We start from the raw sequence: 70,370 nt of genomic DNA, 5'->3' as shown, positions 1-70,370 counted from the left end.
AAAAAAAAATAAATCGCGGCCCCGTGCCGATGGCAGGCGGGCAATAATTAAAACATCCATATTAATTAATAAGGGCGTAGCGAGGAGCTGGGTTTCGCCGCCGGCCGGGAGCCGGAGCCGGCGGGGCCGGGATGATCCCGGTTGGCCGCCGCCCTGCTGCAGCGGGACGGGCCCCCGGGCACGGTGCGACCCGGCTCCGGCAGCCTCCGAGCTGTGGGTAGAGCGAGGCGTGGGGGGACCTACCTGCAAACGCCCGCGTTTATTTTATACTCACCCCTCTTTAAAAAAAAAAAAAACAAAAAAAAAAAACGCGTTTTGGGGGGATATTTGGGCGGGTTTGGTGGAGGTTTTTGGTGCGTGTAGAAAGAAAATCGCTTCGGACGCGGAGGGAGAAGACGGATTTTTAGAAAGCTCGCTTGATTTTCTGCCTTTTAACTTTCCTTTTTTTTTTTTTTCGCTTTGTTTCCCTTTCCTCCCTGGCACCTCCGGCCTAAGGCGCCCGGGCACGCTCCGCCGCGGGCGGGCAGCTCCGCAGCGCGGGGGGCACTTGCCCTCTCGAGCCCCGGCCCCCTCCCACCAAGCCCGGCCCAGCGCCTGTCCCCGGCCTGCCCGGGCCAACCAGCCCATCCCGGGAGAAGCCGGCTCCACCGCCCCTTCCGCGCCCGGCAGCCGACGGAGGAGATGCCGCCCGGCCCGCCGCTTGCGGCCCCCCCAGCGGCAGGAGGGGGCGAGGGGCGCCGCGGTCCCGGCGGCGCCGCGCAGCCCCGAGGGCAGGGGGCCGGGGGGGAGCGAGGAAACCCGGGCTTTGGGTGCAGGAGGCCGGCAGAGGAGAGGATACGGGGAGATGGGGGGAGCAATGCCGGCTCCCCCTGCCCCAGCCTCCGGCGCCCCGAGCCCGGCCTCCGCTTTCCCGCCCCGTGGGGCTGCGCTGGGGGTCCCTTGGGGGGAGGTTTGGGGGGGGACAACGGGTAGTGGTGGGGGAACAGTTAGGGAGGGAACCCCGTGTCGCTCTGGCCAGACGGGCTCCGCAGCGAGGAAAGGGAGTTTTATTATTATTACCGTCATCATTATTATTATTATTGTTATTATTTAAAAAAAAAAGTTCATTTCCTGGCGAATTTGGCAGTGGCGGGTGACGTCAGAGCCCCGGCGTCGTAGTGACTGGGGCGGCCGGGCCGGGGGAGGTCGGCTCCGGCTCCCAGCCCCCCGCTCTGCCTGCCGGGGGGGCAGCCCTCCGGGCAGCAGCAGCAGCAGCAGTATCCCCAGGGCCGCCCCGCTGCCCCCGCCGGCATCCCCCTCCCCGTTGGGCCCCGGCACAGCCCGCACGGCACCGACCGGCTCCCGCGCCCCTGCCCCGGCCGCGCCGTCGGGTTGGAGCCGCTGCCCGGCGGGCGGAGGGGCAGCTCTCCGCCACCCCCTGCCCTGCTCCCCGGGCCAAGGGCAGTTTCCTCGCCCTGCGTCCAGCTCGGTGGTTTTAGGGATTGCGACGAGCGTTTCCCTTTCCCCCCGAAAACAGCGGCCGAGGAATGGGAGAGGAGCGCCTGGGAAACGGGACCTGCAGCAGCGCGCGGCCGCGCTCTGGGGGGTTAGTTGTGATGTGACTTTCCCATTATCATTATTTTCCGCCTCAAAAGCGGACGGGTTTATCTGCACCTTCGGGGGTGGCAGAGCCCGACCCGCGCCCCGGCTGCTACCGAGCTGCGCCGCAAACTCCGCAGCAAACGCCTGTTGATGCGGGCTGCGCCTCTCCTCCCCGGCCCAAAGCACACACGTAATTGCAGATTAAAACTGTGGTGTTTTGGGGGGTTTATTTATTTATTTTTTAAGGGTAGAAGGGAAAAAAACCCCAGGGTTGCAGCGCCGCAGCCCCATCGGGGAGGCTGTAGCCGGTGCCCAGGCGCCCTTCTGTCCCGGCCCGGCTCGGCCCCCCCGGGCCTGGCCGTTGGGTGCCGTAGCCGCCAGCAAACCCCAGCCCGGGCCCGGCCCGAGCGCTGCAGGCCGGGGAGCCGGGCAGGATCTGTCCCTGCCCCGCAACCCGCCCGGCGCGGTACGGAGGGCAGCGCCGGCCAGAGCTGCCCCGCTGCCCGGGCTCTCTGCGCCCTGCCGGTCCCCGGGCCGGCGCGGAGCCTCGCATTTATTTATTTTTTTTTTCCCGATTCAGACAGTTATTTCAAACTAACGTGATGGGAACGACCACGCTGGGTTTGTCCCACTCCCGGCTGCGCGCTGCTGTGCCTGATTTAGGGGATTTTAGCGTATTCATCTCCCTGGTACCGACTTCCATCCACCCCCAGCCCCGGGCATCCCGGCGGCGGCGCTGGGAGCCGCGGCTCGGCGGCCGGGCAGCACCCGACGGAGCCGGCCCCATCACTGAGCCCTTCCCGCACTCCGTCCTTGCTCGCCCGCCCCGGCACCCCCCCACCCCCCCCCCCCGCCTCGCCTCGCCTCCCCGCACACCCCGCGTCGGGACCCCCCTATTTTGCCGTCCCCGCCCCGCAGGGGCGTGCAGAATCCGGGCGGGGAAAGCCCCCACGGCGCTGCCGGGCGAGGATGCTGCGGGCGGGGGAAGGGGGGCGGAGGAGGGGGTCTGCGCCGCTTTCCCCCCACCCCCCCCGGGCCGGCTCCGTTTGGGGCCGGGGGTGCGGTTGGGGGCGGTGTGGGGCGGCGGGATTGGCTGGCCCGGCCGCCGGCCCTGCGCGCCCCGGCCCGTCTGCGGCGCCGCGGCCAGCTGGCGCCAGCGCTCATATAGGATGCGCGGGGATGGGACCGAGCCGGCCAGAGCAGCGGCTTTGCCATCTGAGTAACACCCTCCATCCAGCCTCCTCTCCACCTCCCGCGCTCGCTCTGCTTTTTTCCCCCCCTCTCCCCTCTATTTTTTTTTTCTTATTTTTTTTTCTCCCCCTCCTTTCTCCCCCTCTTTGCGGCACTCGCATCCTCCAAGCAGGCATCCATCACCACCCACCCCGCGGAGGCACCCTGCCTTCCGCGCCGGGTAAGTGTGGGGCGCGGGGGGGGCCGCCGCGCCGCTGCCAGGGCGCACTCAGCGCTTTCGCTAAACACCCTTCTCCCCCCTCTTCTCCTTCTTTTCCTCCCCCCCCCTTTCTCCCCTCCTTTTCCTTTTGTGTCAGTCTGAGTTCTTGCTAGAACTACGCTGTATTAGATCTGCCGTTCTTCCTTTTTTACCCCGCTTTTGAAGCCAGCTGGAAAAACTCCTGTTGACGTTTGTAGCGAGAGCGGGGGGAAAAAAAGGAAGCTTTTTGCCTTTTTTTTTTTTTTTTGGTAAAGAGTTTGAAATGGGATCTCTGTTTATTTTGTGGGGCAATGAGAAGGGAGGGCGCAAGGCGAGGACTTTGGGGGAGAGGATATTTTTGCAAGGGGGGAGGGGCTCCGCTTCCCCCTCCCCAGCCATTTACCGCTGGGAAAACAAGCCGGTCGGGAGCCGGCCCGGCGGGCAGCGCACCCCGGGGCTGCCGTGCCGCTAACCCGCCCGTCTCTTCCCTACAGGTGCTGCCCCGGCGCTTCCCCGGACCTGCCTCCGCCACCCGCCTGTTGACAGAGGGACACGCTGACTTCGGGGGTCCTCCCCCACCCTTCCGAGGGCGCACTCCAGTCACCCGTCGGTTTTCTTTCTAAGAAAAGCCACCCCACCTCCTAAAACCCACCAGCAACGCCAAAGCCACCCCCGAGCAGCACCGCCCCCCCACCGAGCGCCGCTCGCTCCTGGTCCGGGGGTGGGTGGGAGGGGAGGCCCGAGGCCATGGAGGTGGCCACGGACCAGCCTCGCTGGATGGCCCACCACGCCGTGCTCAACGGGCAGCACCCCGAGAGCCACCATCCCGGACTGGCTCACAACTACATGGAACCAGCGCAGCTCCTACCTCCGGACGAAGTCGACGTCTTCTTCAACCACCTGGACTCCCAGGGCAACCCCTACTACGCCAATTCTGCCCATGCCAGGGCCAGGGTCTCCTACAGTCAGGCACACGGTAAATCAGCACCCGCTGCCCTCCTTTGCACCCCCAGCCCCTTCCCCGCCCGCCTCCGCCTGCGCTCCCCGGGCCCCTCCGTGCGGGTGTCCTACGTGGAGACGAGGAGTTTCACTCGGGGGCCGCTTCGGTGTGTCGGAGGGGGAAGGAGATCTAAGAAAACAGGATAGAAAGGGAGGCACGGGTGGATTTTAACCCTAGAGATAACCAAGGACTGGCGGAGAGGAGGGAAAGAAAGGGGGGGAGGTGAGAGAGGAAGGGGAAATTGTGTGCGCACAGGCTAAAACTTCTCAGACACGGCTACTTCCCGGATGCAAAATACGAACCGATTCAAATCGGCGATGGATTTTATTTGGGGGTGTTTTTAGGAACCGAAGAGCGAGTGTTGCAGCAGCTCGGAAGACAGAGCAAAAAGGGGTTTGCTGCTTATTCTCCAGGGTGGGGTGGGAGGAAAGGGGGTGCCGCTACTCCTGCTCCGGGTGGCTGGGTCCCCCTCCTGCTGCCCATCGCTCTTTCCTGCTGGTCTGGCTGGTATCCCCCTCAGAGGGGACGGGGCGAAGGGGCTGCTGCGCCATTCTGGCTGCTCTTCTCCGGTTGTGAAACCTCTCCCCATGCCCGGCTCCCCTCCGGCTGCCCGCAGACTGGGGAGCTGCCCGGGCTGGGAGCTGAGGGACTTCCCAGAGCCGCTGCGGGCTGAGCTGCCCCACGCTGATCCCAAATGCTCTTGTGTTCCTACAGCCCGCCTGACCGGGAGTCAAATGTGCCGGCCTCATCTTATCCACAGCCCCGGGATCCCTTGGCTGGACAGCAGCAAGGCGGCACTGTCTGCCCATCACCACAACCCCTGGACCGTCAACCCCTTCACCAAGACACCCCTGCACCCCTCGGCGGCCGGAGCGCCCGGGGCCATCTCGGTGTACCCAGGCAGCAGCACGTCCAGCACCGCCTCCGTGTCTTCGCTCACCCCAGCCTCACACTCCAGCTCCCACCTCTTCGGCTTCCCCCCGACCCCTCCCAAGGAAGTGTCCCCGGACCCCAACTCTACCAGCGCTGCCTCCCCTTCATCCTCTGCCGGCGCCCGGCAGGAGGACAAAGACGGCATCAAGTACCAAGTGTCACTGTCAGAGGGGATGAAGATGGAGAGTGCCAGCCCGCTCAGAAGCAGCCTCACCAGCATGGGTGCCCAGCCCTCCACCCACCACCCCATCCCCACCTACCCCTCCTACGTGCCAGCCGCCCACGACTACAGCAGCAGCCTCTTCCACCCGGGCAGCTTCCTGGGGGGCCCCGCGTCCAGCTTCACCCCCAAGCCACGAAGCAAGGCCAGATCCTGTTCGGGTAAGTCTTGCATCCCGTGGCCTGCCCCGTCACGCAGCAGCTGCGTCCTCGGGGTGGAAGGACCGAGGCGAGGGTGCATGTCGTGGTTGGCTTTCCTGGCTGCTTGGGGGTGAGGTTGGAGGCTGCTGCGAGGCTGGGTGCTTGTGTCAGATCTCTTCGGGACAGAGGGGCAAGTGACTCCTTGGTCCCACTTTTCTGGGTTTTTAAAGTAGGAGATGGAGCTTGCTCCAGGCTTCTGTGCATGCCAACATGTCCATAGCGGCCGCTGAGCCAGTGGGCACCGGCCCCAGGGCCTTCAGATGGGGCCGAGGGACACGGGGACCCGTGCAGCATGAGCTGGCAGATCGAGTTGTATAAAGAGGGATTTATATGAGAAAAAAATGTTTCCCTCAGGGTAAAAGCTGGCCTCAGGCACCCAAAGGGCTCAGGCCCGACCCTGCTCCCCCAAGTCAGTAAAAAACCCCCATGGCTTCTAGGTGGAGACTTTCTAGCGATACGTATTTCTCCCTCAGTAATTTCTACGTCTCTTCATTAATACGAACCAAGGCCCCAGCACAGGATGAAAGCGAAACTTACCCGGCCGGTCCGCTTCAAATCGCAGAGGCCTTATTTCCTTCACATTTTACAGGAGCAAAAGTTCAAATATAGTTTACATACCACTGCAAAAGACTAAGGTGTCCAGTCATCGCTAACTTACTCCAGCCTAACTTTAACTAGGAAAAAATCCTTCCACCCCCCCCAAACCAGACATCTCTGCTTCCACTCGACTGACTGCAGACCTTTCCTGTGTTCACAACCCTTCTTTGCATTTCTTCCTAAAAGTGCAGTCCTAAATCAGCAAATTAGGTGATGGAAGAAGTTTTGATCCCACTTTGAAATCACAGTAGTTGTACAACTAGACAGACGAATTAAGACAATTTGTGTGATTCTACTAACCTTGCTGTATTAACATCCTCAGCCATGGAAGGAAATGAAATATGGTATATTGGGACTGAATTTAGATAGCCCTTTAAAAATAAATGGCTATATATGCTTTTGTGTGTGTATTCTTGTATATCTTTGAGCTTCTATGCTTATGAATACACCACATGCATTTATTTTTAAAGTAGACAATAATTTAAAAATGTGATCTCTTATTGCAACAAAAATATCAGCTATTTTACAAGCTCATCAGCTCTGTTTCAAATGGCTCCTCTGAGGGGAAAAAAACCACGCTCTCCCTCTGCCATTATTTAAATGCAGTTGCTACTGTGTATATGTATTTTTTAGTAGTGCAGAGAGTAGTACCTAAAGGCAATTGCCAGCCTGAGCCTCCCCAGTTTGGAAAGAGATTCAAGACCCAGGTCTCTGAAGATAAAGGGATCGCAAGCAGCTTTTTAATTTTTGTCCTGTAGTTGCCGATGATTTTATTAGATGGGGGAAGTAAGGAGCTTTTTTTTGTTTTGTTGTACGGGTGTGTTTTTCTGTAAGGGAGCCCCCTGTGCAAGCAACTGGGGAAAGTTCGTGACCACTCAGTGTTTTTGTAGGAAAACTAAGACTCACGACACAACGACTCCTGCAGCTTCCTGCCCTAGGAGGGACAAAAGCTACAAATGCAGTGCCGCAGAGCTCCCCTCATTTTTCACTGTAGACTGTGTTGTTTAAAAGCCACCCACTCCCAAGATTAAAGGAGACGCAAGCCCCGCTGAACTCAACATGGCCTGCTTCAGTTATTAGCAAAAAGAATTTCCTCTCCAGTTAAATACTGTAGGATTTGCATAAACTATATTAAGAGAGATTTCTATATTAAGCAGACCTGCCCTCGAACCGTCAGAGGCAAATGAACTTTCAGCAGAGAGCTTTCTGAGGCAGAAACAGATATCTAGGAGTTACATGCTGGGTTTTAATGGAGCCAATGCTGTGTTTCCCACGTTGTGCTACTAAAACTAATAATGATGCAGTAATAAGGTAAACTGCTCCCTACCAAATCCAAACTGTATTGTTGAAAAATCAGAGAAACAGAGGAGAACAGTAATTTTTAACAGTAGTTTCCAGAGTGCTTGCTGAAATTGAACTTTCTCAAAGATCAGCATTAAACGTGTGTTTTCTGCCTTTAGAACAAAAATCATAACTCAGCCTTTGGCATTCTGTATCCATTCCCAGTCTGCTTGGCTTTACTTTCTCACTCTGTAGCATTTGCAACAAAAAAGAAAGCACAGAAGGGGGAGGTCTTTTTGCTCAGATTTAATTCTAGAAAACCTCTTCCTTTGACTCTTTAACATGTTGTGTGTTTGCAGGTGTGTGTGTTTGTGTACATGTGTATTTGTGGCAGGAGAACACAGGACCTAACCATCAGAGCGCAATAGATAACGGGAGGGGAGCGGTGTCCAGCGCAGATTAAGGGAGTTCTCGTTACTGAAACGATAACTTCCATCTGACACAATAAGAGTGTCACTCTTTCTCACCTTGCAGAGAGAGCTGCCTATTTTTGATCATGACATAAAATACTCACTTGGAGTCTGGGCGTTCTCGAAACACTGAGCTCCTTGCTGCATGTGCTGTAGATGTCACTGCTGTCTGATTGTGCTTGAATTAACACACTTTTTTGACTTCTGGAAAATGCCTAAAGGACAATGCAAAAAGCTTTTGTGAATTTGTTTTTAAAGAAAGAAATCCGGTTTCTTCGTGTTTCCATTTAGAAGGCAGAGAGTGTGTGAACTGTGGAGCAACTGCTACCCCTCTCTGGAGAAGAGACGGCACCGGGCATTACCTGTGTAACGCCTGCGGGCTCTACCACAAAATGAACGGTCAAAACCGACCTCTCATTAAACCTAAACGAAGGCTGGTAGGTGTCTCTGTTTCTCCTGGGTTTGGGGATAAATTAGGCAAAGGGACCACACGCAGGCACAAGCCGAACGTGTCTCGTCTCTGCTCAGCCCCTGCGCAGAGCCGAGCTGTACTGTACGTGGGGGTCAGTCACATCGAGGTCACTGCCGTGCCTCGGGGCAGATCTCGCCACCCCCCCCACCAACACCCCCTGCCAGCCCTGGCATCCCCGGCACAGACCACCGTGCCGCTCACCGCGTCGCCGCAGCCCGCCGAGCACGCCTCTGTCCCGAGCCTCCCTGCCGCTCACAATACATCTCCCCGTTTATCCTTGGATGACAGCTTTTAATTTAATTCCTCATTTATTTGGCCTCTTGGGACGTTTTGGGCGCATACTGGGAGCGAAAGGGTTATGAGTGTGAATGTCCTCCACCGTGTACTAAAAAAAAAGTTCCAGCTCCAAAAAGCAAAACAAATCAGATGAGTCAAAGCTACTGCTCCCTACTTAATAATTATTTGTATAAAAAGCCATGAAGTAATTTTCACTCTTATATTCTCTGGCAATATTAATATTGGTTCCCTCCCCAGACAATCCCCTACTGTTTAAAAAAAAAAAATCCTATTATTTTTCCATGGAGTCACCTATACTTTGTATTTTCATTTGGGTGATTTAAAAAAAATGTCCTTTCTAAGCTCCTGGTAGTAGTTTCCTATCCGGATATCTGTACGTTAAAGATAAGGAAACTTTGTGTATCTGTTTCCTGACTCTAAAAGCTTTAGAGAGTTTCTATAGGCAAGCCTTGCCAGTCATGCTTGCTGTTTTGAAATTTCTAATACACTCTACTCCACAAATAATGCGTAAAATGCTAAGAATAATAAATATATTTTTTGGAGCTTTGTGATTTATGGTGCCTAAGTCTCTTAGCTATTCGTGGGCATGTTTCAATGAGGTTTGGAGAGCAGAAAATTGGCATTACTGCTCTAACGCTGGGATGGGATACAGAAGATTTCTGTCCTGAGTCAGAATTTCAACTATGCAAGCTTCTTAATGACTTGCCTTCTAAAGTGACTGACATATAGAAAAATGTTAAGACAACAGTGTAACATTATCGTCTCTCAGGCTCAAGTGCTTTCCAGTCTGAATGGGACAGGCCATAGAGTTAAGCAGCGTAGTTGAGTATCAGTAAGCCATCTCAAATATGCAAACACAGCTCTCCACCTTCCAGTGTGCTGGGAGACTGTTGTACTTCGCTCACTGCGAGGGGTTTGGGGGGCACTAAAGAGGTTTTCTTTTAGTTTAGTTGTTTAAATGTTTTGTTTTAATTGATTTACAGCTTTGTTTGTTTATTGCCCCTTTTTCCACTGTAGTTTGCTTGTTTACGGGGGAGAGGAGATGGCCGTCTTTGGGAATTTGTTCTCCTGACATGCAATAGCAAAGTGATCGTATTAATGTCAGTGTTTGGAGGTCTGGCATTAATTGTGTTTGGGTTGCATGAGTGTACTTGCAGTAAGGGGTATCCCCTCTTTCTGCCTTTGGCCTGTTCTCACAGGCGAGTAAGGGACTGAAATATATGAGTCTCCCAGGGCCTGATTCTTGCCTTAAGCTGCTGAGCCGTCCATCAGCTTTGGGAAAGTTAGAGGGCAGCGGCATAAATCAGGAGCAAGTGAGAACAGAACCCAGTGCTCCTCTTTTGAGAGCTGGGTCGGTCTGTGCTTCCAGCGGCAGCAGCTCCCCAGCGGAGCCGGGAGGCAGGGAAGCACCCGGAGTTCTTGTCTGGGAAACCCACCGCTCCGGGACTGTGCTCGTGGAGGTGCCCTGCACGTTAACGTGAGCTCCGCTGCTGCTTCACCCTATGGCTCTCAGCGGCTAATTGCAAAATTATCCAGGGAGCAAGCCCCCGGAGAAATTACCACGATTGATAAGCATTAGAAAGTAAACTCTGCTAATTTAAGAAAATAAAATATTGAGTCCTCAGCATTAATCCAATTGCACAAAATGGATTGTATTTTGACCACTTCCAGAGGCAGACCTGAAGCTTTCTAATACAAAATTATTTCCCAAAATATGGGGTGCGATCAGTCCGTCCATAACGCTGTATACAATAGTGTGCTTGCACAAAGAACGTATTATTGTGGGGTCTGCTAGCCAAGGGCCCATCCAGAAATTACTGCCTGCCTGCTGTTCTACTTCTCCTCTTCTTGTTTTGGGAGGTGGGGGAATGTTTGAGCATTTTCCTTTCCCCCCACCTTGGTTTCAGCAGAACAATAGTTTTAGAAAGGGTGACGGATTTTGGGTGGGTTGTTTTGGTTGTTTTTTTTTTTTTGCTTTTTGCCCCTTTTTTTTTTTTTTTTTTTTAAGACAGTTGTTTGAGGGCATGTCAGCCAAGGAACTGAGTAGGGACAGAGGCACAGAGGCGCAGACGGGTCAGCGGAATCATTGCTGCAAGGCATGAAATTTGGTTTGCTAAATATTTAAAGAAAGTTGGAGCCGGTTTTGTTTTCTCCCTTTCACTTGTAAATGGAAACTGAATTTTCAGTGATGGCTCTGATAAATACTGCACCCAGTTAAGTAATGCAGTTTGTTTTCTTTTGTGTCCATCTTTAAAGGGCCAGAGTATGGGTAAAAATCACATTCTTTAAGATCAATCCCTCTTTTCAAACCCAGTCCCAACATCGGTCATTTAAAAAAAAAAAAAAAAAAGGCAGGGGACACACACACAAATGCATTTTCATGACATTCTAGAATCCTGCAAAGGGAAAACCCAAAAAAATCAGATGTCATTTTTCCCCTCTAAAATTTTTGTTTGTGGAGTTAGAGATTCATTATTTCTTTCTACATCCCCTGCACCGTTCCCCTACACGCACGGTGCCACGGGGCTTGAAGCTGCAGTCCGCATAGGAGAATACTTGAATTTAAACAAAAACCTAACGGCCATAAAATATAAAACTGACGGGAGCTTTCCTTCAGCCCTGATGCTCTGTAAAATCTTAGTTACTAGTTGTACCCAACCTAAATATTAAATCCAACTTGACCTTTCTCGTGATCTCCCTCCTGCCGATCCATTTTTAATTTTCTTTTTCTTTTGGTTAGTCAGCGGCTAGGAGAGCAGGGACTTGTTGTGCCAACTGTCAGACAACCACCACGACCTTATGGCGACGTAATGCAAACGGGGACCCAGTTTGTAATGCCTGCGGACTCTACTATAAATTGCACAATGTGAGTATTTACTCATCTCATGTGTCGCTGCTTGCCTAGCTGGGATTGATGTCTTAACTGCATGGTGTACACTAGGCTTTTATTGGTTTCAGGGTTTTGGTTGTTGTTTTATTCCTTCCCCCGTCTCTAAGGTTCCCCTGGGAAGTGACAGCCATTCTTTGTCGGCATAGTGATGCTAACTTCAGTGACATTACAATGTATTAGCTTGGCTTCTAATGCTTGGACAAATCAGGCAAAACAGAGCTACCACACTTGGTTTTAACTAAGCGTGTTTTGTGTGCTGTTTGCCTCCAGAAACACAGAGGCCATTTGGAATGGGCTCTGTGCAAAAATTAATCCCAATGGGGCATCTTCATTTTGCTTTTTTTTTTTTCCCCAAATAATTATATCTAAGGCTTTTTAAAATTATTATTATTTTTTAAAAATAAATTAGCAGGAATCACTTGACATGTTGGAACATTATGTAAACTATAAGTAACAGAGGTTACCGGTACAAGATTGCTCATGTCTTAGGATTGAATTTGGGTCAACGTGTGCCTCCCAGTTTGATCTCTTCTATTAGGAAATGAATGAGGACTGAGGGTAAGCCTACGGGAAAGAGAGTCATCAGCTGCCAAATTCAGTTCAATTTGTTTTTCATGTCTAGGGGTTTTTTGTGTGTGTGGTTTTATTAAACAAATCAATATAAACAAGTTCTGCAGAGAGAAACACCATTTTTTTTGGCCAGAAAAAGGTCTCCATCCAGGAAAACCACATGGGGGCTGTCCAAATATTTTCATTTTTGCACAATAAGGTCATTTTGTCTGCATGAGCCTGATTTTCTCATTTCTTGCAGGTGAACAGGCCTCTGACCATGAAAAAGGAAGGAATTCAGACCAGGAATAGGAAAATGTCCAACAAATCAAAGAAAAGCAAGAAAGGCTCTGAGTGTTTTGAGGAACTGTCCAAGTGCATGCAGGAGAAATCGTCTCCCTTCAGCGCTGCTGCCCTCGCTAGTCATATGGCGCCCATGGGGCATTTGCCGCCTTTCAGCCACTCTGGACACATCCTACCGACACCTACCCCCATCCACCCATCTTCCAGCATCTCATTTGGACATCCACACCCATCCAGCATGGTTACAGCCATGGGATAAAACCCGATGACCAAGAGACCCACACAGAGATTAAGAACACGGGGCTTTGCCTAAGACGACACCAAGTAAGAAAATGTTCTGCCAAGAGGAGGACGTAGGGATGGCAAAAGGGGATCTTTGCTCCCACGTGGTTTAACTCTTAATGCTGGACTAAAACCTTGCAGATGATGGGTCTTCTGCAGAAATGTGTAGTGGTGCCTGTAATGCACTTTGCCCCCTCAGGTATAAGGAAAAAGAACTCACCTGTTCGATACTTAACGGTCCAGCAGGAAGCAAAAGGTGGCAGGAGCTGAAGGAAAAGGCTTGGAACTGGCTTTCCTTTCTCTCTTTGTTATTACTGTGAATATTGTAAAGAGATATAAGCGGCCTCCCGGGATGGAATCGGCTCACTGGAAGCCAGACATGCTGGATTTCTATCGTGGACTTTGTTTGGGATGGGGAAAAAATTAAAAAAAAAAAAAAAAAGAAAGAAAAAAGAAAAAAGGACATCTTTATAGAAACGTAATTTTTAAAATGAAATCAGACACAAAGTCATATTTATTTTGCTCTTGTTTTCCACAAAAAGCCTCAACCCTCTGACTGCACATTTTTGTGCTGTTGTTTGCAATGGCTACCCTGTAAGAAAACCTGCCTTCAAAACAAGGGAGAGAGGGGGATGCATATTCAGCAGCCCCCTTGGATTAGCTCCATCTATCTTCCATACCAAAATATTTATTAGGAAGGGGAAAAAGACTGGGGAGGGAACAAAGCAAAAATGTAACCGTAATATGGGATTTTAATGTGCCCAGGATGGAGATTATTTTGATACAATTTCTTCATTCTTCTCCCTAACATGAAAGATTTATTTAAAAAAAAAACAAAAACCAACAAACCAGCCCCCTTCCCAACTACCCTATTATTCCTCAAAACAGACAGCTGGATCAGACAAACTGTTGGGGGGGAAAAAAACTCTTGGGAAGGCAATCCTGCACTAGCGAGGGGTGAGATACAGGCATTTATCAACTGCGTCACAGCTAACTTCTAGCACAGCAAAAAAACATCGCAGGGCATAAAACCATCCAACTCCGCAGACTTTAAGAGGTTTGAAGCATTTTGTTCTGTTGTGTTGGCAGCTGTCGCTTAAAAAAAAAATGCAGATTAGCTGCTTGGGTAAACTTAGGGCAGTGTGGCCACCACCGTCCGCACGCAGCCAGCCAGCGCGTGTGCTGTCTCAGGCATCCGGGCCCCGGTGGACTTCACAGGGAGGAAGGGCAGAAATGAGGTTGAGATCACTGGAGAGAGGAAAAGAGAGAGAGACAATCAGTTTGAGCTTCACACATCTGTCAAATCCCAGACCACAGCGACAGCTGATGAGACGAGGGAAAGCATCGTTCTAAGGGGAACGGCTGTTTTCCGTAGCGTTATTTTATATGAAAAAAAGAAAAAAAAGAAAAAAATTTAAATCGCCCATTATTAAACCATATTGTACGTAAATGACCGAAAACAAAGCTATTACCAATGTGAAGTGTATTCTATTGATTGTTATGATCTGATGCCTCTCGTGAACACAAGCTCCAGTATAACATACAATGTACATATTTAGCTATACTTCTGATGAAAATGCCCCAATGAACAGAGGGGTTTGATAATGTAAACCACGTAAGCTTAACTCTGTGACAAGCTTTTTATTTTTTTTTTTTTTAATTTTTAACTTTTTTGTTGTTGGGGCTTTTTTTTTTTGGATCAAGCCAATTGTATCTTTACTGCAAAAGTCCTGCTTTAAAGAAAAAAAAACAATGAAACAAATAAAAATGGACGTACGTTAATTTTTTTTCTAAACATATAATTCAAATATTTGGTAATGAATTAAGAACAGAGCAGCCATGAAAATCCTGCTTTCCTCCTTTTTCTGGTCTGCGTAGGCATATAGGTGCACTTTGTAAAGAAGTGGAAATAAACGGGAAACTAAATTGGTCGGGAGAAATCATAAGAATTTTTAATCTACTGAGGTAAAAAATTGGGTCCTTTTTACTTTTTACCTTTTACAATGGTACAGTTGTACGTTATTTGTACCCAACTCAAATTTCTGTAGGATTTGGGAGGGGGGCGGGGAAGGGATGTGGGTGGAAGACAGGGATTACTGATACAGTTGACAAAGTGCAATATATTGTCAGTCACTGCAGCATAGACAACGGCAGTTGAGATTTAAATTATTTTGTACTTGTATCAGCATAAAAAAAAATTCTGCAGTATTTTCTGTTTTTATTTTAATTTTTTTATTTTGCTTATTTTTGGATTAGTGAACTAAGTTATTGTTAATTATGTACAACATGTTTATATATTGTCTGTAAAAAGTGTATGCTTTCCTCATATTCCTTCAAGGTGAATATTGCTAAGAATAATAAAATACCTTTTTTTGTGAAAGTACCTGTGCCCAGCTTCATGTCATAAAGGCTGCTTTTAATAGGGAGAGAGGAACAATTATCGTTGTCGTCGTTGCCAGTAGAATTATTAGCTTAAACTTTATGCAGAGCGGTCTGTTGATATTTCAAAAACCTACCAGGGGTAGGACAAAAAAAAGTAGTTGGTGAATGATTTAGTATAAAAACCACAGGTACAAAAATGCATTCTCCGGTGCTGTTTTGGGGTGACGAGGTCACGCAGTTAAGTGCGCTAAAGGTTCTAAACCAGTTTAAAATCTTAAGGCAGTAGCCACATTGCAGATGATGAACTGTGGTTTCTCGTTGGGTTTTTTCTGGGTTGCTTTTTTAAAGTGTTTGGAGAAATAATTTTCAAATAAAAACAAGTTTTCAAAACACCGTAAATGTGGAAAAGCAGCCAGCTGCTTAATGGGTTTCAAGGCAGGGCCTGTATTAGGCTGGGCAAGGTTCTCCGTAGGTTCTTGCACTGCCGTAACTGGGAACGCCGTCAACGTGGAAACCTGTTTCTTACCATTTGGCATCATCCGTGACGTGAAGGGAGCACGGGGCGATGGCCGGCCCGGAGCTGCTCGGCGCTGGCTGGGAACAAGGGGTGCAGCCGCGGGGGCAGGGGGTGCGGGAGGGCTGGCACGGGAGGATGGAGAAGAGCGAAGAGCGCTGGCCAGGCAGCTCTCCCGTGGCCAAAGCTTTGTGGCTGCTTTCATCACACGGTCGAGTCTGACCCACACAAGGAACTCCTTGGGGCCTTGCAAAGTGAAGCAAAGTCTCGCAGAGTTTCCCCGCCATGTGTAGGAGTGAGTCCTGCTGCTACTAAAACAATATTTTCAAGAAAACTGCTAATGAACTTTGGGTTTCCTCCTTTGACCCCCCGGGAGTTGCGTCTCACTTCTGTGGAAACCAACTTGGGGATAACTCCTTACTCATTAAGAAAAAAAATAACCTGAGTTCCTTTTTCAGCGCCTGTGTGCAAATTCCAGCCCTTTCTATCGCTGCTTCTCTTTAACCGTGCAGCCTCCTCCCCAGCCCTGTTTGCAAGTTCTGCTCGCGGATGACGAGGAGCCGGGAGTCGCAGCAGCTCTCGGTGTACTGCGGAAAGCACACGCAACCGGGACGAGGCCTTCCCACATCATTTCAGACAAGTTAATCATCTCTCTAACTTGTTTAGCGAGGGTTAGTGCAAACACCCATAAAAAAAAAAAAAAGCAGTTTATAGCATACCGTGCAAGCTTCATTTAAAAAGAACCATGTTCGGTTTAAGACAGGTTTAAAACAGGGTTATAAGTAAACTCAGCCACTCTTCCTCCATATTTGAATAGCTGAGACGAGGAAAGAACAGGAGAACTAACAACATAACTTTAAAATAATGTAGAATAATCAAGCTATTTGCTTTGGTTGCCCATTACAGCCCCATTGAGATTTTGATGACAGTTTACCTCGGTGTTGCCCCTCTGCAGGCATTTTGCCGAGTCAGGCTGATTCTTTCGCAGAATCGGGGCCGTAATCCATCAGGTTGTGAGGAGAGGTGCTGCAGCCCCTCAGCGCCCGGAGGAGCGTGCCTCTTCTGAGCGGGGTCTGCAGCGGTTCCTGCAACACAGATAACAAATAATCCCGTGTTTGTCAGGTGGCACTAATCTGTGAAAGATCAAACCATCTCTCTGCAACGTGTGTATCGTGTTTGTCTCCAGACATTTTACATAGCAGAAGAAAAACAAACAGCAGGGAATGGAAATGGAGCGAGCGTGCAAAGTTCAACGTAAAGTGTAAGCACAGAGCAGATATCGAGGCAACAAATTGGGATTTACAGTCCTTTCACTACCACCAGACACTGGGGGAGAGGCTTTTTGTGAGGGGGGAAGCCTGACATTACTTGCCTTTGGTTCCCGTTGTTGGGATTATTGTTTTAAGCCGTGCTTAATTGTCATGTCTCCACGGCCACATCAAAAGCCAAGAAGATTAGGTTACAGGGAGTGTTTGATGTCAAAATACAAAATAAATAAAAGGAAAGCTGAAAAGGTAGCATATTTTCCATGATGTCTACTGAGGTTTTTGCCTCAAACATTCTTTTTTTTTTTTCTTTTTAATTTTGCAAAGGTTGCACTTATAGTGACAAGATTTCATTTACTTACTTCCAAATGACTCCACTGCTTTCCTGCAATAGCTCGAAAGGGTTAATATCCCCTCTTTGATGGCAAACATGGTATAATTAACGCAAACTTCTTAAGTATCCTGGTGACCTGTAGATGGCCACATGAGAATTTTGTTATTTACTGACTTGCCAAACGTTTATTGCTTATAGCAGGACAAGTGGGAAGCAGGCATTAATTTTGATGCTGTTATCTGTGATTGTGTGTAAAGTTCATAGCAGAGAGTGCCTATATGTCAACCGCAATTAAACATTTCCCTGTTTTTTTAATGAATTTCATGTTGGTGGAGGGGGTTGGACTGGCAGCTTTGCAAACTGAAATCCTGCCCATCGGCAGAGCAGGCATGACAGAGCCAGACACAGGACAACTTCCCCTTACCTGCAGGCTGCAAAAGAAAACAGTCTGGCGCCACGGAGCATTTGATCCTTGGCTTCTCCACAGAGACAGTCAAATCAGTACCAACTGTGGCAGGGCACAGAGGGAGATTTTTGTGGTGTGACATCTCCCCTTGGAAACCAGCCTGAAAAACACCAAAAGTGAAGCCAAAAGTGGCTATCAGGTGAATATGTTCATTTATTACCAACCTGGACTGGATTAGAACGTGTGACCTAGAAGTAAAATGCTTTGTTTAGCCCAACTCCCTGGGCCATCTGGCCCTCACAAGTAAACATTTCTAAGTGAGATTAAGTGAGCGTTCTTTAAGCGCGGTGATATGAGTGCAAACCAGGCTGCTCTGGATCTAACAGATCAAACCTCAGCATCAGGGCAGCCGGCCGGTGCCGATTCAGAAACACCATTTGCTTGAACAGCTTTGGGCGCAATTCTCCGTGGTGTCGGCTTTGCAGTCAATCCCGATTCAGTCTCGTGTCCTCGTCAGATCCAGAGCTCATCCTAAATCCCGGGCTCAGATTGCACCAAGGTGCTGCTGGGAGGTCGAGGGCCCCATCAGAGGAAACTTATGCGAGAGACTGCAGTAAGAACTACGCTGCATTTGCGATAAGAACTCAGTTGCGTTTCTCAGCGCCAAAAGCTGAGCAAAATGCAATCGCAGGGTAGGAGATGCTGCAGACAAAACATCCAGCAGGTATTAACACAATAGAGAACTAACCCCTCCTTCAGGGAAAGGCTTCGACATACTGCTGAGGGAGGGAACTGCTACTGTTTGGACTATAAAAACTGAATCGGGGAAGTATAATGTTAACCCAGCCAGGCAGCAATGCCAGGGAGAAAACAGCTACCTGCCTGTATCCTGCTCCCGCGCCTCTCCCTGCGGTTCTGCACTTGGGGCTGCAGGGAGTGATTTGGAGGAAAGTTGGCTCTGGCTTTGGAGGGTCGAGAGCATGTGTAAATCATCTAGAGTTGGGCCTATCAATGCCAGAGTGTGGACACAGACCCTCGTTTCTCCTAAGCACTTCAGAGCTTCACCAAAGTCTTCCCAGTGCTTTTATTTTCCTCTGGACCTTGATTCAGCTCCTGCCTGCTCTCCGTCAGGCAGAGAGGATGTAGCAGATTTCTTTACCTGGGACACAAGAGCATTATATTGGCTGTTTTGGTTGCGATTTTTTTTTATCTCTGGTTCTTTTATTCCCTCCCACCTGCCCATATTGGCATTCTGGTAGCAGGTTATACTGCTAGAGTGATTTAAGGGCATCCCTGTAAATCCCTACTGCATTTTGCTATAAAATTCAGATTAATTTACCATGTCCTGCTGCATTTCAGCCATCTGCTAGTTTGTTTTTTTTTCTTTTCTTTTTTGTAGACCGTTGTAAAATTTTGAGGTAAAAGCACCCCATTTTGAGAGGTAATCTGTTAGAAGAGAACTAGATAAACAAAAAGAACAGACCAAAACCATTCACGTAACCTTTGTGCCCACAGGCACTCTGGGCCGCGCACTGTTTTTCTCTATCCAAGCAGAACTCCCACCAACACAGGGAAGATGTTCTTCATGACGAAGCACATCTCAGGAGACAGACCACTGCCTGACTGGTGCCAGGACTCACCCCAATCCCTCACGCACTCACTTTCTGATAACAAAGCTACGGCGCTCCGTGCCTCAGTTTCCCCTTGCAAAACAGGCACAAAAAAAGACGTGACCTGCCCTATCAGCTACGCACAAGCGTTGACTCGCTCCAGTCTAGCAGACTTCTGGGCAAGTTTGAACAAATGTCAGCGTGTGGTGCGTACTGATAGGCACCGGGGAAGGGCACAGCACTCTCCTCTCCAGGTTAGAGGCTCCTCCCTGCCGCCGCTGCAGAGCTCTTGCGCTGCCATTAGCCTCTCCGTACAGCTGTCCGTGGCAAAAATGACACATTGGAGAGATTAGTCATTGGAGTGTATCACCCGGCTGCTCCCAACTGCTGTACACGCACACACACACGGAGCCACACGCACGCACTGCCTCCAGCTCCATCTCCCATGCTGTCAGCCCCTGACCTTCCTTTCACATGCTCTGATGGTCACTAGAAAACTGCAAGAGAACACAGTTGCGGTATTAAATAGCCCTAATTTGTCTCCAAGCCTTTCCCCTCCTCCCCCCACCTCGGTCTCCCGCGACTTAACGTTTAAACCAGCTGAAGTTTACAACAAATCAAAGCCTCCCTATAGGCCCAGATTGTCTAAATACGGAAAACAGGAAGTGAGTAACCTTCAACGGGAAATTGTTCATCCGATGGAGGCCAAGACCCAAGGCCCGGCGCTCCACAGTCCTGCCCCAGCACAGGCAGACACAGCCTGTACCGAACGGACACTCGGCGTTTCGCAGGAGGGAGGGGTTTTGGGAAACTTTTGCTTCTCTTGCCGTCACGTTGTTGCTGCTCCAAGAACGGAGATGGTGCTTGTGCCCGTGCAGAGCAGTGGATGGGCAGTTTGGGAGGGTTGTTTTTAAGAAGATTGGGGATGGGATGGAGAAGCAGACCAGGGTCAGAGGAGAAAACGGAGAAGATGCGTGAATCCAAACTAAAACCGCCTCTTGCTTCCTATGAAGGTGAAGATGGCAAGAGTACCACGAACAGCATTGGGCTGCTTCCAGCACGCAAGGGCGGGAAGCGATTTTGTGTGACAGCCCACTTGGTGATGAAAAGGAGAACACTTCATTTCCTAGGCAGAGAGAATAATAATTTATTTTTGTAGAGTAACTTGCCTGCTTCCCCCCGCCAGGAAAGATCCCAAATTATTTTACCGGCTGTTTATCTAAGGCTTATATTATTCACTACTGAATTGCAACCATTATTCGGGTGGAACACAGCAGCTGTTTAACAACTCAAAACAATGCCCCTTTTTTACGGAAGGTCATATTAAGATCCTCTCTAACTGAAGGTGAACTTCTTGTTACGTGCCTCGTCCACTGCAATAAAGCTTTGCTCACAGTTATACTTCTGCCAGAATCACAAAACTGCCAAAGAAACTAGGATGCACAAACACATCCAAGCATGCCTGAGTCCTTCCACTCCAACTCTGGACAGGACTAAAGAACCACGTACCACAAAGTGGCCCCGGGGTTGTAGATAACTTTCTTCCGACCCCCTTGGAGCCTGCACCTATGCTCATATGCCAGTTTTGCTCTGGGCAGCTCATGGGATAAACACCAACCACCGAGCCTAGCGTCTCTGATTTGAGAAATGGACGGAGGAAAAGGTGACACAGCCTGATCTGTAGTTTGGCACCACTGTCAAGGAGATGCGGGTTGGTTGGTTCCTTGCCCCAGGGCTGGGAGCAATACAGATGAAGGGCACTCCTGGGGCAGATGTGCACACATGGGACAGTCAGTCTCCAGAGGACATTCATGCAGAAGGCACAGCTGGAATTAGACCTACCTGATTGGGATGCTGCACCTCTACAAAGACTGGGGCTTCAGAGAAATGTACAGCAACAGGTAACCGTTGGGTCTTTTGAGGAGGACAAGTTAGAGCTGAAGCTTCGAGTTAGATGTCTTTGCTGCAGCATTTAAAATATTGCTCTGAATTTACCTTTTAAAAATATATTTTAAATACTGTTTATAGGCAGAAATATTTTCCCTCTTGCTCCTACAGTCTTTTTTTGTAATGATTTCCCCAGATTTCTCATGGTTTATATAGGTGGCGTTTAACTAGACTTGTGGCATTTGCTTCACAGAGATTGTCTCTCTTGCATAAAGATGAAGTTTAGTTGGTTGTTTGGCTAGCAAACCAGCTGGCTGGGAGAAAGATGCTCTTAATCAAACAGCCTTGCTGCCTCTCTGGGGAGAACTCTGTCTTTTTTCCCATCACAACAGGTTTCCTCTTTGTTCTCTGGTGGGCAGGTGTTGTCCCACTGGGATGTGGAAAAGGGCAGGCTCTGATCCCATCGAAGATAGCCCTATTGGTAACAGATCAGAGGGGCATCCCTAGGTTGTGGGAGAGTATGCCTGTCTTGCTTCACTGGCTGGTGAATAATAGAGCTGGCTCTCAGTGATACTTGCAGGGTTTTTAACAGGAGTCCTGTTCTCCAGAGGGACAATGAAAGGGAAAGGAACCCAGAGGGTGATGGCTGTGTGTGGCATTGCCAGAAACCACAGCTGGTCCTGCAAGCGATGGGAACGGAGATGATGCTTCTATCCAGGAAAGATGCAAAGAAATGCTCCCCCACTGCATTACCTGCTTTTCTTCTCTTTCTCCATCGCTTCCACAGCAGGCTGACTTTGAGGGATGTGGAAGTGAATTTTGCTCCAGTGGAAGGTGAGACACAGGTAATCCCAGAGATGGAAACGCTATTGTAACCCCTCATCTCAGCCAGCCCTTGGTCCTTCCATCTTGAGGGTTACAGCAGCTCTGTTCTGACTTCCTGGGAAGAAAGCACTGGGTGTGTAGGCTAAAGGAGGTCAGGGAGCTCCAACATCATCCCTGGCCTTGATGAGGTGACCGGGGAACAACGCTTGTGGCTTGCTCAGTGGAGCCTGTCTGCCTGCAGTCCAGACATAGCATGGAGTAGCTTTTCTTCTGCTGACCTTGTGCTCACAGGAGCTGAGATAGCAGCAGGGATCTTCAGTGCATTTCCTTCTTCTGTAGTTTCTAAAGTGATCCAGGAGGCAAATCCACTGTGCCCAGGAGCTACAGACTCCTGAGATCTAGAATAGGCTCTACACCTGCTCAACTCAGAAGTTTAGTGTCTCTGCCCGCTCAGTTAAGGCAGGATTTATCCACCTCGCATAGGGTTGGGGTGATCCATTCGTCTGTGTTAGTGCAGGCCTTGGACACGGTCACGTCCCGAGAATGGAAACTTGAAGCTGGATACATGCAGCAGCCAAAATATGCAGCTCTGCCTGCAAACCATACCATAGGCACGTTCACAAAGTATGCACCAGCACCATGGGCCAGAGGCTTGTCCAAATGAAGCAACAGCTCTTACAGACACTGTGTCCAGGCACAGGCTCCTTGAATTTCCTTTCTTTGGTGAGATCTCTTTGGCCAGTGTCATTCCAGCTCCAGCAAAGCCATCCATGAGGGACCCACACCTGCTCAGCAATGGCCCTGCATCCTCGAAAGAGTTAACCCTGAGCTCCTGACTCAATGCACAGGAATGCAGCCACCTCAGGTAGAGTCTCACTGGGGCCAGCCTTGAACACCGCCTTCACCGCACAACTCCAAACTGAACAGCGGCTGCACTTGGTTGTGTGAGGACTGACAAGAACAGAGATGGTACCAGCATGTTAGACAGCTGGCTATATTTTAACATGCTCTTTTTGCTTTCTTTTCCTACATTCTTCCTTAGTGCCACGTGGAAATTACGCTCCTTTTGGCCTACGCCCCCTGCGCCAGTTGGACATCTTTTCACCTGCACCCTCTTTCTTGATGTTCTCTTTCCCACGTTTCACTCTCCCATTTACATCCTTGCTGAATTTACCTCTGTGGCTCACAAACCAGCCAGAGTCCTTTACTTCTGCTGCACTAGGGCCTGGGAAGAGCGGTCATTCTCCTTGCAAAGCCACCACTGCGGGACGCTCCTCCACGCGATCCAGCCCTGCCACTGCTAGCCCTGCCTGCAATCACCGCCCCTGCTCAGCATTCCTGCAGGCTGCTTTCACTTTTAGCCCTGATACAGAACAAACCCAGCTCTCTTTCCATGTACACATACGTATGTATTTATACACATACCCCCCACCACAGAAAGAGACCTATTTTGCAAGGTTTAATATGCTCCGAGTTCTGCTGCGGACTCTTCCTCTTTTGTTGCAGCTGCGGTTTTAGGGCAGGCTTTGTGGGTTTGAGAGAGTCCTTGGATGCCTTGGGAAACGTTCTGCAAAAGCAGACTTTCTCTCCATGCATTCTGCACTCCAGCCACCAGGTCCTGAAATCTCCACGCACAGGATTTCCCCTATTTAGACGAACACAAAATCTCCTTGCCTCTCAGGCATAGTTTCTGATTGATACTACTGGTTTATGCCTGCAGTGTCAGGCAAAGAAACAGGAGACCTGGCTGCGCTCCCTCCTCCATCAGCAGCAGCTCTAACCGAGCTGCAACACAGCATCAGAATGCTCCTAACGGGCTGAGGAACACCACCTCACAGCCACAGCAGCCCTGGTGTAAGCTGCTTTGCCACAGCTTGGGAGAGAATAAGATCTTACTCGCTATCCTTAATGTCTCTGTCCATGACACAGGAAAAGCAATACTACCTACCTTGTAAAAAATAAGGGAGAGCCTGCGAGCACCAAATAACTGTGAAACAAAACCACTCTCTGCCTCTCCTGTGCTTGTCCTAGTTACTCATGAGGGAAAGTAACTCTGGTTTAGGAGAGCTGAGGATTAGCCTAACACACCTGGGTACCACCTGCTGCTTTAGTGGCTCCAGCTCACAGTTTTGTGACAAGCTGGGTGCTTGACAGCAATATCCCTTTGAAATGCCATGTATACTGCTCGGAGTTTGGAAAAGCCTTGCTCCGGCACAGGATAATTGTCAATATGCATGAAGACAAGCTTCCTGGGGTTGGCTGGGGGCAAGAAGGGGACAGCTCGGGTGGAAAAAATGCTTCAACCACTGCACAAGGCATGCGGTGCTCGTAACCAGCTAACCAGCAACTTGGCTCTATAGAGTTAGAGCAGCCTTGAGGTGGCTCTGACAGGCAAAGCACACAAATGCTGTGGGGAAAAAAAAAACACAACCCACAAAGCAACAGAAATGCCTCACAAGGTTTAAAAGCACAGTTGTTCAGCCTTGCCTATTTGTATGGGAAGCGGGAGCCACAGCTCCTGAACGTGGAGCTGGCAGGCGGCATAGGAGAGGAGAGGGAGGCGAGATATGTGGCTGAGGAATTTGCAGCCTTCAAGTTCCCTCTCTCCCACCTCCTCCTCTCACAGGAAATGAAAGAAACCTCTTTTGTGGAAGGAAGATGGTAGGTGTGCATGCGTGAGTGTGTGCTGGGGAGCAGCCTGGCCTCGTGGTCTCCTTCCCGGTGTGCAAGCCTGCACGCAGGGCCATGTGTTTGCACGCACGCGTGTGCACTGTTACGCTGAAGTGCTCAGGGCTGGCCCAGGGCCGTTTCTCAGAAGTCTCCTCATGCGTGTCTGAAAAGGTGGATGAGGCAACGGAAGCGGCAAAACCACCAGCATGCCCAGGCCCCAAATGACTGCCTTTTCACTTTTTTTTTTTTTCTTTATTCTGTAAAGCAGCCCCCTCCACTTCTTCCTCCTTCCCTCCCCCCCTCTCTGCCCTGCTGAACCGCAGTGCCGGAGCGGCAGAACCTGAAACTGGAGGAGAGCAAAGGGTGCAAAAAAAGTCCGTGGCCGCTGCAAAGAGCGATGCTGGGGGCCAAGGCCAGCAAAAGTGGCCGTGGGCACGGCCGTCTGCAGCCACTGCTGCCCTCACTCAGACCTGAGCACAAACCAGAGCAGGTGATTCCTACTTTCCTGAATAGAGCAGAGCCTACGTTCAGCCCTTGTAGTTTTCTGGGTCAAAACAAAACCCTACACAAATAATAATTTTTTTTTAAAAAAAGGTATATTTTTTACATGTTTTCTGTAGAACAAAAGGTATTGGGTGAAAGAAAGGAACTGAGAAGGTGGGAATCTCCCAAGTGGGAAGGACAAATTCAGCATTGCCAAAAAAATTGCATAGTGCCAAAGAAAAAAGGCAAATGCATTGAAGACAATTAAGAAATTGAGCAAGTAAGGTGCCGTGTGAGGTGGTCCAGAAATCCACCCATGTGTAAGGCAGACGGGGTCCTTACACGCACAATAAGTAAGGTGGGAGAGAAAAAGAAGAGTAAATAAAGAAGAAGAATGCAAGAAATAAGAGTGTGCAAAGCCTGCTCAGAGATCTAAGGATTAAAAAGAAAACCTTTAGTAGAAATGGAAAACAGGGAGGCAACCAAACAAGAATATTCAGTCAGTTAAGGCTTGCAGGGAAAAGATAAGGGCAGCAAAAATGCAGAATGAGTTAATTATAGCCAAAGGGATTAAGGAGAATAAGAGGCCTTTTACAAATATATCAGGGGAAACAGAAGCACTAGGTAGAAGGTGGGTCTGTTAATAATAGGTCAGAGTAGGGAAGGAAAATAATGAAACAAGGGGACAAATCATGCCAGCAGCAGTGTGGGCATCTTCCTGTTAACAGCCAGTCTGAGACCTCCACGCCAGCGTGACAGGTCCATTGACCGAGACTGGTTTCAACCCAGAGACTTCAACCCAGATCTGAGCTGCCATCACAGTACAGCTGAGTATGGAAATGTGCCACGAGTCTCCCCTTGCACTGCCTGACACCTTCCCTGAAGAAATCAATACATTTTCAGTGATTTAATTGCCTCGGCCTGGCTTTTTGTGGTGTAGGAGGCTGGAGAAAGCACATACACCAACATTAGGCCACATAGGCAGTGCAATGGCCTTGGAAGAAGACCTGGTTAAAACACACCAGCGGGTGATAGACTAACGGACCAATTAACTATGGGCTTCTCATCAGCTCTTATGCCTTGGCTTGGCTATTTCCTGTCATTTCCCCCCCCCCCCCCCAAAGAACAAGAATAAACCCCAGGAAATCCCTTGAGGCTGGAAGCAGGGATTAACAAGTTTTAGGACTGCAAAACTTGCATCTCACTGATTTGCGATCCAAATTCTCACCTCCTAAGAAATTTTGTGCAAGGATTTTAAATATTTGAGATATGCACACATTCCTGCCGTCAGGATTTTGGCTTTCTCCCTCTCCAGAAATAAAGTTTGGCTCCAAATCCCAGATTTCCCTCTCAGTTCCTATAAAAACAAGAGGCTCAGTCAGGAAAATTACAGACTATTTATGTTTTCTCAAAGTAAAAAAAAAAAAAACCCCAAAAAAACAAACCCCCAACAAAACTGTCAGGAGATAGAAACTGTTTCACCCAGCTCTTTCACAGGAGGAAACCCATCGCTCTCCTGCCTGCCTGTGGGCGCCTTTTTGCATACTGGAGGCTTTCCTTGAACAAGACCCCTCAGGCACCCTCCAGCCCCCATCTGCCAGGGAGTCACACAGTGAAACAAAGGGCCAGCTCCTTTGTCCGAGGAGACAAGGTGCCAACCTGCCTGTCTCTGTTTACCAAAGGGAGGGATGTTAGCAGGGTGAGAATGGGGGGCTGGGACCATTGCTGGGGTGGGGGCCATTTGTCCTCTATTCCCGGCTCTCAGGCGCTTTCCCCTCCCTGCTGTCTCCCTCTGATTTTCATGTCTTGCCAGCCTGGCTTTTTGAAATGCCTTAGATAGTTTAGGAGGCTGCTGATTAAAAATAGATAGATAGATAGATAGATAGATAGATAGATAGATAGATAGATAGATAGATAGGCAGGCTCTATTTCTGTAAGGAAAACCAGGGAATGGCCTCATAGCCCAAACTCCTGTGAGCTAATTCGCTACAGCTCCATCCACCAAAGATACAGGGTGCTCGTGTAACCCCATGGTAAGGTGGATGCACACACACAACCCGTACCTTGTCCTTTACTCAGTGCTCACCTTTTCCTGCACCCCTACCTGGTCTCCTACAGAGAGCAGACAGCGAGGTGATGCTTGGGCTGAGTTCTAGGACAGACCTGGCAGTTATGTCAGTAACAGCCCTGCCGATAGACGCTGGTTTGGGGATGGCAACTGTTGATTTTCTACCAAGATGTATCCCCACACAGGGTTGATCCAGAGTAGTTTGGATCAAACAGGGAGGTAGATGAAAGCCCTGCACTCACAGAGGCTTTCACCTAGCATACCTGTTGCACATCCATGACAGCACCATGTCCTCCCCCCCCGCCCCCCGTTTGCACACTTAACTGCATCAGAAATGGACAAACCCAGCCAGCAAAATGCATTGGACACCAACATTGGAGATTTTCATTCCATGCTCATCCTACTTATCTTGGAGACCACACAAATGACAAAACCCAGTGTTGACCTCCCCTTTTACCTACGTTGCACGTTACAAGGTGAACCCTGCTACCTCTTGGCACTTTCAACCCAAGTATGTAAAACTACACAAGGAGGGAGGGAATAACAGCAGTCCATCATAAAAGAAAAGGAATATACTGTGTTTTATAGGTTTTTTCCCCTTATACCATCGGTTCTTTTACCAGTACGATCTCTGTTGGGTGTTATGTTAGAGGGAATCTGCAGGGAGGTGCTGAGCAGGAGATTAAAGGAGCTATAATAAATAGATGCCATTGTTTTCTGTTGCACCCTCAAACTGAGGCATGACACACAGGTGATGCTTCTATAGGCAAGTATACATATGTTCCCCCCCTCTCTTGCTATATCTGCCCCGCAGTATCACCACAGGAGCCCTCACGCTTCCTCCGTGCACTCTGGCACTCAGGGATCCAAACAGGAGCAGCAGGGTTCCAGGAACATTGCTGCTTCCCTGGCTCAGCCCCTCCTGGAGCAGGGACAGAGTTTGCTGGCTCTCCCAACTCACCCGGCCTGTTCCTCCCCTGCGCAGAGGCTTGCTACAGTAGACCTAACCTGCCCTTTATTTTTCTTCTCCTTCTGAGCACCCATCCTGCATCTCCCAGCTGCCCACAAGATGGTTTGTAAAATCCAGCCAGAAGCAGAGGTAGTGTTGCGGGGAGGGAAAAGGAGGTAGAGCCCAAGCCAAGAAGCTTCAGCACCGAAAGCGGCAGCCACAGCGGAAGGCAGCGCTTTGAATGATCTCATGAATCAGCCACGACATTATCTACAGTGAAATGCCTGGGAAGGGGTTTCCCATGTCCTACCCTGACCTGGAAGGTTGAATCCACAGGGGCCTGAAGGGCATTTTCATTGCCAAAGACAAAGGCTAAATCAGAAGGAAATGATATTTTATTTAACCTCTGCAGTGGGATAGGGGCCTGAGGGGAGGGTAGAGGCAGGGGGGTGGTGACAGAGGGATAACACGGGGGATTCAGGACAGATAACTCAGTAACATATGGGCTTTCACTGAAGCAGCGTGTCCCACCGAAAAGCCAATTTCCCTTGACGTGCTGTCAGTCGCTGCCTCCCTCAGGGCTGTGCTCTGCCATACCAACGTGCTGTTCGGTGCCAATATGGAATTTCCTTTTGGGAAAGCGCCGCAATAATTGTCTCTCCTATTTACACAGCGCTTTCCAGACAATGTGCCAGAGGCTGGAGCCCTTATACAGGCAAAGCTCTCAGGGACACCCTGACTTGGCTTGAAAGTCAGCTAGGGCTCTGAGTACTCAGTGATGTAAGACCAGGCTGCAGGACTGCAAACCTGTTGGTGCAAGGACCAGCTCTCCTCTAGGTGCCCCATTCCCAAAGTGTGGCTGGTGGCCATAAAAGAAATCAACATCAAAAGGGCTTTGGAGTGGTGGGGTGGGGTGGGCTTACCTCCTTGTTTACACGGCATTAGAGCTACAAAGGCTTTAAATGCCTTCTTGACATGGCATTCCTATAGGAAGTTGCTGTAGATGTCCTCAGGACCTAGGTGATCTGGCAGGCGGGTGGGGAAGGGCTATCTAGCAGGGAGGGACTGGGAGGGAAGGCAGGGGAATGCAGCAGTGCCTCTAGGGGAAGGTGGGGCCCATACCACCCTGGATGGTGGGCTTTATGCAATAAGGCCCCAGAGGAGGGGTGGGGGCCATAGCTGTGGCAGGCAGTACAGCCTGTGGTGCCAGCAAGGTGAGGCCTGGGTGGTGGAGTCCACTCTGGTCTTCCTCTGATGAGCCTGAGAGCCCTGCTCTCAAGGCAGGGAAGATAACGTGCATATCTGAACATCTCCGATTCTTCTGTGAAGCTCAGTCTTTCCACGACTGTTCTCTCTCAGTTCTTAGCCAACCCAGAGAGACAAATAGGGTGGATCAGAGAACCAGAGGTGTGAGAAATGGCAAAGACCTTCATTCCAGATAATTTCCTCTAGTATTTCATCAGACCAAGTAGGCATACAATAGCACTTCACCACTTCCTTTGGGAGGTAGTTTCCATACCTCTTATGCACCCAGGAACAGGTTGTATTTTGCCAAATTTCTGTTTCGCTGTAAGCAGAAAATAGTCATGGATGTCAATGTGAATTTTTACAAGTGCAAAGGACATAAAAGTCACACCCCCTCCAGTCCCGTCTTCCAAAGTACCAAAATATCACACGTCGAAGATCCTCCTGCTGAGAGCTGAATTCCCCCTTCACGCAAAGTGCAAGAACTGAGGCTTGTTCCAAGCGTTTCTATTTCAGACTCTTGGTCTTTCAGGCTTGTGCTGAAGACCTGAGGACCATATTTGTTTGTGCTCCCTCTGCATTTAGGGGCCCAGCCACAGCCCCCTGTGCCAGGAGATGTACAAAGGCAACATAGAACCTCAGCCTGTCCTAAGCACGTTCCCCCAGATACGTGTTTCCTTAGAGGTCCTGGGTACTTTGGGGCAGGTCAGGCACACACCAGTTCTCCAGCTCTGCTGTGTGGGGAACCTACAGCACAAATTGATCTGTGGGGAGCGTGACCCAAAATGTCAAAACAGGGCCTTTAACATTTTCCACTGCCACCAAACCTGTTTGACTGAATTGCAGGTTAAAAAGGCATTGTGTCTATAATTGTTGGGCTTTAGAGAGCATGTCTTTTCCTTTAATGAAATACCTTGCTCATTCCATTCGAAAAGGAACCAAAGACTTCTCAGGTTTATGATAAAGTTGTAAAAATTTTATTTACCCCATATTTCCTGCTGGGTTATTTATGAGGCATTTTGTCAGCTCTCATAAAACTGCCTAGTAAAATATATTTTCTTACAAAAAAAATAAAATCATTTGTGCGGAACATCTTGAGAGCAGCGAGGACAGAGTTAATGGGATACACACGTTCCGACCCTGGGAGAAAACAAAACAGAACGAAAGCCAGGCATTGTTGTGCTGCATTAGTTAATAATAGCTTTAGAGCTAAAATCCTGCTCCCACTGATGTTACTGGAAGTTGGTCCTTAATATAAAATAATCAGAGAACCAGCTGCCATGAGTTGCAGAGCCCCAAAATGAACCGGAAATGCATCAAAGCACCCAGAAAACACACTTCTCCCATTGGGATTTCACAAGAAACACCAGCTCAATAACTTTTTCTTTAAAATATAGTGGCTTAGACTTATGTAACTCAGGGATGGATGCAAATCGTCACTCGGAGCTCGAACCCAAGGTTGGTTGATTGTTAATACAATATAACTTTTACCTAGTTAAGGTTCAAGACGCAAGAAATGAAGCTCCTTGACGTAAACCTGGAGGAAATCCCATCTCAGTAGTTGCTGTCGAACAAACAGCCTGGGCACAGGAAAAGCACGACCCACCCACTCCAGGCGAGCCACAGATTTTCAGTTCTGTGTCACATGTTTAAATGCATTTGCTCAGTTCTCCGTGGTCTAAACTTTTGCCTTTTTTTTTTTTTTCCCCCAGCAATGCTTATGTTCCCTAATCCCAGCAGGAACCTTGAAGCACTAAGCTTCTTGTGCAGCATTACCCCTAACGCCCTTCATTTCAACCCTTGCAGCTTTGCTCCAGCCACACTTACCACTTGCAGGTAAACGTGACACAAGTAAAAAGTCCTTTCCATGCGGCTGCTCAGCCTGGCTTGCTCAGGAGCTCAGCAAAGGTATTGTAGCTTGGAGCCACCACGAATATAAAGGAAGCAAGAGAACAATGAATGAAAGACAAAATAAATAAATAAATAAATAAATAAAAGACAACCAGGGAGGGTTGTTTTTAAAACAGCAGCTAGATGCTGGGAAGTGGTCAGAGATCTTTTGTTCTGTGCCTGTACAGCACTTAGGACAACACAGCCCCAAATTACAGCTGAGCTCCTTGCTCCTGCTGCTGTGCACAAGTAAAGAAGCAGCAGCCCAGTACGGGAAACAGGCAAGGAGCCAGGTTTGCAAAGGTATTTAAGTGTGTAAAGACACAGGGGGATATTTATTTACGGATGCTGTAGAGGTCCTATTTCCTATGGGAGCCAAGGGGCAGCAGGCTCACAGCTCCAGCGCTTTATCAGTGCCACCAGGTGCTATCTGTGTCTTTAGGTGCAGGTATAGCTGGGTTTACCACTCCTCTCAATAAGACTTGTTTTTTAAAAGCTAGTCTTACTGTGGGGTTCTTTCCTATGTGTCTGCAAAATGCCTTTTGCGTTGCAAGGTCATGCCTCAGTCACACAACACATGACGGCATTTGGCAATATGACAGGTCCGTGCTGCTTTGGGCATACACAGATAGATCTTGGGGTGTGCTTTCCTTTTGCACAACTGTGTTTCTCAAGGGAGGCAAGGAGGTCAGGAGGTGTCTGGGTGACCCTGGGGCATGGAGCTGACCATAAAGCCCCTCTCAGCTTGCTGTTGGGGAGGGAATGCGGGGGGACTGCCTGCTAAACTGAGCAGGGGTGGCTCCCAGGAAAAGAGAGCACTTACGTAAAGTGGGATGTACTAGACCTGAGCTTTAACAGGCAGTTCAGGAACTGATTGTGATTTTAACAGAGAGTTTAACCAAACTGGACCAAACTTCCTCCACCTCAGCCCTGCCAGAAATGTTTGATACAACCGAAAATGTGCTCTACAACTGCTGTATTCTCCCCAGGCTGGACTAAGTCCATTACGCTAACCCAGCAAGCAAATTGAAGTTGGACTCACCTGCAACATTCATCAGCTGCATAGAAATAAATGCTGAGGAACTCCAGTGTGGGGAGTCTGGAGAGGAGAAATGTGTCTAAAGGCTCTCTGGATGCAACTCCAGTGTTGAGTAGGTGGAGATGGAGAAGGAAAGCCATTTCTACTCCAGATATCAAACAAGCTCTCAGGGAAATTCCTTCTACAGCTTAATTCATTTAAAAAGAAAACACCTTTGCCTCCCAGCTTTCAAGAGGTTTTGGCATCCTTTACAACCAGCACAGTCAGTTGTTCCAGAATCAACAGTTTTGGTCAATGACTGACAAGGAAGGGCTGCTTTGCGTCAGTGCACCAGGGAGAAACCAGCAGACATGTGGCAGACACCTTATTTGCACTGGTGGGACTAATGCTTTCGACTCAGCTTGCGAAAGGTGAGCTGGCAGGATGTTAGCATACTGCACGCTTTGACAAACCCCTGGTGATGAGAGAGCTGCTGGCATCCAGAGCAATCTGGCCCAGGGGGAAAGTTTCTCCCTGTTCCACCAGACCGTTGCTATTAATGGGGCAAATTCCAAAATTAAAGCTATGAAAAGTGTCTCCCTGTGCTCCAGGCAGGCGTCAGAACATATGGTGCTTAAGCTCGAAAGCTGGCATGGGTGTTGTCTTTAGGAGGGGAAACAAAAGGAGGCAGATAGCGGAGATGTGCAATAGCCCTTGCTGAGGTCCCTGAAAAGCGGCCATTGATGGGAGTCCTTGTCAAATGACCCAAATCATACGAGCAGACATGAGGCTCATAGCTGCCCTTTTTTTTCCCCCCCTTCTTTGCAACAGGCTGTGCTATTTATCTTCCCCACTGCCAACTGGCATCAGTGACCAATTTATTCACATCAAACACAAAGATATGAAGCCAAGCAGGACCCTCATCTAGGGAACACTCTGGAGCTATTTAATAAAGTTTAGAGACCAGAGAAGCATCCAGGCTTTCCCACCATAGTAGGAGAAGATGAAATTCTTTAATTGTTTGTGTTTGAGTGAAACTCATATAAAAAGAGGATTTGGGATTCTAAGGAAGCTTTAGAGCTGAGTCTGACCTTAAGCTGTGTTCCTGCACAGCATCGCACGCTCTCACACTGTGCTCCCAGCACCCACTCTGGGAACTCAGCCCTCGCTCACATCCCTCTTACTTAGGCGCATGGAAGAGATTCAGGGAAGCAACAGTTATTTTGTCCTGTAGTTAGTGCAGGATCTTCTGGGGCCTGTGGTCCAGGCAGCTTTAAAGAAGCTGTGCCTCTCACGGGCAGACAAATATGCAGACGCTCTGCATCCCATTACGGCTCAGTTCTCCAGTTATGCAGAAGTCACAAAGTGGTTTGGATCCCAGACTACTCCTCCCACTGGGTTCTGTCCCTAACCCCAATTTGAGCACTCCTGCAAGGTTTAGCCTATCCTTCTCTCATTGTACTCTACACGGTCCTTATCACAGTGCTCAGACTTTTCCAAAGAGCGGTAAAAGGAACAGACAAATCAAGTTTAGCATGTGGATTTGGCTTTGAATGACAAATCTCATAGGACAAGCAATTTTTGTAATTTTGTCCTCATTCAGGACTGAAGTTCTGTGAGCCGGATAAGTTGGCTGCTATTTGGACCTGAACAATGTCCTACCTGCTTAAGATTCAACCCAAATTTGGCACTAACAGTGACAACATGAGATCTAGGAATACAAGCAGAGCAGCCAACAGCCCAGATGCATGCTGGAAATTACAGGTGAAGGATCAGAATCTGAATTTCCTAAACCACAGACAAGCTCATTAATGCTGTAGTCAGCCTGTGTGGCATCTCTCAATCTTGATAAAAACAAGCTAGTTTTGGGTGTTGTTGGTTTTGTTAGTTTGTTTGTTTTAAATTGATAGATAAGGGGACCGCTGGGGGCTGTTTTAACTTTCTAAATCTTGAAAATCCTTGCAGGGTGGAAACTCTGCCTTCCACCCTTCTTCACGTCACATTCACAAGTCACTTGTTGAGATGATGAGTTGCCTTTCCCTTACAGGCTCCATGAATTTTGGTGTCGTTCTAGATATTGTAGCTTTGGGTAGAGAATATCATCAAAGCTGTGGCACAAGCACAGGCTTGAAGGCGAAACACAAAACGATTCCTTTGGCTCAGAAGATGCTAAGATGCTTGGCCTCAAATGCCATCTGGCATAGAGTACAGCTCACTGACAAGGAGACCACGTAACCAAACAGACAATAGGAGGAAAAAAAGTCATGACAGGAGTGACTGGTTACCTCTTTTCCCAAAATTTTCCTATTCTTACCTACTATATCTCTATGAGGAATAACTAAAGAGACCGAGGCGTTTCAGTCTGGGAAGTAAACAAGTGAGAGAATATAATGGAGGCCTATAAACTGCTGAGCAGCACTGGCAAAGTTGAATCAGGAACCACCATTTACCAGCTTTTCCGGCAGAGGTAGGGAGCAGCTGGGGAAACGAGGAGGAGGCAGAGTCAGAACAAGCAGAAGGCAGCGTCTGGGCAGTGTACGCTGCAGCCTGGCCCCACTGAGTCTCTGTTTTGAAAAATGATCCTGACGAGGGCTACCAGCCCTGACGAGGCCCGGTTGAACAAGCACCAAGTCTCTGCATGCTTAACTGAAGTGCAGGTCTGGTTGATGACAGGGGGCCTTTGTAAGACGTTGCCTCAACTATAGGGAAGGCAGATGCTTTCGGTCAACCCTAAAAAATTAATTTTAGCCTTTTTGTTTCCTGGAAGTGACATATGAGCGGGTTATGAACCAATCCTGGATGACAGCAATATTTAGCAGCCAGAGCATGGCATAGGCTGGTTCAAATTCTCATCCTGTAATCCTGGTTTTGCCACTAGTTTATCATATGGCATTACAAAAAACATCTAAGGTCTGAGTGTAGGAAGGGCATCAAACCAGCAACAGCCCGGGGCCTGTAGTCTAAAGTTTGGCTCAACTTGTCAACTTCTAGCTGAGGGTGACAGCCTTTGCCTGCTGATATTGCAGGAGGATGGGACTTCACCTAACACTGCGGAGGTTTAGGGGTGCCCAAGAATTAATTGTGCATATTTGAGTCAGACTTAGTAGATTAACCCCCAGCTTTTCAGGGTAAGTTAGCAGAAGGCAGAACCATCTGCAAACTGAGAAATGCAAACAAGGAGGGGAAAAGTTCAGTTTTGCATTCTGAAAGAAAATGCAAATTTTTTAATTTTTTTTTTTTTTTTTACTTGAGCCTTGGTGCCAGTCTTCTCTGATTCTACACCTTCTGGCACAGGAATGAAACAGTCTAATCTCAGTAACTGGCTAAGGAATGCTCAGGCTTTCTGAAGTCCCAGCCTACTTGGTTAGCTGTATTTCTGAGACAGAGAAACAGCAATCTTTCTACTTTTAACATCAATAACACCAGTTATTCTCCCAAAGAATTATTATCAACAATTCCTTTGCTATATTTACAAAGAAGCAGGGCTATTCTTAGAGAAAAAACTAAAAAAGCCATTTTATTTAGCTTTCTTGGCAGTTATACAAAAATGTAAGGAATGTAGTCAGTTCAAAACATCAAATCCCCAGCACGAGCCTATAAGAGCTTTCTAATGCATATTTACAGTATAGAAAGCAACCGCTTTCCTGTTTTGTAGAACAAACAGGCAACCTTCTCTTTTCCTCCTAGCTGTTCCTGAAGACCAAACATTGTTTGACACAGAATGCTGCTTTTAATGGTGCGGGTTGTAAACTTTTAATGCCTAGAAAATGGGACTTTATACTACAGCCTTCTTTTCCTAAAAAGGAATCGGAGGCAAATTTTACTGCTGGTTTTAGGAAAGCTCTGAATTGGCAGCCCAGGGTATCTAAATACTCCTTTAGCCACAGCTTGGTTTGCCATAGGGAACAGCAGCGCTAACTTCTTCCATGCTGCTCCTCGCCGAGGCAAGGACACGCGCCCCGGAGAGTGGGGTGTACAGCGAGTGGGACTGGACTGGGCACAACCACTGTATTCCCATAGGGACCCAGCTCAGTGTGGGGAGACTGGGATTTGGGAACAGAAGAAGGGGACCACACCACCGTTCCCCATATGTGCAACAGCATCTCAGTACTTTGGCCATCAGGAAAAATCTCTGTCTTAGGGGTGTTACTTACTGCTTAGGAAGGAGACTGCGCGGTGCATCCAGGTCACAGCTCTCCTGATGATGCTGAAAACAAACAAACAAAGACATGGGTTATTGCTCCATGTTTAGGGGAGGGTTAATGGGTTTGGCTCTTACCTGGTGAAAATGGACAATGCTACCAATGTTACTTGTATTGCACAAAGCCCAAAGATTTCCAAATGGACACGACAATATGTCCTTTAAAGAACAGTCTATTCCATGGGGAAATGAAGAAACTCAGTCTTTTGGGATTTTGTAAATTAACCACTATAGACACATACTGCAAGGAACAATCCTCCACGGGTAGGGATGCAGGTATTCAACTTCTCCCTCTCTTTCAGCTATAACTCAAACCCCCTTCTATTTCTCTCTCACGTTTGCCTGTGTTGAGGTTTCCTGGTCTCCTGAGCCAGCTTGAAATTAAAGATCTAGAAAGGCTCCAGATCCTATTCCCCATACTTCAAATTATCTCAGGTCTCCCAGGTTAGAGGGAGGCTGGAGTCCTACTCCTCTGTCCCCTGGCCTCTGAACTGTATCACCATTTGTTGTGATTCTGTTGCTAGGGAGCTCGTTGTTTAAGATATGTTTTCAGTTTTCCCCTTCCTCAGGGAGGTGATAAAACTGCCTTTGAAGCACTCTGCAAGTTTTTGTTTTCCTAACCAATATTCATTGCATTCATTGAATTTCTCCAGATTACCCAATAAAAAAAAATATTTCCCAATATTTTTTTTTCTTATCCTTATACAAGATAATGACTGAAAAGGACAAAATTTGTCCTTGTCCTACACTGAATCAGTGCTCCAGAACTGGAAATTAGTTTGGCTTCCTTTGCCCAAATAGTGTTGGCCTCAGCCCTGAGAGTTTCATCCTCCTCCCAACCGAGAGGGCAGCCTCCCTCGCATCAGGCTGTTCAAATGTGCCACAGCCCTGATGCTGCGGCGGGAAACAAATATCTCGTGCAACCATTTTGCAGCGCAACGTGCCAGGGTCTGACATATTAGCCCATCGTGATGCCCTGCCGCTCTGTTGGCACGTGCCACAAAGCACCGGGAACACCGCTTGGCTCCCGCTCCCTGCCACGGCGCAAGGCAATGCCAGGTCGGAACAAATCCTAAAATGGTCCATAATCCCACTGCAGTGAAGGGACAAGGCCATGGGGAGTAATCGCTCCTTGTGGCAAATGATGCAACCCCGACCAGGATTTCTTTGGGCTTTTGTGATTTGTACCATACCCATATGCTTCTCTTTCTATTTCAGAGAGGTCAGAACCGAGCAAACCCTCACCCGGAGAAAACCAGGCAAGACAACAACCACATTTGAAGGGAGCGAGAGGAAACGAGAGACTCGTTCAAGCCTTTGGCTCCCATTCGCTGTCCGCGGAACAGTTTCATCATTGTAGGAAGTGTCAGTAAGATACCAACAGGGTAAACAATTGTCAGACAGGTTTTCACAGAGCCAGTTGACTGGACCACGGCTGCTTTGTACACAACGCCAATGCAGTGTCATTTCTAATGGGGGAATTTACGCAGTGTAACTATGCCAGAATTTGCTCCAGGCTACACACTGTTGCATTATAAACCTGGCCATTGCCATGCGATTAGTCAGAGCTTTAAATAACACTGAAAGTAATTCTATCAAGCATGATGAAGAAAAGTGGTGCATTCCAGTGCTTGCCACATACCAGCCCCTGAAGGGGGTTAGCTAAGGATGATGTCCCCTTTACTGCTGGAAGTTTTGATACCTTCAGCCACATCCTGATCACCTGACTCACAAACAGTTTAAGGACCCTCTTTGTTTGGCCTCTGTAATTACGGAGCAGAGGGGACTATGTGAGTTACGATAAGATTCCCAGATGATTGGATGTAGATGCATGCGATTGAAATGCAAAGAGCATGGAGGATGCCCCACATAGCAGCACATGGCCAAAGGGGCTTTGCATCAGAGAAATCTTGCTGCATGCTTGTAGGCATGGGTGGATGTCAGGCGGTCTGTCACCAGTGGCCTGAGGGTTAAGGGCTCCTCTGGGGCTGGTCTGGCTGCAGAGAAAAGGCACGTTTTCCTCCTGATGGTGGCACTGGAATGAGCAAAGCTCCTCCCGGCCTGCATGAGCATGATGTCACATTGTCCCTCTGCAAAAGTGAGGGCTCTGTCCAGGAGGGACAGAAGAAGGATCTGAAAGTGAAAGCAGTCACTGGATTAAAGGTGAGCAGATCACAGGGTTATGTGATGCTCCGGTTTTGCACTTTTCATCAGAAGACTCCTAATCAGTTGACATCCTTTCCCAGAGCGAAAAACCAGATCCTTTGCTTTCCAAGTCATGCTGAGCTTCAGTCCTGTGAGGGGGACAAAGCTGGCTGATAGCTCCCTTGCTCTGGCCCTGGTCCCTCAGGGCTGTTACAAACTGTTCCAGTTCATAGCAGCTCTCCTGAGGGCTGTTACAATGGTTGGGAATTGCCGTCACGCAGCATCTTTTAACCTCGCTCAGTCCTGCCTGCATTCCTCATTCTGTGTCACACAGGGTGTTTCCCCTTCACTTTACCTTCTCTTTCCAACAAATGCTCAGTCAGACCTGAAGCAATGCACGGAGGTTATACCTCTCAAGAGCTCATGGGGTCTGAGGTATCTGATATGCTGCAGCCAAATCAGAGTCAGAAAGGCTGCTAACGCTGGTGCCTCACAGTATCTGCTCTAAAAGAGGCTGAGACACTCAAAACTGTACAGACACACTTTTAGAAACCGGGTGGATAATTCGTGAGAAATCCCCACTACTTCTGCTTCTACCTGGCCTGAAGAACTACAGACACCAACAACTACTTGTGGTATCCTGGCATTTCTGCTTTTGTCTCGGACGGGAATTAAACCAGGCACTAGATTGACAATAGAAATAACAGAATGGCAGAGGATTAGCCAAATCTTTTCAAATCTCAGCAAAAAAGTTCCCTTTGGTTTTATGAGCAGACGTTCAGAATAGTTTTCATTTGCTCTGGACTGATTCACCCTGCCCCTTCCTTTGACCTGATGAAATGGTGACTGAAGCCCTCAGTTGTGCATCCTGTTTCAGCTGCAGCTGAGCTCCGTGCAGAGGTGTCTGTCCACAGCTGCTTTTCATGGCTCCCATCCAGAGGTTGCCACCTCTTGTGATCTGCCAGCATAACTATTTGTGTCGTCAACTATTTGTGTCATCACCTCCCCAGCTCTATCAAAATAGTCCTGCTTACAGAAGACCTTAAATTAAACGGACTTTAAAATACAGAAGCCACATAGGTCTTCTCTGGGATGGGACTAAGCGCAGGACTGCTGTTAAACAGCATGTTCAGGTCGATGCCTTGAGCAAGAATCAGGACAAACATGCATACAAGGTATATATGTACCATCCTTAAAAAAATGGGGCTGGGGGCAGCAGCTCTGCAGCATCCCTAGCCAACCTCTCTGCTGAGCACTGCTGTCCCTACATGGGCTTCCTCTTTTCCACTCCCTTTCTCACATGACCCTGTAAAGAATTGCCCCAACATGATGAGGTGGCATAAAACTAACCCAACCAAAAATGACTTTTTTTTTGCTGCTAAGCACCCTGAGCAGGATCCAGTGAGCCCCAGAGCCAGCGTGAGGGTGGAGACTGCTGTGCAACCACAGCCCAGATACGTTACTAGAACAAGGTGTGTCTTTCTAGGTCTTAGTCGCAAAATCTACGTTGCCAAGCTGCTGGGAAAATAAAAGATGCTGTGGGTAACAGAGCAGGAATTGAACAGAGGTAAATTTGAGTTTCAAATGAGAGAAAAAAAGGGGTGGGGTGAAGAATGAAGGACAGTGAGAAGAGAGATGTGTTTTTTTGAACAAAGCACTAGTGTTTTATAGGACAGGATTTCTCCTGAGTTTCTTGAGGTCTGATAATTTTACATCCACTTCTAGATGGTAATTCCTAGTCATTTTAGTTCATGTCATCAACTGTTCTAATGGAGCCAACCTTGTAAAACTGCTGCTGTATTTATCAAACGTGCAGTCACGTATGTGCACACATTGTGCATATCAACTGTGAAAAAGGAAGTAAAACCCAATACCCCGATCAAATTTTCCATCTGAGGTACTTTGCCTCAGTGTAAGTAGTTCAAAAGTATAAAACCCCAAATCTTAGGTGATAAGTAAACCGATATGTGGTTGCTTGGCTTGCTGTGATTTATCTTCAGCGCCACATTGGTCTGGAATACCTGGATGTTCGCTTGGACTTGGTTTTCATTTTGAACTGGAGGGAGGGTTTGACAGCAGAGGTGCCTTTTGCTAAGGGCTCCCTGTTGTTTGTTCACAAGTTTGTCGTACAAGTGGAAATCTCACTCAGCGCTGCGCTAGCGAGCACATGAGAGCCGGTTCTGACTAGAGCCAGCTGTGGCTGTACTGCTCTTGCTCTCTGACCACTGGAGAGGTGAACTAGCAGACCTGGTCCATAGTGGCCGTGCATTTGGCTGGCTCTTTACCAAAGCAGAGCATTGAGAGCTGGCGTTGGCTTAATATTGCCAGTGGCCCAGGGTATCCAGCCCGTCTCACCTAACGAACACGGTAAACCAAGCAAGGCTTCACTCTGAGCTGCTTACCTGCTCCACCCCACAGCACTGCTGGCCATGGCAGGTGGGGATGCTCCAGTCCCAAACTGTGCTGGTGAGCTGGGGCTCTGAGGGCCTCTGGGCTGGTCCAGTCCCTGTTCTGAGGCAGCTCAGGGAAGATTTCAGGGATTTTCCCATTTCTTCCAGCTCCCCTGCTTGAAGGAGAAAGAGAAGTAACTTTACTTACATCTTGAAGCTTCTATTAATAGTTGCAGAATTCGCTGTGCTATGGCAGCCTGGGGCAAGGCAAAACCCCACTGCACAGGACTTTGTACTTGCAAGAGCAAGTAGAAAGAAAGACAAGCTGAAAATGTGTGTGGGCACAGATGCCCCATGTTACAGCCCTGTATTCCTCTTCAAAGCACCTCAGCGAGATGTTGGTGGGAAGTTTTGCTCTAGGGAGTGACACAAAAGCCTGAGCAGACTGTGCCCAACCCCAGAGGGCTGCTGGGCTCTCACCGAACCCCTGAGTCCTTCTGGTTCCTCCAGCAGTGCATGACCCTGGCACAGCTTTCCAGGGGACTGAGGAAGGCCAATCAGCCTCTGGCTCTGCGATGTGCCAAATGATGTTGGTCCCTTTGACGTGAACCTGGAATTAACAGATCCCAGCAAAGCTGAGGAATGCATAGGCTGTCAGAAGCATCAGTCGGTGCCAGGTGGGGACTTAGGGACTTAAAGCCTCAGAGGTAATAAGACCCCCCCCATCACGGACTGCACCAGAGCTGTGAAACCCCAGAGAAGATGGATTCAGCCGAATATGGAAATGACACAGCTTCCCTTTTGCTTGCCCTTCTTTATCCATCTCTGCCACCTCTCCAACACCAAATTTCTTGTGTTAACAGAGACGCCAGTGATTTTTGGGAGTAGCAAGAGCGGGGGCAGCATTTTTGGGGTGGGGATCTCACGTCTGCCCAGCTGCAGCCCCCCAGGCATGTGCACTGCAGTCACTAAACTCAGGGCTGCAGGAACTGGGAGGTGGCATTAAGCATCCTCGTGGAGACTGCGTGCTGGTAAGGCGACAGAGCTGGACCCTGCAGCGGATCCAAGCAAGAAAAAAAGAAATGGAGAAAAATTGTTATAGTCTTCTATAGTAAAATGGTCTGAAAGGTACATTGAAGTGATTTTGCACCTTCTCTTGGGCTTTTCTGAAATAAAATCTGTGGCTTTGAGTGTTAAAAAATGAAAATCACCATCTGTGATGAACAAGATGTCGGGATGAAGTGGGGCAGCCAGGTGGGACAAGCGGAAGGGATGCGCCGAGAGGAGGATGAGAGCAAGGAAGAGGCACACCAGAGAAAAATGAAGATTGGTGGAGGGAGGAGAAGGTCATGGTGTGGCAAAGAAACCCTCGCAGTGACAGCATCCTGGGAGCTGCAGCCAGCCAGCGCAGCTCGCTCCCGGCCCCCAGCCTGGTCCAACTGCAACAACATCTGTTACACTTGAGCTCTGCTCGGTTAGTGGTGTGTTTGTTTAATTGTGGGCCTGGTTTGTTATTTTGCTTCCCATTAGGAAGCTGAAGAAAGGAGGAGGAGGGTGTTTTCATTCTGGGGAGCATTGCGCCAGGACAATGAGGTTTTTTTCCATGGCACTGGGTAGTCAGAACTAGCTGTACTGCTCCTCGCGACAAGGCAGACGCCTCCGAAGCCCATTGTTCAACCTGATGCATTAAGGGCTCACACTTGTAATTTTGGCGCTGATCCCCCTCTCCCATTGTGTGAGCAGAATGGGTTGAAAAAGGAGAGTCTGTCCTCTTTATCTAGCAGCAAGAAAAGGAGGCAGCGGTGGTGGCAGCGGCTCCTCTGCACGCCAAGGTTTTTGCTCTCCTGTGGCGGTGGTGGGGAAGGCGGGGGGTTGGCTTTGAAAGCTTCCCTGGTCACTCCCGGGAAAGTCACCCAACTTTCACTCTCTGCTGTAGTTCCTTGGCCTCCCTCCAATTTTCCCAAATTCATCACTGAGTATTTTGGAAAAATACAATTTCTTCCTGCCTGACTGCTCAGGCTTTTTTTTGTTTTAATAAAAACCAGAATTGTCAAAAGGGGAATTTTCTAGTGCTGGACTGACAGCCCTGAAGGCCAGTATCCTCTGCTTCTCCATGCGCTGCAATCAGAGCATGGCAGGAGCAAACTCCATTGCCACCATCCCCTACCAGCGAGGCATTTTGTCTCTAACCCAGATCAGACCAAAGCAGTACTGTCAGAGGGCTTCCATGACGTGGACATCTCCTTCCTGTGCCAGGGTGATGCTTTGGCTTTGTCAAGCCCCCAGAAAGTCTTTGGGCTCGTAAGAGGAGCTGGCATATGCAGGCATGCCCTGCTGTGCTTGTCTTGCTCAAAGGCAGGACAGATGACCAGCTTTCTGACTCAGCATCAAGCACAGACCTATATAATGGTCTGACATGAGAAAACATGTCCTAGCAGCAACCGAGACAAAAGAGCGCCAGGAATGGCGATGGGGCGATAAGGCTTTGTACAGAACAGTTCTCATGGTCCTTCATCCTTGCCCAAAACCAGAGACCCCAACTCAAACCACCGGACCCAGATTTTGTATCTACTGCAGCAACATGCTGAACTCAGAAAGAACATTTCAGACATCTGCTTAAAAAGCAAAACAAAACCCCCTTTCCTTAAAATTATGGGTGGATTAAAACATTGAACTGAACATCAGAAGCTTAAATATAAACTTAAATTAGTAAAAAGGCAATAGAAACAGAGTTCTGACTTTGCAAACATTTACATATGCAAGAATCCTGGGCACTCTGAGCTTGAGGAGAAGGATCATGTGTCTAAAAATACTTACGCGGACCAGCGTCTGCCAGGACTGGGCCTGACACTGTAAACACTTTGGGGTGCGCGCTGTCCTCTCTTACAGCAGGGATCCACTGCTGAACTCCAGTAAGAGCCCGCATCTCACCAGAACCTCATTAGCAGAAATAAAATGCATTGGATCCCGAGTAAGCTGGACAGAAACATCAGAAAAAGCTGGGAAAAATGTACAGTTAAATCAGAAGAGAGATGCAGATGCTGAAGATGACCACAAAAATGCTTCCCACTTTCAGTTTTGCAGACTCCAAAGTGTCCAGCCCTGCCTTGGCAGAGCTGTGCTCCTTGTACCCAGTCCCTCCTCCAAGGAGGGCCCAGCCATGCCTGGGTGCAGCATGTGGACCCCAAACCTCACTCCCAAGCCTGTTGGCTCCGTGTTACCTTTAGAAAAGGACTTTCCTTGGCCTTGGTTGCAGTTGCAGACTACAGGTGATCCTCTGGATGAAACCTGCACTCCGGTCGCACCCAGGAGCCTCTCCGTGCCAGCAGCGTTCAGAGCTTGGTGTTTCAGGTGAGTTGCTCCGGCCAGCGGAGGTTTGGGCAGAGGAGCGCTGCCCCTTTCGCATGGCTCTGGGAAACCAGGGTCTGATCTGGGGAGAGAAGGGAGAACACTTCGATGGACGACTTCCCCCAGCACCTCAAAGCCAGTTACGTGTTGCCAAATTATGGTAGGAGCTTTATACAACTAGGAGTCTTGCTGCCAACTATTAAGAGGCACTTTACTGAGCTAATTTCACTTACCTTCAACTCTAATTAGATGCCTTGACCATTAGAAATTACAGCTTCCGGCCCCTCAGAATGAGAAATACCCATGGGCAATGTAGGACTTGTGAGGTTTGCCTGTTTGTAAGGGCCCATCTCTGCTGGCTTCAGCTAAGATTTAACAGCCATGCTGGTAGGGCAGGACTGTGTCTTTCTTCCAAACATATGCCTTTTACATTGCAATCACCATCTTGCCATGCCTGTATCAGCGCGCAACCTCAGGGGAGAGGAGGCATCATCATACCCGCTACCTTTGCAGAGCAGCAAGTCCTCCTCGATTGCTGTTGACCACTAGCGTCAGCCAGGTGAAAACAGCAGTGTCTTTTCCTTGGAGAGCCACACACGGACAGAGTGACCTGATACAAAACTCCCCTCTGCAGGGCAGAAATCCAGCCCTAGCTTTTGCCAGCCATGGCTCACTTGATTTTCAGTACAATGTGAGATGTATTGTGCTAACCAAGGCGGCAGAAGCCTGCGGTGCTGCCTGCATGGATGCTTGAAGTCACAGAAGGTAAACCAGATTTGAGATCTGGTACTAAAATAACTTTATGGATATCCTGCAGCTCCCAGCTGCTTGGGCACCAGCTTCAGTCTCAGCTGGTGACAAGAGGACCATCGGCACAACCACCCGTGGTCAGAAGCTTGACAGCACTGTAACTTAACTTGATTTTAAGGTCTGCACGGAGCTAATATTAAAGCGAGGTCTCCATGCTGCAGGGCTAACTGAACCGGGAGACTCAGTTACAGAACAACTGTCCATTAGCGCAAGAGGCAGTGCAGATGCTATCTAGCTGCGGTATTATCCCTTGCTGTTCTAACTTCGCTTTGGACAGTTAAGATCTTGATGACATTATGAGCGGGGCTAGGGGCAAACTGTGGCCACAGCCAGATTAATAGCGCACACAGGGCCTTACTCGGGAAGCGCCGTCTGCTAATACAGTCGCTCACTGCTATTGCTGCTCCTCTCCTGGACTTTCCTATGGCTGCTCTGCGGCGCAGTGCCCCGTAGCTGTACCAGAGCAATCGCTCGCTGAAATAAGGTGGATTTAAATAAAACCACCGAGGAAAACGCATCGCCAAGTTACGTCCCCAGCTGTAGCGAGCGAGAGGCAAAGAGACGCTCGCCACTTTGCCGGCTGAAACGTGGGATGGCAGGATAACCTCTTCCGTGGCGTTCAACCCCGTGCCTCCCAGCAAAGTATTTACCACCCTCCAGCCGAGGGGCGTGTGATGTTTGCTTAAGCTCGGGCTGGTTTCACGTTTTCTCAGTGATATGATAATTGCGTTTAGATAGCTCTGTCTCTCTCTGCTGGGCTTTTCACAGGGCTCTCCTGGCCCCCAGCAGGGCTAATTTAAAAGCGGCTCCGCTCTCAATGACACGCCGCAATGTTTTCAAAAAGAAACAACCAGCGGTGGCTCTCTGGAAAAATAACAAAGGGACCCAATTACAAGCAAATGTGTTGAAGGGTCCCAGGGCCGTCTGTGGGCAAATTAGGGCCAATTAAAGGTCAAAATGATTTAAGGTATAAGGACAAGAGAGGGAAGGGAAACAATTGGTCAGATTCCTGCACAGAATAAGTGTCTGCTGCTCAGTTTGAATATGTTTTAGCACCTAAACGGTGGATAAACTTCAGAGTTGGGGGTTACGTCTGATTTTTAAAGCGGGTAATTCATATTCTCTGTTCCATGCATGCTTGGGAAAGTGCTCGGTGTGCTCACAGCAAGCAGTCCACCTCCAACAAGCTCTGCTGGGACCTGGCACACACGCGGCAGCCTGCACAGCCCTGGTGCAAATTTGAGCCCTTGGGCAGTGGCAAGCGGACAAGTTTCATTGTCCCCCACAAGCTGTGCAGAGGTGTACTCTGGTTATCGCTGCTGAGGGGTCTCAACGTAACGCTCCAGGTCCCCACTGGCCAAGTCATGGCTGGGGCTTGGATGAGCACTTCTATCAAGTTCACTTAACTCAGCCCAAAGTTGAGCATTTTCTTTGGAGAGTCGGATGGCTCCCCAGGGGAAACGGTGGCCTGCCGTGCTGTCCAACAGCCCTGTCCTGTCCCACAGTCTCCCCTCCTGCCGCACCTCTGCGGCTGTGACCTCTGCCTGGGCTTCCGTCGGCTCCACAACCTGCCGGCACGTCCGTAGGCAAGCTGGCCATGGTTGCTTTGGGCAGATGCACCGCCAAGCCTTTACACGCACCTTCCTGCAAAGGTAGCTTGAAACGCAGGAACAGGCATAACCCTGAGGTTCAGAGGCTGGTGGGTGATGCTCGACCACATCATTTTTTTGTTTTTTCAGTGTTAGTAGAGAAGATGCTTTGGGCTGATGGCTTGGAAACATTTTAACAGTCATACTAAACTGAGGCTCACAACCCTCCCGTGTGAAACCATCTTCCCTCTTGCTACCCAGGCGTGAAAGCAAAGGGAAAAGCAACTTTCTCCTGGCCCAGTGGCAGAAGGGGGACTACAGCCTCCTTCACTAGGATCTCGGTTCCCGTTCCCTCATAGATGAGATCACCTTCGCTCACCTGAGAAAGCTGAAATCTCATCCAGAAATGGTCCAGCATGTGAATCTGTAAATGGGCTGGGGACTTCACACCAAGTTTCCTTCCAGGATCAGCCCTTCTGCCTGCAGCCAGTACAAATACCCCATCAATGCTGCAACAAAGACGACATGATAAATACTTTCACCAGATCTATTTAAAACCAGAGAACATGTTCAGCCTGCTGTTTTCTGTTGAATTTCAAATGAACATTATAGAGGAGATGGCTTTCTCATTGTCATTTTTATCCAGAAACAAAGAAGCCTGGAGAAGGTTTGAACTTCTCATTGCTCCGCTGCATCTCCCCTGGTTCACCGTGGAGATCCACACTGACATTCACGAGAGCTAAACGGCAAAGCGAGGAGCGCTCTGCCTGCTGCGGGAGGGAGGGATGGCAGGGGTGGCTGGACTCTGGTACAGTGAAGTGGGTGAATGAACCCTCACAGGGGGATCCAGGTCTCATTTCAGATTCATCCGCCCATCATTGTCACATTTTAGTAATGGACAGAAATGTAAAGACATAAAGCTTTTCTTAAAAATTTTTGTATTTTATTTTTTCCCCCACAAAGAACAGAGGGACCATTTGAAAAAAGTAACCTCAAGTTAGATTTCACACATCCCTTGGTGAAGAAGTGCTGAAATTCAGGGAAAGGCTCAGGGCAAAGAAGTCCTGACATAACATTTTGAATAACCCACGCTGCCTTCTGGCTTTTTATAAGAAAGCAAATAAAACTATTTAGTGAGAAATGGCACCACCAATGCTTTTACCCAATTATTCATCATCCCGTGACATCTTCATCATCCCCTACCTGAACTGTTTGGAAACAGCTGATTATTGGTGACACATTTCCATGCAGTCTTGCTTAAAAAACTCACAAACAAACCTTAAAAAAAAAAAAAAAGGGAAAAAAAAAGAGCACCGTTTAAACCCATCTTACAAATAGTTCTAAAACATCCAGCCCTGTCCCATGTCATCCTGCCCCCTTCCTACCATCTCCAGCTGGAAAAAAAGAGACCATAAAGCAGTTTTGTGCAGTCAGATGTAAATCCCCTGTCTCTGTTAAGGCGAGAGATTAGCCTGTTAACAAAGTTACCTTGTCACCTACCCTGCTTAATCCTTGCATTTCAAAGTGTAATTTTATTGAGCGCCTTGGAGCTGAATCTGGTGTGTGTTATTTATTTATTTATGTAGTTTAATCGTTCCCTACTTTTTTTTTTTTTTAATTCACCTGGAGCTCAGAAGGTTTGGGTTTTTTTTTTTTCCCTTGCTGAAACCAGTGACTTTTGGAAAGGCGGCGCCTCTGCTGTTTTTATTAATTTTAATGTATTTATTTAACCCTTCAGGGGCTGCAAAGACACCCCCCCCCTTCTCCCCCTCTCCCCACACCTTTCCGAGACGACAGTCAGACAGTCTCCACACAGTGCCGTACGGCTGGTGGTGCAGCGGAGTATCCTGGCCATAAATCTGTCAATACAAAGAGAACAACACACACACAAAAAATGTGGCTAAAACCAAGAAATGTAGCATAATTACAGGTTCATTATTGCAAACAAAAGCATCCCCTGATCCCACCCCTTTGGCAGGGACGGGAGCAATTCAAACAGGCTCATTATGTAGTTACCTAGCCAGGGTCAGAGCCTCCTGAATAGCTGCTGCGGCTCTGCTTATTATCCGGCCCCGGACGCTGGGAATGCGCCTGTTCGGCTGCGGAGGTACAACAGTGCTGGGAGCAGCGAGGCTCCAGGTCTGCTCTCTGCTCCCTTCCTACCTATTGTTATCTCCGTCCTCAGAAGAAGATCTGCCTTTGTACTCTCTGTAAAGCACGTTTAGCCACGGTGAAAAGCGTCAGGTTGACAGTCTCGGAGACTGAAGTCTTGTGCTTATCTGCCCAGCGGGTACAGAATGAAAAAGGGCGATTGGGTGCAGCAGCTGGGCAAGGGAAGGGGGACAACAGTCCCATCTCCATTGCCTGCTCCATTCCCCCTCCAAAACCGCCTGCCGCAAGGCTGGATGCCGGCTGGCCGAGGCACGTGGCTCCCGCAGCCCATCCAGCAAACGCCTGCCTCTCTGCTTGGAAACAGCTGGCACCTATCCTGGGCTGGAAAAATCACAACTCAAACTCATCCTGAATTTCCCAGAAGTTTGAGGGAATTCGCAGCATACCAAACTGGCATGCTGCCTTGGGCCAGCGGCCAAAACTTTTGCCCAAGACATCTCCTCTAGCCCTGCGCAAGCCCGTGCTCCATCCCATCCCTCCTTCCCAGCCACAAGCAGCCCAGGGATGCAGACGGTGCTTTTTGGATGTTTCCAGCCTGGGCTCCCTTTCTCACCGGGCTGGGAAGTGGCGTGAAGTCCCCTTCGACACCACGTGCCCCTTCCAGAGCCACAGCTTCCCTCTCCGGTGGCCGAAGAATTGAGGAACTCCAAACGGCACCGCTGAATATTCAGGGAACCTGACAGCCTCCTTCCCCTCCGCCTGCAGCGGCGGTGAGCGCTGCTAGCGCGCCCACACTGAGCCTGCCTCCATCTATAACCCAAATGTCAAAACATTTCCTCTTGCAGCCCCGTTCAGCTCGTGGTAGCCCCGATCCCGGGTCCTAGTCACGCTGCTTTCGGGGTCTGCCTTGCCGAGCCATTACTGTCACCGCCCCACTGTGCGCAGATAAGAATAGGCTGCTTCTTCTGGCTCATTTAGCTAAAACAATGGAGCCACCAGAGGCCAAATTAATCCCTGGTGACTTCAGCGGAGTTACACCAGGCTAAATTTGGTCCCAAGCGTACAATTAGCACAGAGGAGAGCACAGTGTCATGACAGTCTCTTGGCTCTTCCTCCAGACTCCTTTCCCCAGGCTCTCCCTCTCTGCCGAGCGGCTGGGTGCTCCCTCTCAGCCACCTCACCGCTCACGTCTTGCCATTTCTGGGCACCGGGGAGGGCACCCTGCAAGGGGAAATGGCAACTCATCACCAGCAGTTTTTGCCTGGAGAAGGGCAGATCCTGTTTCCCTCGGTGGGTAGGAAGAAAGAGCTGAACCTCCCCGCCTTGGGCTTGCAAGGAAATGAAACCCATTCCCTGCAGAGACGCGCCTAAAGGCATCCCTCCACACTGGGCATCCTCCCGATGCCTGCAACAGGCTGAAAGCTTCTCTCAGGGCTAGTATCCAGTTCTCTTTACGGACATGCAACAGACCTTTAAACTCAGCCCTGAACAGCCTTTCATCATCATCATGACGTTTTGTGGCAATCAGATTCCCTCTAGTAACAGCTAAGCCCCTGAACCACACTTTTTCAGGATATTTGTATTTCAAACTCTGAGAAAATGGGTCAGAAATTGTACAGGCATTTTTCTTTGGTGACTCTCAGCTGACCCAGGCAGCCTGGGAAGGGGAGGCATCATCCATCTACTCCTGCAACCACGCAGAAGTGTTGTGTCCAAAAAATAGAAGGGGCAGAAATAAATTTAAAAAAAAAAGCAAAAAAAAAAAAAAGCAGCTTACCAGACCTTTTCAAACTCCAGAAACACTTCCTCAAAAAAATGGGTTTGTGCATCAGGCGTGAGCAGAGCCTGGATCACAGTTCTACTTCCACTCGCTGTTCTGCAGCAAGGTGTGGGCAAAGCCACACCGGCAACGGCCTGATGTAGGATTGGGGCTTTGCTCTGAGAAAACTCCTGCTAACCTCAGAGAGCACATGTGTGCGTGAGAGAAAAAAATTAAGCAATGAAAAAGCATCAAATAATTAAAAAAAAAAAAAAAGGAACAAAGAGTGGAGTGTGGGACTGGAGAAGGTCTGCACCGGTGCCTCCCTCCCCGTGTCCCCCTGCCTCCTCTGGCTCCACAACCCAGAGCCTTTTCAAACATACAGACTTCTCATTCCTTTGACAATTCTTCAAAGGCTCCAGGATTCGAGGGAGCTTCCTGTTTCATCGCAAAACCTTGCTTTCTTTTCCTTTTCCAGACTATTAAACCCTGTGCTAACGAAGCGATGTTTGCCGCGTGTCCGACGACCCTGCCTGCTGCGTGACATTAAAGTTACACTGCTCAAGGTGTTTTGGTCCTTACATGCCCCTTCTGACCCCTGAGTTTACTGCAGAACAAAGTCTTGTTAAGCTCGATGTTGTAAAATATATTTCCTCCCTTGCATGCCCACAGCAGTTGTTTCAGCATTGCATGGGGTTGCGTGTATTATTTTGTTTTTGTAGGGTTGCTGGTGACAACGGATCTGCACGCACTGCTTTGTTATTGTAGGGTTGCTTTAAAATCCTAGCTCCTCGTCTCAGTTTCATTTATTTATTTTAGAAAAAGGTAGTTTTTAAGGGTTTTAAAATAAACATGTTTAAAGACATACCAAGACACATCGAAGAGATGGCGCGGAGAGGAAATCCTGTCAAATCCAGGGCCTCACCTGCCCGAGCTGCGCCCCTGGAGCACGGTCGCGTCCTTGCCTCCTGCTCTCCCGTGGCCACCACGACCCGCAGCCTCCCGGCAGCAGTGACCGACTTTTGATACTCGGCATTTTTTGCAGTGCATATTAATGTCGCTGTGAAAACAGCACGGCATTAACAATTCTCAAAGGCTTGAGTTACTGTAAAAATCTGCACCAGACGTGGGGTTTAAAAGTTCAGATAAAGGAAGAGATGGAAGGAGAAGAAAAGAGAGGGGGAGGAGAGGAGCAAAGTGCTGACTTGAATGATGGCGTGCGGTGATGGCTTTCGGTGTGACGGGCAGGCATTGTCCCCAGGCAGCATCCCCAGCGCTGCCAGCAAGCACCTGGAAGGGCTGCAGGAACCCTCTTCTCTGGCTGCTGGTGGGTGACCAGGTGGCAGAAAGGACTTGGGAAATCACAAAATTCATCCCAGCACCCAGCTCACCTACAGCATCCCCAGCACCTCCTGAATTTGCACAGTGTAGAACTGGTGGAAGAGTCCGGTCCCCAACACACCTGAAGGGCAGAGCACAGCAGCCATGGTGCACAGGCCCAGACCCTCGCCTTGCCCTGGAGTCATGTCTGGAGCTTGTTTTCCTCATCTGCTAAGGGAAAGGGAAAAACAGATGAGTTTGGACAATACTGGGAAGGAGCAGAAACACAGGACAATGCACCCTTCCCAGCAGAGCATCCATGGCTCTGTTGTGAAAGGGGAGTCTGAGAAGACAAAGAAATTAAGGGGAGGGACTCCTGTCAAGCTAAATAATTAAGTCCAAGGGTACATAATTGATGTGCTCTTGATGTGGACCCTAAATCATTTTCAAGGCTGGTGTGTAACCCGACTTGTGCAGCTCTGGCATTACGACAGCGAGGGATGAGCGTTCCCAGCAGCACGGCAAATCGAGCAGGGCACCTCTGGCATGGGTCTCACCAACGGGGACACCCCACAGAGGCTCGGCTGAGTTGGGGACCTCTTCCTGCCTGCCCCTTCCCCAAGCCATCCCACTTGCCTAGCATTTTGCTTTGGTAGACAAGAGTAGCTCCACCAGCCCATGAAAGAGGTTCACGTGGCAGGACAGGGTTGTACGAGAAGGAGCCGCTGCTGTTTGTCTGCTGAGATTTCCCAGCCAACTTCAGTTGAGCCCAACCTCAGCTGAATCCTAAACATCAGCACGAGCTACACAGCACCATCTGTAACACACCCATAGTTTTTTCCCCCGCTGTCAGGCAGTCAAACCAGGGCTCGCCTGCAGCGCAGGCACGTGCTCCACCGAATACAGGTGTCCCTGGGCAGCGCTGCTTGGGAACAGCTCTTTCAAACTGCTCCTCTCCACGCAGCTACGCTGATCCGTGCCCCTAACCCAGAGAAATGCAGCAATCAATGCACAAATGAACCGCTGGACAAAACAAGGCCACTGGGGACGGGGCTGAGCCACGGAGATGGTCACTGGGGGTTCGCTGCCTGGTCCGAGGCAGAGGATGCCAACCCCGGAGCTGACTGCAGTATCCCATAAGACAGACATCAATCTGGAGGGTTTTTTCCACTGTCAGTCATCCACAATGGTCTTTTCTGCCCCATCAGTTGCAGAAGTCAAATGGCACCGTGCATCCCTATTCTGACCTTTTTTTTTTTTTTCTTCCCTTGCTCTTTTTACACTCCATCATCAAGAAAAGCACGTTCTACCCTTCTTATGCCTTCTTACCACCATGGCACCTGCCTTTCAGGAGCACCAAACACACCACAAATCTCCTGGGTACCACCAGCCACCTGGCTGGGTGACAAGGCACCCCAAACCGAGCAGGAACACAACTGGGGGCTGTCTGCTGTCGCACAGACTGGCCCGGAGACCGGCGTGCTGGCTGCACACTGAAAAATATCACCGTACCTCCTAGCTGCCCCCTGGTCCCAGTGTTTTGACAGTCGGCTCGATGGGCTGAGTGTGTTAACAGAGTCACCCAGAGCCCCCACCGGCTCCCCTCCACCCCGTGCCCACCCCAGGCATGCGCTGTCTGCCTGACACTGCCTACAAACTCTATTAGCTTTGTAATTAAAAACAGCTGTAATCTGATCAGGTGGAGATCACGGTTACAAAATGAAGGAAGCCATTAGCAGGAAATGTTGTGGTTCAGGCAGACATCAAATCAGTTTAAAGAGATTGGATTTCATTGTTTTTATACAGTTACTCCATTACTATAATGCACTAGGTCCATTTAACCGGCTGGCTCGGAGGAGTGCTCATAAGGCAGTAGTGACATCTATGTGAAATGAACAGCATAAACAGCAAACTCTGAGGAGATAGCAGTGAATTTACACCCCTGGCTCTGCAGTGAATATTAATGCACCGTGAGCTGCCAGAGCAGCGTTTGTTGGGGGGCTGGTTTTCTCTTCTCTTTCCCAAGCCCCCACCAGTGTTGCCGGTGTCTTTGCGGGGCTGGGAGAGCCTCCCCGGCAGGGATCGGATCCAAGGACCTTTGCTCTTCCCCCCAGCCACAAACCAAACCACGGGTCCAGTTTCTCAGTAGCGAGGTGGAGTGAGAACCGAAACCACAGCAGCCACATCGCTTTGCTTCCTCCTGGCCTCTTCGCCCCTGTGTAAACACCAGCCAGTCAAGACAAAAGCTGGAGAGTAAAATATTTAGGTTCTCACAAGGGATGTTGCCTCTATTTCTGCACCACCCCCCCCCCCCCCCAAAAAAAAAAAAAAAAAAAAGGAGGAAGCAACCTGTGTTTGAAAGCATCAGACTCTGGCCCAAGCACTGACAGCCCGGCAAGGTGCGGGATGTGACCGCTGCTGGCTCCGACTTTTAATTCAGTCCTGCTCTGAAGCCTATAGCAAAGATACAGCTTAGGTACCTATAGGAAAACCTACATCAAGAGGCACAGGATGGCCTCTGATTTCTCCAAGGTTGACGGTGGTGACTAGCAGAGTGAAAAGAGTAGGGGATGGGGGTTTTACAGTATTTTGGGATTTGCACAACACCAGCGGGGCTGGGGAGATGATCTGGACCAGCTTGCTGTGAAAAAGCACAGCCAGCAGCAATGTGAGGTAAGGGCTGTGCTCCCCTGATTTCAGCCCATCCTCGACGTTCGTGAGCTCCCGATGCTGTGAGCATAGGCTGGGCAATCCGTACCTCTGGTTTCTCGCTCTGAAAAAGCCACCTGTGGTACCACGTGGGTTCATTTACCTGCTCTGTGCCTTGCAGCCTCCTTCCTGCAGGAAAATGAGCAGGGTGGCTTCATGAAGCAGCTGGTAAAGAGCTCTAAGACAGGGAAGGTGCTAAGGAAATACAAACATGATGAGAGCTGGCTGCCGGTAAGGGAACCGTGACCCTCCCGTGGTCCTGCCTGAGCAGTAACAGGACTCTCCAGGCAATACGGAATACGAACCCGCCCTGCCCTTCCCCTTGCCAATCTCCTAATCAGAGAAAGAGATAAAAAGGGGCATGCAGACAAATGCTCAGGCTGCCTCTTACCCACCACGCCACTCTGAGCAAGTGGAGACCCCTCTCCAGTCGAAACGTCCCTACGTCCCTCTTGGCTAGAAAATGGCTCTGCCACCTTCACAGCGATCCAGTTCCCATACAAACAGGCAGCCTCCTTCCTTCCTTGCCACTGCTTATCCCCTCCGTCTCCTGTCCTTCCCCTCTCCCTTTTCACCCCAAACTGTATCAAATGCATCAAAGCCCGAGTAAATTATGGTCCCTTTGACCTGCTGGCAGCAAGTTCAGCCACAGTACATTAAAAGAGCAGAGGCTGAGGTTTCATGGTCAGCAAAGGCAAAGGCGGAGGAGGAACTGCAGGCCTCGTCACTGCGTTGCTTTTGCCTTTAGAAGCCATGTTTTCAGCCAAGTTCAGTGGCACTCAAGGCTGAGGTTTGGGGCTCAGCCTGTATGGGAAGGGCGAGGGGGGGGCAATTGCGAAGCTGGGAGGTGATTTCTGAGCAGCCCCTGCAGCTGCCCGCCTGCCCTGGCCGGGTGGTCTGATCCAGCACTGCGGTTGCCATTGCCTCCCACTAACCATCTCTGGAGATAACGGGCTGGACAGAGGTCGTGGTGGCCCGTGGGAGGCGGCAAGGGCAGGAGGAGTGAAACAGCCGGGCTGGCTGAATCTCTGCAAACCCCTGCATGGGTACGTGCTCACCCACTGGGGCCTGCAGCCTGCGCCGGGCTGATCACGACCTCCTGAAACACTCCCCACCCCGACTGGTTTCCCCAGGCACGGTCTGCGCTTTGAGTTCATTACGCTGCATGTGCAACCTGGGCAACTTCATGTGGTTTTGGGTTTGGTTGCAAGAGATGCCCATATGTTTGCTGATGATGGCTGCGTAGGCTGCGGCTTGCTGCGAGGAGGGGACGTGGAACTGGCAAGGCCCAGTGGGTGATGGAGATGTTTTGGGGGAATATTGTGGCCTTAAGCTGGGTAAGACCACCAGTGTTCCCAGTTTTCTGCCAGCTGTCCCTGATGTTGTGATGCAGAGGGTGCACAGCATCAGTGCAAGCCTTAGCAGCCGCAACCTTGGCACCCTGTGTGCACAGGGACCCATGTCCGGAAAGGGAATGAAACTGGAGAAGAGTGCCTGCAGCATCTCTGGCTCTTACACACCTGCTCCAAACAGGACGATGGACCTAAACTGATGGTAAAATACCCTGTTGTCCTTAGAGAAACAGAGGTGTACAGGGACTGGCTGTCATCTCACAGCGCTGAGACAGTTCGTGCTTTCGCATCTTGGCTGCGGGGCTGTTTCTGCTGTGGCTCTGGGCGTCGTGCAGAGTTTGGAGCACCCCCCTGTGAAATCACTGCGACGGCCATGCCAATCCCCAAAGAGGCGGCATCAAATCTGGAGCCTGTGAAGACATTGCCAGCAAAATAAATATTCGGGAATATTTTTAGCCTCCTCTTGTTCAGAGAGAATTTCTTTGTGTCCTTCTGAGGAGCTCGCCGGATCTTTCATCGGTTTGTTTTTCTCATTAGCCGGCATAAGCTTTGTTCTTATTTAATAAAGATTAGGATCTGCTGCCTCCAGCCCTCTCTTTTTGCTCCTCCATCAGGCCCGTGGGGGCTCAGGCTGCAGTGACATGTTTGATGTCAGGCCACTGAAGTCAAAATGTGGGACAGAAGCCGGCTGGGGTCTTGCACTCGCTTCCCCAAAAATCCCTGTCCCGCATCGCTTCGCCCCAGTGCTGCCACCCTCCGCAGAGAGCTGCCCCCGGCCAGAGAGGGGAAGGGGATGGGACAGAGCGATTGGAAACTGCTGCCTGGATTGTCCAGAGGTTTCCAGGCTCAGCTGGTTTGAAGCTTTGCAAAGGTCTTGGTCTGAGCCGTCAGCAGACAGCATGCAGGAAAACCAGGGGATGGCTGATACAGGCAAGTGTAGCCATGCATGAGCCTAATAAAATAGGAGACATGCCATAAATGCGGGAATGGCTTCTTCCAGCTTTGGAGGTCAGAGAGATGTAACACATCTTCCATCCCTTTATATATCATCAAATTCTCCTCGTTAGCCAAAAAATAACTGCTTTTCTTTCTTGAGCTGAGTCATTCCGCAAAAAGGAATGGGTTTAAAACAACAACAGGTATGAACCAGGACGGATTTTATAAACTCCTAGAAGGCGGCAGTGGGGTCTTCTGAGCTTTTAAAGTCTGATCTCTGCTGACAGGCCTCACTGCTGCATGCTGCTCTGGTAGGAGCATCACCGCATCCAGCTGGGACGGAGGCTGCTGCGTGCCAGTGCGGCCGGCTGCAGGGCGCCGCGGGGGCAGGACCTGGTGCCACATCCCTGGGACAGGGACGGTGAGGGGCCAAGGGGGGCTGAGTTGTACCTGTGATGAAGGCAGAACCTGTGTCCCAACTCAAGTTCTTGTATGTCACTTCTCACTCATTCTGTCCACTGCCAACTGCTTGCACCAGCTGGGCCGTTGCTCTGCACCTCAAGTTAGCCATCCCTGGAGCAAGAGTATATTTACCTTGTAAGAAATGCTGTGGTTATTTACTTGTGGTAACATATATAATTAGGTTTATACATATCCAGTGCTATTAACATCACTATGTATTAATGCACTTCTTAGAAATTTTTATTAAAAAAAAAATCTTTAAACAATCACACTTGGTAAGAAGCCTCCCATTTCTAGCAGGAGAGCCTATTTTGCATATGCGTAACTTTGAAGGGGATGAATAACTTCATGGCCAATAACATTTATAGCTTTGCCTTGCGCAGGGAGATAAGGGCAGAGGAACGCAGGGCTCCGGGGCAGGAGCTGTTTGCGAGGGGGGCCGGGAAGGAATCCAGTCCCCACCCTGCCGGAGCCTTACCTACGCCCAGGTGCACGCCGTCCGCGGCGCCTATCCCCGCCGGCCGAGCACCAGCCGCTGCGTAAGGCTGGATACCAAACCTCCTAGCTCACTCCGGCATAGCTGGAAGGGGAGGAGGAAGGGGGGACACGGGAGGAACAGCAGGGAAGGCAAATTTCAGAAATACTTTTTGAACAGTCACAGTTGTAAAGGAACTCACCCTCACCATGTTTGTGTCACTTGTGTTTGCTGCCTGGGGCTAAGTGAGAGCACAAGTTTTCCTGGCACAGATGCTCTTGGAAAATCAGCTTCCAATCCATATATGATAGTATTCATGGAAACCACAATTCTAATTTACATGCACTGATTTCCCTGCCAGAAACTGTGCTGCCGTCCAACCCGGGGATAAAAATGCCGCCCTGTGACTTCCCTGCCCAATTAGGACCAACTGATGCACTTCAAAACTCAAATATTTTCCAGGGAATGCTTGCAACCCACAGTTTTTAAAAAATAAAATCTTCCCCAAATTCATGCAGTGGCTCAGCATCATGATTGCATTCAAGGAGGTTTCCTTATAGGTATTTCCCAAGCCAGACATCTACCCCCACAAAGAAGAAAAAAACAAAAAAACCCCCTTGAGACTAGCTATATAATTTCTTGAATATTCTTCATTCAAAATTTCTCCCTTGTTTTCTCAAGTCTTTACACCATGCTATGGAGATGTACTCACAGGTCACCAATGCACAGGGAGGAACCTGGCCCTTTTCAACCCCTTCTGCCCTGGCCAAAATGAGGGAGAGGTTTTCCTTCCTCTCCCCACGCTGAGCTCAGCCCAGGGACCTGCTTCCTCCGCTCCAGCCGCTGCCATGCTCAGTGCAATGGAGCAAAGGTTGGGGAGGTGGAGAGAGAGCCTTTAATAAAGATAAAATCTATTTCTAATGTCTATAAAAACCAAACCCAAATTCCCAGTTACTTCAATGTGAGCTGTGGACATGGGGTAATGGAGAATGGAGTTATTTATTAATAGAAGGGCATTTCAGTAGAGATCGGAGGAGGTGATATGGACCAAATGGAGGCATTTACAGAAATAATGCTCAGGAGGCTTTACCCAGCTTGGCCAGGTGTCTCAACACCGTGTCCTGTCCTGGGGACTACTGTCTCTTGTTCCCCAAAAAGGGTATTTTTGGGGACCTGCATGCTCATAGAGCTCTGCCATCATTCAACTCCTTTCCCCCAGACCCGGCTCTCATTTCCATCTGGAAGTGGAGCCAGAAGAACAAGCACAGAGGGGGGATATTTGTCCGGGAGTCCTGTTCTTGCTGGATTTTTTGGGAAGCGGTGTGATGCTGATACACCCCCCAGCCCCACACCCAGCCCAGGGCAGAGGGGAGCCGCAGCCCCCTCCAATGCGCTCCCCGCCTGCACTCCCTGGCTGTGCTTTTAAACCTCCGAGGCCAGGAGACTCAAAAATTGCACGAGACCCCACTCCGATTCCTACCGCCGCCTCCCGCAAAATGCAAAATTCGCCTCCCTAAATTCCTCGCCAACTCCTTTTTAACACACACCTCTGCCCTCGCTTGGCAAGCAAACAGTGCCGAAATTCCCACCTGCCTCTCCCTTGCAACCCCTTCTGGAGGGACTCATTAACCATGCAAATAAAAAATGCTCCAAGAGCCCGATGGCCGATTCTCCCCCTGTAGCGGCAAGGAATGACAATTCACGGGGGTCTTCAGGGAGCCGGGACGGAGGGAGGGAGGAGCGCGGCGCGGCGTGGCTGCGTGTGGCAATCAAGCTTTCCCACCGCCACCCGTCCCCAGGGAAGCATCCCCGCTCCTGTTGTGGAGAAGCAGCGCGTCTCTCCCTCCACCTGGTTAATCCCCTTTCGCTGTGCTCCCGCTCAGCTCCCCACCCCGACCCCCCGGGAGCCCTGGGAAAGCAGTGCCCGGTTCTCGTTGCCCCTTCTCCCCTCTGCCTTGCTGCAAAGCGGCGCGGGGAGGGGAGGGAGGAGAAGGGGAAATGTGCCTTTCCTTAATTGATTTTGGTGAAAAAGGCAGGCAGCCACGGCACTGTCAAATTAATTAGTTCCAGAGCTATTTGCAGTTATGAGCCACGTAAGATTAGTGGTCATTGCATTTTGGTGCTAGGGAGCAGGGGGGAAAGAAGGTTTTATAAGCTTTTTTTTGCTTTTGAAGCCTTCCTTAAAACCGCAGAAGAAAATAAAGGAGGAAAGGGCCCTGTCTGCCAGTGCTGCCCCCAGGGCCGGCTCCTGTGCCTGCTGCAGCACAGGGGATGGGGTAAAATGGCCGGTTTGGCCCATCTGGCATTACCTGCCCCACACTGAGCAAAGCGGGTGCTTTGCTACAGCTCTGGCCAGGCTCTCTCCTCCCGGCAGGGGCTGGCTGGGTCCTCAGCATCACCCCGCTGCCGTCCCCGCCAGAGTGCGATGGCAACACCAGCCCCTGCATCCCCGCCGAGCTGTGAAGCCGGGCGGCCAGACAGGCTGGGTATCACCTCTGGAGACGCTTGGCCCCTTTTGTCCCCTTGTGCCCTCCCTCCTCGGAGAGGCAAAGCGGGCTGAAGGCTGGAGGAGAGGCTTTGAAAGCCCCGGGTGCGGCTCACGGGGGCTCAGATCCCCGATTAGATGGGAACGCCTGCTGCAACCTGATAACACAGCAGCATCTGACGGGGAGGCTCCAGCAGCACTCCCCGAGTCAAGTAGCGCCTATTGTTTCAGGAGATATTACCCCGCACACATGCTTACATCTGGATATCGATAAGCGTGCCTGTTTGTGCATAAACACAGTACAACATGCAGCCACATACCTCTGCATTCCTCCTCCCCTCCCTCTTCCCCCCCCCCCCCCCCCTTATTGCTTTATCTCCTTTTCATCTGCTCTTGCCTGTTAAACGTTATCTCTGCTCCTCGTTCAGAACAGAGTCCCGGGAAAGGGCAGTTATGGTGGGTCACACAAACGAGGTGCTGAGGAACGGCAAACATTTTGGGTGAATTTTTGCAAAGTTTTTGAGGGTCTGGGTGGAGGGAAGCAAGGGGATACAGTCTTGTCAGACCAAAACACTGCCAAATAGACTTCAGCCAGGATAGGAAAACGCAGTATGGTTTAGCCAGTATATACAGTGTGCTCCTGACTCTGCTCAGGCAGGATGACCACCTCCGGACACACACCCTGAGCCTTGTCTGCCCAGCCATGCACACAGGCAGACTGCCGCAACGCCACACGCCCAGCCCTACAGTTGCACACACCCTCATGGCATCGCTGCCACATTTACTGCAAGTCAGATTGAAAAGAAAACCAGCAGGAGCTCAGTTTTTACAGTGATTAAAAATGATTTAAAAAATATAACCTCCTCCTTCCCTGCTCTTCGTTCGGTAAAAGAGAGTCTGCAAAACGAGCAAATGCCAGCTGTACCCAACGCAACCCTCAGCACCTATGCTGTCCCAAGGGACTGGTGCCGTGCAGCCATCTCCGAGCCAAAACGCTGCTAAAACTGCCTTCCCCAGGCTTACACCCCAGGAGAGGGGAAACCTCGAGCAATGCCACCTGGGAGGCCTGACCCACTTTCTCCAGAGAAGCGTGGCAGGAGCTCGAGGACTTGGCTTTGCTGAGAGAGGCTGGCATGCATTTTTGCAAGCGCTGCTGTCAGCCCCCATGCTGGATCCTGAAAGTGAGCCCTGGCACCCAAAGGAGCACTCGGCGCTGACTCACACATGCCATCACAGCTGGGGCCTGCGCACAGGGGGCTGCAGGGCTCTGTTTTCTGAAAAGCTGGCTGGGGCTTACCCCGAGCCAGCCCCAAAGCACAGCCAGCCCCAAGCGCTGACCCCTGGGCACTTGCAAGGACGGGCAGCCACGAGGTCTGTGGCAAACACCCACCAAGCCCAGTCCCTCCACACTTACTGCATGCTGGGTGCTTGGTCCGCTTAACTGGGGGGAAGGGCATCCCACGGCATCTTCTGGTGGCCCCCCAGGATTTGTCCCCAGCTCTCCTTGCTCAGACAATGGTGATAAGCTCTGCTCCTGGCAGGACAGCAGGTTGGCACTGGATGCTGCATCCCCGTCTTGGCTTCAGTTAGGGCTCCCAGACCAAAAGCTATCTCCTTGGCATGTGCTGGACCCAGTCCTTGAAGCAGGCTGGTTACCAGCTCTCTGTCTTTCTAGGGAAAGGGGAAAAAAACACATCATGCCAAAGATGCCTACACCTAAGCAAATTATTTAAGGAACTTTGTCCTGCACAAACTCAGTGACAGTCATGACCCAGCTATAGAAACCTTATTGCAACTCACCCCAGAAACAGTCCAGCACATTAACCACTCCTGTGAAAAGCTCTCCTCAGCCCTCTGCTCACAGGGGTCACCCAGCTCCAGGGTGGGTGACACAAGTTGAATAAATGGAAAACTGGGAGAGGGACCTGTGCATTGGTTGAAATCTTCATTGTTCCCACTCCAGCGGTCTCCACCACGGCTCAGAGGCAATGCTGCTTCGAGTGACTCGCTGTGTGTGACCAGTTCACCCAGGCAGTTCATGCTGCCCACGCACAAGAACACAGGCAAAACCATAGAGCTCCTTTGCAAGCACCAAAGACACTTGGACCTCAGGTAAATGCAAATGACTCTCCAGCTGGGGGGGTGGAGGGGTGGCCCCTTCTCCCGGGGAGAGCAAAACCACAGAAAGGATGGCATCCCTGGTCAGCATGTACGCGTGTTTCCAAGCACGTGTACACACACACACACACACGCACGCACCGTCTCAGGAGCCAGAGCAGGGCAGAAAGGCTCTTTGCAGAGCGTGGGTTTCAGCAATGGGAGCAACGGCAACTCGTGAGCCCAAGGCAGCGTGACCACACTGCTCACTAGCTCTCTGGAATGGGGCTGTATACTGAATTTACGAGCTCTTAAGTCATCACATTTACAATTTATATTCTCCAGTCTTTTAATCTCAGCAATAAACTTGGATTAAACCTTTGTTGAGGCAGTGTGGAAATTTCACTGTTCCTGGTAGTCCCACGTATGAGGTGCCCATAGGCAGGACCAGAGCATGCTTCCTGATGGCTTCAGTGGGGGGTCTCTTCTCCAATTTCCTGCTCCCCATAAAGTCATCAGTAACCAATCCATCCCCCACCTGCTACCTTGATTGTCCAGAGCCCCTTCTTTGACATAGGTATGACACACTGGCAAATACTGGGGGACAAACACAGAGGTCCCCTACAATCCCTCCTACCTTCTAGAGAAAGGGCCTGCTTCTTTTAATTGGGGGGCTTCAGGTCTATGTGCACATCAGCAGGACCCTCACCTAAGTTTTGTACCACTTGGGACTCCCCATCCCCTGCAAACCAGCCCCACTGGTGTGTTTTTACCCACCTAAAGTTGCTTTATTTCAGAGGTCCACATCGGAAGAACCGTCTCCAGAAGTTTTCCTGCTGGAGCGGTGGCTCTCAACAGGAACCGGTCTCCAAAGTGGGCACCTCCTTTGCAAACTGAGACCTAAAATTGAGATAGAATTGGCACTGATAAACCTACTAACAGAGACAGGCCCTCCCCACTTGGACGAACCCCACGCTTTCAGCAGAGGGTGGCATCATTTCTGCAGAATGCTTGAGTGGCCTCAAATAACACACTGAACTGTCAGGCACAAACCCAAGCGATGGCGTGAGCCAGCACTGAAATAATGAGAAGCTGATCTACAGCTTTTCCCCTCTGGTTTATTAAATGAATGCTCCACATACCACTTCCCACTGACTGGAGACAGAGAGAAAATCCCAGGACAGTAACTCATCATCCTTTCTTCCCCTGAGAAGATTCAAGGTTGTGGCTATGTATGGATGTTGTGAAGTGATAAAGTTGCTGTGGCTTCGCGAGTTACCACGCATCAGCTGAGCCGTGCTGTCTGACCGCGCGCGCGCTCCCGGCTCCCTGCAACTGGGTGGTAAAACATGTTCGCTCACGATGGGGCTGGAGCAGGTACACTGTCGGCGGGCTCCAGATAAGCACACTCTGCTGATAAGCAGTGCCTCATTAAGCCCCAGGACTCAACGGCTTGCAACGCAATCCTTGGCCCAGAAGTCCCTCCTCTTTTCAAGTTGTAGCCCTCAGTCATGGAACTGGCAACGGGAAACCGCTCTGGGAAAGCGGTCAATATTGAATTAATTTCTGCACATACCACAGAGAGGAAGGATGGTCAGGGACCATGCCAAAGAGGAGAAATAGTAGGACCGGCCAGCTGTGTTGCTGAGTACAACCTCAACGTAGCCATGCCTGGATGAGGATAGTGCAGATGACACGTGGAGATGACCCAGACAATGAAACTTAAGTTCTCTGAATTCTACTGGGGCCAGAGTCCATGAACACAAGTTACAGCACCATTTGGGCTTTCCAAGACAGTAGCAAGGCCTTGCCCTATGCATGGGGCATGCTCTAACATAAAAAAAAACATGTCAGGACCTCTCTTGATTCCACTAAGCAGGACCAGGCCACCTCTTTGGCTTCATACCTTAAAAAAGGGTTGTTTTGTGAGGTTCCTGCCTCTTGCTGCCACCCAGAAGCTGGGTGTCTTTTTGCCTGAACCTTGGTTTAGTCTCAAGCCCCAACCTGAGGCTCAGAAAAGCCATATACAGACCCAGCTCTCTGGATCGGATCCTCCTTCAGCTCCTGTCTCCAGCCTCTGGGGGTGCCTCCCAGCCAGCACTCCCCAGAGCCACGCCATCTCCCATCCCACAGCCAGCCTCTGTGCTGAGCCCGACACGCGAGATCAATACACAGGACACACCAACACTGTCTTCTGCCCATGGAGGTGGGAATCCATGTCATTTAAGTCTTTTCCACTCAACATTCACAGCTGCAAAAACAGCAGGCAAACTCCTGACCTCCCAAAATTAAATACCAGGCACCTACCCCCTCTCTCCTCTGGTCCACCCAGAGGGTCTCAGGGTGGCAGTTACACCCGTTTAGGACAGGTTCTTCTTATCAAGACGTGGCCCTTATATTTTGAGAAGCAAGGAGATATTCTTCGGGGAAAATTTTCTATTTATTTTTCAGTCCTCTTCTGAAGTCAGGCAGGTCCCTCTGGTCCCCCCCCAGCAGGAGGTCAGCCTAATGCACCCATCCCCAGCCATGCTCCCCGGGAACACCTCGAGCAGCGAGCGCAGCCTCCCCTCCAATGGGGCCGCCCCGGGGGGAGGCATCCGATGACAGTTTGACTGGCGGAGCGAAGCGCAACTTGTGTTTGTTTGGATAGTCAAAGGACTTGGAACAAATGTCTCCGACTCATGTTGGTTTAGATAAAAGGACCCTGGCCTTGTCACAGGATCAGTGGGGCTGGTGAGAAACCACTCGTGTAGACCCTCTCTACCCTCAGACCCATTTAAAACAGAAAATATAACAACAACAATAATAATTAAAGTTGGAAAAGGCCTTCAAGATCATTGAGTCCAACCATAAACCTAACACTGCCAAGTCCACCACTAAACCATGTCCTTAGGTGCCACATCTACACATCTTTTAAATACCTCCAGGGGTGGTAACTCAACCACTTTCCTGGGCAGCCTGTTCCAATGCTTGACAACCCTTTCAATGAAAATTTTTTTCTTAATATCCAATCTAATAATAGTAATAGAAGAAAGTTTTCACAACTCAGAGATGCTCACTCCTTTCTGGACGAGGGCGCATTTGGGTGCCAAGAGCAAGGTCAGAGATTGGGGCTGCAAATTTGGGGTCACTTGCGGTCTGGGTGACCAAAAGCTTGCGGCATTTTGCTGCTTGGTGCCTTGTGTTTTGCTTCCCATTCTGACCTGGCTGACAACCCCTGCCCTTGCAGACCCAATGCCTGGCTGGGAGGGAAGAGCAGGCTGGACGTGGCGGTGCCTGGGGTGGGGGACCGGCGCGGGGGACAGGGACGGCCACATCCGCATCCATCTGGCATACTGAAGCAGGGAATGAAGAAAAAGGAAGGAGGGGGTGGGTAGAAGAGAAAATCCCAAAGATCCTCGGATAATAAGCACCATTAAGGTTAGTCTGTCTCATGATTGTTTCTTATTAAAAAGAGACTGTACTTTATCTGTGCAGGATATGCTGTTTGGATGAGGGAATTAGCAGAGTGACTGCCTCCATATCATCTAATTAGCAAAAATGTTGATAAGCAGATACAATCACATGTGATTAGGATCCTTTTAAAAAGCCACTCCATTAATTAAATAGACAGAAAGGCCGCCTCCAGCCCTCGCGTGCCACTGATTAGAATACAAATATTTACACTAATCTCACCTCCATCAGCCATGGGACACTTTTGAGTATTTTTAGTGACATCAGATTACTATTGATTTTCATCCCCAATGTCAGACCATTTTGTTAGTATCTGAAAGTGCTGCCTTCAGTTTCGGATGCTTTAAATCATGTTAAGGGTTTATCTTAATGACGCTGCTGATAACCACTGTTCAGGTCACTCGTACTTTCTCTTCAAAGAACACAGTCTGGGCTGGTTTTTATTGTTTGTACTTGAGATTTAAGATACGAAAAACATTTCTCATTTCAAAGCCTTGGTTTCTAGGGATGGGGCTGCCAGGCTAGTTTGGGTCTAGTTACTTGATGTGTGCATGTCTCTCTCATTTCCCTTTCTCCCTGCCTCTCCTCGACCCTTTCTTTTTTCCTTGCAAACCCTTTTGGCTCACAGCAGTGGCCTCTCTTGAATGGCTGCTAATCTCTGACGCCTGCTGCAGGCAGCAGACAGACAGGCAGTGAGCGTCCTCCGTTCGGGGATGACAGGAGAAAAACACTCCCTACTTTTCAGATGGGTAGGACGCACTAAATCTGAGACAGATAACCCAGTGCGCCAGCCAGTCTGAGATGGGCGCTCATCATCAAAAGCAAGTGTGGGAGGAGACGCTTTGCAAAGAGACAGCACAAGGCAGAGTCACCTCCTTCCTTCCGTGCACAACCCCACTCCCCGCAGTAGATAACTGGCCCGGGACCCTCCGATAGGCTTTTCTGATGCCCCATTTTCCCTTGATAAGGAGAACCTCTCCCAACAGGGACAGGTAACAGAGAGTAGGAACAGCAACTGCTCTTGCCAAGCATCTGCAAATGGACCACACTGGCAGTGGCTAGGAGCTGTTGGCACCTTTCAGTGGCCTGTCGGCAGTAAGCTTGGATCACCCTCAAGTCCAATGGACAATCCTAAAAAACCACTAGCCCAAATAAACAAGTCTCCTTGGTAAAGATTTCAAGCAAAGCACTACAGTTTGAGTGAGCTATGAAGCCTTAACTGTCCCCTCAGTGTAGAAGAGCACTTTGGGATGCTTTGGGAGTGCAAAGAGCCCTCTGAGTTCAAATGGGCAGCAGCAGCTTGCTGCTGGGCCCAGATTGACTTTTGCCATAGCTACAGTACAAACAACACCCAGCAGAAAAATAATTCACATGGCACAACCACCCTGTATTAAGAATACCTCCTCTGTGCAAAAGGAGATAAAAGCCAAGATCTCCCCAACGAGGTGAGCCCATGGGACCACGAGCTCCTTCGTTGCTTTGCATTTCCTTCAGCTCCAGCCCCCAGACAAGCACTGCACTGTGTTACAGCAACTTTTACCACCAGAATATGACAAGTACCTCCGTACTAATGACCCATCATTGACCAGTGAGAAAAACAGCAAAACAAAACCCTTCCCCAACACACGTCAGCTCAACTGCCTTTCTTCCTTCCTCTGTCACATTGCTTTCTACAGGCTGACATGGCTGCCCCTTGGCTTCACGGCCCCACACGTACGATGTACGGTAGGACGGCAGCCAGCTCATACACTGTGCATATGCTCTTTGGTCTGGCTGGCTCTTGACTCCTTCCCAAAGTGTGGGATAATGGAAAGGAGGGCAGTGATCTGCAACACATGCTGCCATCAGTTGGTGTTTATGACACTGAGTTACAGACAGATGAGTTCTTGTTACTGGCACTTCCTTGGAGACCTCCTTCATGCAACAGTTCCCTGTGAGGATATTGTATTTCCCACAGGAACTGAAAATCCAGGGAACAGAAACAGATGCAGGACAACCCCAGACTGGATCATCAAAGTTCAGCTCCTCAGGCTGAATTTGTCTGTGTCGAGTTCATGGGGCATCCCTGTTGTAGATGCGTACACCTTGGGACAGATATCCAAAAAAGCATATAGAAAAGAGGCTAAGGTTGTTAATGAGCTTCATTCTGGGCATTTATTTTGGTACCAACATGAGAGCTAAGCTCTTCTGGAAGCATCAAGTTTGTCTATAAATTCAGAAGAGATCACGACGGTCATCTAATGAATTTAGGAAAAGGGCACACTCTTGGGTTTAAAAATGGCCACATGAGGAGGTTCCAATGATTCATTACCTTCATAATTAAGGATGTGCAACATATTTTGAGTTTAAATTTAGCTAATACCACCTTCCAACTGCTTTGTCTGAAAGCCTGAAGATCCCTGCGCCACTGAATTTCTGTTCCTATGCACGTTCTTACAGACTATGGTAAAGCTGGCATTGAACTTCCTCTTAATACCAAGACACTTTCCCTGAGTATCTCACTCCAGAGCATATTTTCCAAACCCTTAATCACATTTTATGGCTCTACCCTGAACGTTCTCCAATTTTTCAACACTCTTCCAAAACTGTGGGTAGCCAAATGGCAAACAGCATTCCTACAGCTGCTGCTATAGGGTAATATGCCCAATAGTACTATGGCCTCAGGGTACTATGACCTCACTACACCACACTTCCCTGGACCTCACACAAAACCACACTGAGTATCTGAGAATCCCACTTTTGGGCAGGTACAGGCACAAAATAGTCTCACAAAGTCATACGTCACAGCTACGACGTCACAGCTACGACGTCACAGCTACGACGTCACAGCTACGACGTCACAGCTACGACGTCACAGCTACATCAGGCAACTACGTCACATGTATGATCTGTGTTTGAAAACATAAGGCCAGTGACAACCAACTCCACCCTAGAATGAAGTCAGGTCAACTGAGCAATGATTGGCTGAGCCCGCTCTGAGGTCACAATCTCATGATTTGTGGACAACAGGCTTAAAAAGAAAGGATACGTTCAAGCAGCACTGTGTGGCCTTGTGATGCAAAAGGACACAGCAGATCAAGGGATGAACTGAGTATCTACCCACCCCAAGGAGTGCAGGAGCATTAGGTGTCCAGGAGTCTGTCATACTGGGTATCCCCAGGCTTCACGTGCTTGGTGGGAGAGAGGTACCAGGCATCTTCCAAACAGCTCCACCTTTCCTTTGAGATGGTGGATTATTACAAAGTCCTTGGACTGCAAAAAAGTGCCTCACAGGATGATGTTAAGAAATCCTACCACAAACTGGCACTAAAATGGCATCCTGATAAGAATCCCAGCAACAAGGAGGAAGCTGAAAAGAAATTCAAAGTAGTCGCTGAGGCATACGAGGTTTTGTCTGACCCTCAGAAGCGATCGCTCTATGACAGGTCTGTTAAGGAGAGCAGATCCCGCAGAGGAAGAAGTGCCATGGGGGCTCAGAACAGCTCCTTTGATTCCCCTTACATATTCCATGACCTCGAGGAGATTTTTAGGGAAGTCTATGGAGGGATGGATCCCTTTGTACATGCTTTCTGGGACCCCTTCGACAACATCAGAAACAACGGTGAAAACTGGCACAGGAGAAGTGGAAGAGGAAGAAACTCCAGACTGTTTTCTGACTTTATGGAGTCATTTATGCCATGGAATTCATTCAGCCCCAGTGAGCAGCCCACCTTCTCCTTTGCTGAGGACGCAGCTGGGCCACACAGTGTCAGATCAGTGTTAACCACTACTGAAGTGATCAATGGCAAGAGGATTACCACCCGGAAAATCATTGAGAACGGGCAGGAGAGAATAGAAGTGGAAGAAGATGGCCAGCTGAGGTCTGTGACAATAAATGGGAGACAACACCTGAAATTATAATGTCCTCCAGCATAAGCATTAACTGCAAGCTGTGAGACATGCTCTCATTGCTCAACGCATGGGATCTACTACAAGTAGTATTAATAAATGCTGAGTTCATGACACAACCAGTGCAGAATTCTCAATAGCTGGGAACAAATACTTCACAGGTAAAGATACAGAGTTATGCTAAACTAAGGAGTGGGACTCTACTAACCCTGTGTAAGGTGATAGTGCTTGTTCAGTAAACAGGTATAGTAGATATACGTGAAAGCAACCTTGCTGGTTTGCCAAAGAGACCAAGTTGATTAATATAGCAAGAGGGGACAGGCTGGTTAATGGACAGTTAAGAGAGCTCTATGACAAGCTATAGGTCCTTTTCCTACTCCTTGACATGCCAATCTTGATGTCTACTAGCTGGAAGAAGAAAGACTTGTGTGACCCTCATACGCAATCATGAGGCTGAGTGAAGAATATCTTTGGTGAATGAGAAGATTTACATTAATTGAAAAAAGTTTTTGTACATAGGCAGGCATGTTAGAGAGGTTCAGTGGGTCATGCAGAGCCTAGAGAAGAGGGACTAGCATAGGAAAAAACAAAGGAGAAAAGAAAATGTCATTCCTCAGACAGTAGAAGAAAATGAGGGCTTTCTTGAGAATGCGCTGCAAATTATGACCAGAGACGCTGATGGAAGCGCTGTGTAGCTCAGGGGCTAAAAGTGAGGAGGGAGAAGGTGAATTTGGCTTGGACTGGGACAGCCGATGGTCCTTTTCTGCTTGGAGTCATTCAAACAAAAAA

The 70,370-nt window shown here is 49.5% G+C and overlaps 2 protein-coding genes and 2 long non-coding RNA genes across 8 annotated transcripts in view; 2 read left to right on the top strand and 2 right to left on the bottom strand.

Moving 5' to 3' along the window:
- Positions 1-15,280, top strand: part of GATA2 (GATA binding protein 2) — a 19,332-nt gene extending 4,052 nt beyond the window's left edge. Inside the window, exons 1-6 of one of the 4 annotated variants that reach the window (XM_054838348.1) lie at positions 2,516-2,992; positions 3,505-3,986; positions 4,725-5,324; positions 7,970-8,148; positions 11,221-11,346; positions 12,182-15,280. In XM_054838348.1, the coding sequence (XP_054694323.1) occupies positions 3,758-3,986; positions 4,725-5,324; positions 7,970-8,148; positions 11,221-11,346; positions 12,182-12,481 (1,434 nt within the window). In that variant the 5' untranslated portion in view covers positions 2,516-2,992; positions 3,505-3,757 and the 3' untranslated portion in view covers positions 12,482-15,280. Of the gene's footprint in view, positions 1-2,515; positions 2,993-3,504; positions 3,987-4,288; positions 4,404-4,724; positions 5,325-7,969; positions 8,149-11,220; positions 11,347-12,181 lie in introns of those variants that run through there. The other 3 variants (XM_054838350.1, XM_054838349.1, XM_054838351.1) reach the window with 3 other exon arrangements.
- An 18,885-nt stretch (positions 15,281-34,165) lies between these two features.
- LOC129211576 (uncharacterized) lies at positions 34,166-51,939 on the bottom strand. Of its 2 annotated transcripts, XR_008578874.1 has the most exons (8): positions 51,273-51,939; positions 48,315-48,392; positions 47,737-47,811; positions 46,913-47,042; positions 44,008-44,216; positions 43,604-43,785; positions 40,799-40,962; positions 34,166-36,257 (listed from the first exon to the last, which is right to left on the bottom strand). It is a non-coding gene; the product is annotated as an uncharacterized LOC129211576 (long non-coding RNA). The 2 variants fall into 2 exon arrangements; XR_008578873.1 differs by having other exon boundaries at positions 43,604-44,216.
- Positions 51,940-56,850: 4,911 nt separating this feature from the next.
- On the bottom strand, positions 56,851-58,492 carry LOC129211577 (uncharacterized). Its single transcript, XR_008578875.1, has 3 exons — positions 58,371-58,492; positions 57,662-57,763; positions 56,851-57,294 (listed from the first exon to the last, which is right to left on the bottom strand). It is a non-coding gene; the product is annotated as an uncharacterized LOC129211577 (long non-coding RNA).
- A 10,426-nt stretch (positions 58,493-68,918) lies between these two features.
- On the top strand, positions 68,919-69,593 carry DNAJB8 (DnaJ heat shock protein family (Hsp40) member B8). Its single transcript, XM_054838865.1, has one exon. The coding sequence runs from the start codon at positions 68,919-68,921 to the stop codon at positions 69,591-69,593; it is 675 nt and encodes a 224-aa protein (XP_054694840.1).
- Positions 69,594-70,370: the final 777 nt, after the last annotated feature.

The sequence above is a fragment of the Grus americana genome, chromosome 11 (genome assembly GCF_028858705.1).
Source record: "Grus americana isolate bGruAme1 chromosome 11, bGruAme1.mat, whole genome shotgun sequence".
Classification (NCBI taxonomy): domain Eukaryota; kingdom Metazoa; phylum Chordata; class Aves; order Gruiformes; family Gruidae; genus Grus; species Grus americana.
This window is presented reverse-complemented; position numbering and strand designations above follow the sequence as displayed.

Coding starts and splice junctions, on each gene's coding strand:
- DNAJB8 (XM_054838865.1), top strand. CDS start 68,919: ATGGTGGATTATTACAAAGTCCTTGGACTGCAAAAAAGTGCCTCACAG.